The sequence below is a fragment of the Dysidea avara genome, chromosome 3 (genome assembly GCF_963678975.1).
Source record: "Dysidea avara chromosome 3, odDysAvar1.4, whole genome shotgun sequence".
NCBI classification, from domain to species: Eukaryota; Metazoa; Porifera; class Demospongiae; order Dictyoceratida; family Dysideidae; genus Dysidea; species Dysidea avara.
The window spans coordinates 10,017,184-10,067,672 of record NC_089274.1 but is presented as its reverse complement, the minus strand read 5'-3'; the positions used below and the strand labels follow the sequence as shown (position 1 = coordinate 10,067,672).

General features: G+C 37.9%; 3 pseudogenes; 1 reads left to right on the top strand and 2 right to left on the bottom strand.

The window, feature by feature from the left end:
• Positions 1–7,125: 7,125 nt before the first annotated feature.
• Positions 7,126–9,393, bottom strand: LOC136251714 (arylsulfatase B pseudogene; annotated as a pseudogene).
• Positions 9,394–32,538: 23,145 nt separating this feature from the next.
• On the top strand, positions 32,539–34,139 carry LOC136248312 (arylsulfatase B pseudogene; annotated as a pseudogene).
• A 10,401-nt stretch (positions 34,140–44,540) lies between these two features.
• Positions 44,541–46,027, bottom strand: LOC136248311 (arylsulfatase I pseudogene; annotated as a pseudogene).
• Positions 46,028–50,489: the final 4,462 nt, after the last annotated feature.

Below are 50,489 nucleotides of genomic sequence, written 5' to 3'. Positions count from 1 at the left end.
TTGTACAGGCTATAAGCTTTTTGTGTACCTTTTCCATCTTTGGATAAAATTGATAATAATAATAATAATAATAATATATTGACACCAGAAACTGGATCATGCATTCACACTATTCAGAAGTACATGCAGGAAGCCAATGACTGTACACTGTAAAGAAAATGAGGCAAATACTATGATAAGTTTGAATTTTTTGTACAAAGATCAAGATACTCTAATAGAACAGTCACTACTATAATAAAACAGTCGCAGTTCTAATGTCATCAATTTACATTTTTTGCAAATTATAATGCTACCATATCTTGATAGTACATTTTATCATCAAACAGGTTTTGCCTATCAGATAGTCTAACTAATTTTTATATGCTGTTTGCAAAGCATGCACTTCGTTGTTAGCTAAATGCTATCAAAAATGCTTCCTAATTCAAACCTAGGAGGTCTAATTTTAAACATTTTCTCAGAAGATGTCCAGTAGCATAGCTACCGTTGAGGCAACCGAGGCAGCTGCCTCTGTAAAAAAAATGCTCAGCTAAACAGGTTGAGCAGGCCTGAATTTTGGCAGCCCGAATTTTCTACTCAAACATTACTAGACAGCATTACTGTACCACACACAATAGTATCTATGGCTGTAGCAGTAAGCAGGGCCAGAACCTCACTTTTCAGCTATACTTGAGTTTGTAAAAAGATCAAGATACTCTAATAGAGCAGTCATTGTAATACACTCTAATAGAACATTCAGTACAGATTATAGCCACCTCATTGCACTGCTTGGTCTAAATCATTTACATTTATGTTAATCAATTGATCATGCATATCATGTACAATAAAAAATAGCCTCCACATACCATTTCAAAGTATATATTTTCAAAAAATTTCCTTAAGGGAGCATGCCCCTAGACTCACTAGCTTGACATGATTGGCACATGCAGTTGAACATCACATCAAAGAGATAATCTCTGACTTAAAACATCACAGCAGATCAATGCTGAAAAAGTAGTGTGCATGACTATGACTACCATTGCAGTCCACGATGGCCTGATCACTCAAAATACTTCTGGAGTAGTCTGACTCAGTTTTTGTGTTGAGTGCAATTACACTAGTCTAAAAATTGAAGCATGCATGGTAATTGAAGCATGCATGGTAATTGAAGCATGCATGGTAATTGAAGCATGCATGGTATGCATATACTGTAGCATTAACTAAGCTGGAACATTACTTATGACACATAGAAAATGTTAAGAGTCTTCTGAAACAATTTCTTCCATCCAAACAGAGAGTCGACCTGCAAATGCTGTACCACCCAATCTTGAAAGTGTGTGTGAGTCAGTTGAGTCAGGAGCTGACCCTCTCAATTATTTCAATGAATAGACTTTGCCTCGATAAAAAAATTTCCTGGCTACGCCATTGGATGTCCAATTAGAGTCTTATAAAGTGCATGCCTTTCATTCATCCAGCTATACCAAACAAAGTTATGCAAGTGATTGTAACTTGTGTACTCGAGTTCCGTTCTCCTCTTAGTGGCATAAACACTGTTGTATACTTGCCTATGGTCACTATCATAGCAATGCTCACACTATCATAGGACATAATATACTTCCAAAATCTTGTCTCCAGTTTTGATGAAGTGGATATAATTTATTTAGTTTCTGTTAGGCATTTGAATGTGCCCTGCACAATCACAGATTATATATTCCCTACCTATATAATCTACAGCACAATGAACTGTTTTTTTTTGTTAAGGAAAGTAATAAAACAAAACAGACTATAGGCAGGGGCGGACCCGGGGGGGGGCTTTGGGGGCTGAAGCCCCTCCCCCTTCATATTTAGGCTTTACTTGATCAATATGCTGAGTATTATAATGAAATTTTGTCTTAGCATAATTATATGATCACTAATAATACAAATACTCATAAAACCACCTTATAAACATCTTTCCAAGGTATTATCAGTGGATTTATGCTGAAGTTTACGCAACAAGGACCCGGATCAGCATTGGAGGTGTACAAGATCGAGATACTCTAATAGAGCAGTCAGCTAACTACTCTAATAGAACATTCACTGGAAACATGTAGTTGGTTCTGTTATGGAATTTTTCCAAATCTGCCTGCACCTATATACATACAATGAAGTGCATTGGTCTGTTTAATGGCTTCATTCATCTACTTGTGTAGTTAATATGTATGGAAATACTTAATTCAGGTACACAATTTCCACTGAAAATGCTCTCAGATTCAATCTTGTATTGCTCAAATTTCAAAATTTTCCACTTTCAACATTCTTATTCTAACATGCACCTTTTCAGTATTGTGCAATTGTGAGAGGGGTGCATCATATACTTGCATGGTTGTCTGTACCTACCCAAACTTTTCCATTAGCAAAATGCTTCAGAGAGCCATAAATCTAAAGGCAGTATATAAAATATCTACAGGCAGGAATTTTATGTGGAAATGTCTCCAAATTGCGGTATTTTAGCATCTATTTTTCAAAATTTTCCTGGGGGGGGGGGGGGGGGGAGCATGCCCCCAGACCCCTCTAGTTCCAGCATGCTTCGCACACCTCTGCCCAAGAGATTAGTACCTTGAGTTAGCCCCCCCCCCCCTTTTATAAATCCTAGATCCGCCCCTGATAGGGTACAACAACTAAGAAAACGACATAACTATCTACTTACTCTACATACTACAACTGCAAGCAGAGGCTGATGGTTATGCTTCACTCTATTGGCGTTGCTGATTCCTTGTGGCAATTAATGATTTGCTAGCTACCTGAAGTATAGGCTTCAGTATGTACTGGTTAATGGTCAGCACTCAGGTTTTCTACCAGTCATCTCTGGCCGGGTACCACGAGGTAGCATTCTGGGGCTGTTATTATTATTTTTTAAATGATCTCCCATCTGCCATCAAGTTTGCTTAAACATTAATACACTGTGTGCACCATTGATATTTGAATTTGTTCACTGGAGATGTTGGGAATACCCATGCCAGGGGCACAGCCCAAAAACATTCAGTTCATAAAATGTGAATACATAAATTATTTAAATTCACACTAGTATAAGTACAAGGACTGGTGAGTTGAGACTTTTCAGGGGATCACTTTGAAAAGTGTTAATTAAATCACAACTGTAGGTAAATTATTCCAATCATGGCATAGAAGCTATAAATGTAGAAATTAGCTCTCGAAGGAGGAATCATAAAGTGTAGTAGGTGATATTGGTGTGTGAAATGGTTGGTGGTGAATAAGACATTTGTGGAACAGACAGGTAGTGGACAATTTTGTATAATGCTGAGAGGCTATCAAAAGACAACAATCAGCTAAAGTTTGGTCACCTATGTAGATGGTTCAACATGGCAGATGTTTTACTAGCCCAATTACAGTCAGACAAATCCCAGTGGGCAGTCCTCCTTTCTGTACCTTCTCCAAGGTTTAATATCCCTGTCCAAGCCCATGCATACAGGGAATGAATATTCTAATGTTGGATATACCAGGCTCTTCTGTATGCCATGGATATGATGTCTTCAGAACACTCATGAAGATAATATCTTCATGCTGTCCACACAAAACAGCTACAGTATAAACTTAATAATGTGTTTACAATACATACAGCACAAAAGAGAAATAACCCTAGCACTGATCTCTACTTCTGGTCACTGAGATTCCATTTCAGTTGCATATTTTTGCTGTGTTCCAATTGAAGCACCGACTAACCACCAATTATTCCATAAACTATGTACAGTTCTCCTTACTATAATTTTTTTTCATATTCTTATCAGACTGTAGCTATTAACACCCCTACACACTTCATGTTATTTTTAATATACTATAATACCACTTTGAAACCTCAGATCAAAGGAAACCACAAGGCTATATTATTTTCATGTATTTCCCTGGCCACCTGCACAGGGCAATATCACGGCCCTGTGCTTAGGATGATATCATGATATAGCCCTGACCACAACAGCCTTGGATGCTGAGGCAGTTAAAACCATAAGTTCTCTTTGATTCTTTATATTAAGCTAATTAAAGTTTTGCATTGTAAATTGAGTTTATCCTGTTGACTTAGTTATGCTATAATATTATAGGCATTCTCTTGAAGGAAAAATAATTGAATGAGTTAGCATTGCATAGTTCAGTTACTAAGCACCACTAAATAATCTTTTTCGCAATGTGGGGAAAGATTTTTTACACAATACATTTCAATCATACTGATGACACGATGGCTCAGACATTCTCAACTTGTAGCTTCTTCTAGTACTTATTTTAGCACCTTAGGTTAGTTGCATCTACAAAGTGGTTATTTGGTTAGAAATGGTATCACTATACAACCAGCGAATTCCACAATCATTTCTTTTTTGTGCCCACAATTTAAACCCACAATCTATGTTTACAAACCTCTGTAGTAAAGTAATGTGGTGGTGAATGCAGGTTTGTCTTCCTTCACTTCACCTATTAAATGAGCCAAATTAATATATTCCTGTGTATACATCTTTATCCCTTTAGCTATACAATAAACATATTAAACATCATAAATTTAGGACACTGGAGCTTAATCTGATAATTATAGACCTGATACATTTTGCTGGAAACAAGAAGTGATGTATACACCTGGTAGGGCAGCAAATCCTGACCTTGTACTTTGCAATTTGGGGCATGTTTCAAGTTTTAGTATGCACATTCTACTATCACCAAATTTTTTTTAAAATTGGGACTTGATTTTGGAAATTTATGGTAAGGTACACTGTCTGTATGTCTTCAACCTTTCAATGAGCCTAGCTAGGAGAGGCAGAAAATAAATAGCTTTAATTGTAATCTTGCTTAATAGAGTATAAACACCATAACCCACCAGCAATCAAAGTATCAAGTACAAGTTTGTAAAACAGGATTTCCTTTGAGTACAACTATGATGGTAGAGGAGCTACAACTGTTGCTTCTTCAGTATTCACTCATTTTCGTAACTCTATTGTCAGTATTGTGTAAGTGGAGAGAATAACACACATAAATGAAAGAAAATAGATTTACCAAAACACTGTGCTTTTTAACAGGCTGAAGCTCTGAAAATAAAACAGTATAAAACACATCTTTCATACCTTAAACATGAGATAGACTTTCAAAGAAATTGATTTCCTATTACATTAATAATTAATGTTCCTGTAAATTACAATACCCAGCCTGATGTAAGGCAGATTAACGTAGCAACTATCACTACCAGATCTACCAGATGAAACATCTATATGGTTTTTTCATGAAATGTTAAATTTCCCCTATGAAATGTACCATGAAAGTCAATTCATGGTATACCATGGGTTGTTTCATGGGGCATGAAATGTGTTTCCAGATCAGATTATCATGGTACGTACTTTCATGGCGTTGCAGAGATTTCATGGGTGCAGTACCCATGAAACATTAAAATTCATGGGATAAACCATAGGTATTTTCATGGGTATTTCATGGTTATTTTCATGGAAATTTATCCTAATCTTCAAGAAAGGAACCAAGTCTTCACCTTGTAATTTCCATCCTGTAAGTTTAACATCTGTTGTTTCCAAAGTTTTCAAATCTATTATTCGTGAGGGAATGTTAGAACATTTGTTTAGCAACAATTTGATGTTACCGTGTCAACACGGATTCCTCCCTCGCAAGTCTGTATGACACAGTTAATATGTGCACTTGATGATTGGACAGAGACTTTGGACAGTGGTAAACCAGTAGATGTTTTGTACCTTGACTTTAAGAAGGCTTTTGACTCTGTTCCTCATGAAAGGTTGCTCAAAAAGATTTATGCATATGGTTTTAGAGGTGATCTGTTTAATTGGATACAAGACTTTTTGAAAGAGTGCAGAAAAAGAGGTTTTGTGAATGGTTCATTGTCTGGTTGGAGTGATGTAATAAGTGAAATACCTCAAGGATCATGATCAGTCTTGGGTCCTCTCTTCTTTACAATTTTCATCAATGATCTGCCATCATTATTAAGGAATAAAGTTCTTTTATTAGCAGACAACACAAAAATATATTCCAGCATTAGTTGCGCTAACCCAATATCCTCCCTCTGCAAGATGATATTAATGCTTGCATTGAATGGTCAGTAATGTGGCAGTTGCCTTTCAACATTTCTAAATGTAAAATACTACATATAGGCCAGGATATTGATATAAGATGGACGGGATGGACATTGTTAAGGTAAATGAGGAAAAGGATTTGGGGGTGTTGATTGATTGCAATCTCAAGTTTCATAGTCAGTGTTTGGCAGTGGTTAACAAAGCTAACAGACTTCTTGGCCTTATAAACAGACCTTTTCGAATATTTCTGTAGATTCATTTACAGGTACATGTTTATACAAATCAATAGTATGTCCTATTTTAGAATATGGTAACTTGGTTTGGGGACCTTACTATAAAACAGACATCCAAAAATTAGAAAAAATCCAGCAGAAAGGAACTAGAATGATCAAATCTATAAGAAATCTTGACTACGAGGAACGATTGAAAGTACTTAACTTGCTATCATTACATTATAGACGTTGTAGAGGTGACATGATTGCTGTCTACAATATGCTACATGATAACTATGATATAGACTATTCTGACTTTTTTTACTTTTTCACATATTACCTATACCAGAGGTAAGCTATTTAAAATTTTTCAAGAACAGATGTCAGGAAATATTTTTTTACAAGAAGAGGTGTTGAACCATGGAATAACTTACCCCAAGAAGTAGTATGTGCAGCATCAGTTGATGATTTTAAGAAATTGATTGACCAGTATTCATCTAACACTATGTATATGTGTATGTAATTAGTTTACTTGTACTTTTTACCTGTTGATCAGGTGTAACAGGCTGTTTAGCCTTACAAATTACCTGTAATAAATAATAATAATAAATTCACGTACACAGTTCTACCTATATGCAGTTAGGCTCTCGTATTACAAACAGTATTTGCTATACAGTATGTGTGGAGAGTTTATTGGGAATTATTATACTGTAATTTGCTTTATTTTTGTGCAAAAAATTGTTATAAAATTTTTCATGTAAAACATTTTATAATGATTTACATGACTGACCGTTCTATTAGAGTATGTAGTTTGATCTTATGTAAATTTAATTTAAGAAATTTTCATACAAGTTTTGCATGTGAAAATTATTTTACAACAAAAAAGAAAATTACGGTAATACATACACAAGTGTATAACAAAACATATATGTATTAGGCATGTGTATAAAACACAAAATTAATTGTCAAGATTCTATTTATGAAAATAATTCTTCTAACGTAGTGTGTTCAAAAACATAACATGTCGTCAATCTAACCAAGGTGTCCACACTCCATTGAAATTTTCAGGATTTGACTTAGGATCAACTAGTGGAGCTAACTGCTCAATATGTGTAGAATTGTAGTATTCTATTCTCTCCTTCAACTGTTTAACTATGTCAGGATGCTCATTGGCTACATTCCTTCTTTCATTTGGGTCTTCTTTAATATTAAATAGCCAAGTTAGAGTAGGAGTGTATGGACCATAGTCTATTGAACCATTCAGATTAACCCAACCATCTGGGCAACTATCGCCAATATGTTCTCGCCCCCGTAAGCTACAGTTAGGCTGACCTGTAATAAGTTTCCAATCTCCCACCCGCATAGCTGCTTGACCAATAAAACCTTCACTTGGAGGATCTAAGTTTATCAACAGTTCTTTACGAGGCATTTGGCCATTTCTCGTAATAGTTGGCCACACATTGTACCCATCTAATTTCCATTTGTTTCTATCAAGCTCTAATCCTGCAATACCTTCTACTATTGTTGGTAGCCAGTCAGTTACATGAATCAATTGATGATTATCATAGTTCAATTTTGGTAATTTTGAGCCCCATACAAATCCTGTACCACGAACACCTCCTTCAAATACAGTTGCCTTGTTGCCTCTCAGTGGCAAGTTATTGCTACCTTGTGCAGTTTGTCCCCCATTGTCTGTGGTAAATATAATTATTGTATTATCTAATAAGTTACGTTCTTGTAATCTCATAGTAATGTTACCTATCCCTTCATCAGCTGCTCGTAACATTCCACAAAATGTACGCCGATTTTCATAAGGTATGGATTGACATGCAGGATCATCAATGTAACTTTGAGGTGCTTCTAGTGGGGCATGTACAGACTGGTAAGCAGCATAAATAAAGAAAGGTCCCTTGTCACTATCATGTTTAGCAATAGCTTGTTCAACAGCTTCAGTAAACAGGAAGGTACTGTAAGTTCCATTTTTGTCAGTAACTGGTGTAGTATTGTTCCTTAAGTCTACATAACCTCTAACACTGTGGTTGTAATAATCTTCAGCAGCATTATAGTACCCATAATATGTATCAAATCCCCTGTATGTTGGAGTGTATTCCCATTTGTGCATACCAAGGTCCCATTTTCCAACACAATGTGTAGAGTAACCGCCTTTTTTCAGCTCGTTTGCAATCGTAGTTTGGTTTAATGGCAAACCAAGAGGGCGGCCGTCTGAAATCACTACTTTTGCTAATCCCATGTGATAAGGATAACGGCCAGCCATTATAGCAGATCTCGTAGGAGAACATACTCGTTGAACGTAGTATTGTTGCAATCGGATCCCTTCGTTGGCAAACCTGTCGATGGTGGGAGTTTTAATGTCGGATCCTCTGTAACTGGTATCGTTCCATCCCAGATCATCAATGACGAACATCAAAATGTTTGGCTTTGCTGCATCATAGTGATGTATTAAGGTAGCAAACAGTAACACATTAACAAATTTTCCTTTCATCTTTCTCGTGACACGATGGTTACGTAACAATGCGACCACGCCTTTCTTGTGGATGCATCCTTGGATAGCTAATTGCATGTACAGTGGAACCTGTGTTACGGTCACCTGGATTAAGCGGTCACCTCTGCATAACGGCCATGGACAGGAGGTCCCAAATATTTTCCCATACAAATGTATGCATTGTTGTCTGCATTAAGCGGTCACCTGTCTAACGCGTATACCGGCCAACCAAGAATTCGCCTATGAATCACTGTATACATAACTTTCTCCTTCATATAGCGGTCGCTACCTTTTATGGTGGCTTGTTAAGCCAACTGTCTGGCACCACGGCACCGCTTCAATTAATGCACAATTATCGCCTTTCAATGAATACTATATAATCTATCAGGCTTCATTGCTTAAACGTATTCAATAGCTATAACCAACATTCATAACAAGCTCACTTTGTCCTTTCTGTACTAAAAATATTACTGCATTGCGGTTGGCGCGAGCCTCTTAATAATAATCACTCATTTATAACGGCCATAGCCACTCAAATGCTGCTGACCACCTTATACAGGTTTTCTCTATAACAGCCACCTGTATATAAAGGCCAGATATATTTGGTCCCAAGGTGACCATTATAGACAGGTTCCACTGTATATGCATACACTTGCACTGGCTGCATGCAATCAAGGACCGTAGCTACACCCGGACTTTCCGGGGTCGCCTGAGACCAGGGCAGCGAGCCTGCACCAGACACTAACACAACTTAAACCACATACTTTTTCTCTTTTGGGAGCATCTTGTGTGATACTTTCAAACAGTTGTTATGATCAAACATCGTGAGTTTACAACGTTCTGTTAAGATCCCTTCGTCAATTAGCAAAATTTGTATACATATGATCCCCACCATCACGCGTTCCCCGATCACGTTAACACTGGTGAAACTCGTTACAGTAACTTCTTTACTTAGGCCCCTATTCGGTGATTATTAGTTTCTCATCCAGCCTTTCTAATTTTTTTTTTTTTTTTTTTTTTTTTTAATTATTATGATGCGGGCGGGAGGGTATTACCATTATGCCATTATTGTATAATATTAACACACTGATGTACAGACCTTGTCCAAATTGTCTTTCTTTCTTACTACAAACATTTCCTTCACCAGCTGATTCTACTTTTCGTGATCGCCAACTGTTTTTCGACAGTCAACTGAAAGCCTGCTTTGATGAAGTCGATAGAGCACGATTACAACTGGCACTGCAGCAATTTGCTAAGGAAAACAACAGTTCTCCTGGTGATATATAGCGAATTGTAGCGTTCATCAACAAAAATTATAACAGTTTGGTATCACGTGTTCTTCTGAGCATGCGCAGAGTAAATAATGGCTTACCATGCGGTAGCTTAAGAAGGATGCGGGCGGTGGATGAGAAACTAATAATCACCAAATAGGGGCCTTAGGTAGCTAACGCGTTACATTTGCAAGTAAATTAAGTAACTTGAGTTATATTACCTGTTTTTACAGCACATTTTGTTATATTACTTAGTTACCAAAAAGGGTAATAATCGGGGTAATAATAGTAGCGATTTCCAACCTACCAATTTTTCACACATATTTTTGCTACTTAAATTATACACCTTCAATAAACGTTTCACAAGCTGCCGTTCCAGTAAATGGTAGCCAATGCTTCGTACTTTGTATTGCACTTCACTGGATTAAAATCCATGCGGTATTTATTGAAATACAGCAAATCAAAGTTTGAGAAATAAAAATCCCCATAGGGAGCCTATACAAATAATTGCGTACGTAATTCTAATTGGAAGAATGTGGCACCTGTGATAGCCGAAGTTTCCGAGTGTTTCCGCGTGAATCTGCTGTTGATGAGGACGAAGAAAGTGGTTCTGGGCAAACCGTATATGCTGATTTCGATTTTTCCATGTGTTTTTTGATTGGAGGACGATTGATGTTGGATTACGATGAAAATATGGCCCTTTTAATGGTAAATCGCCATCTAACACTGCTCAGAATTCAGCATTACAATCACCCTGGGCTTCAAGGCATCCCCCTGCATCGATGCAAGTATAGTTTGAAGGTGAGCAGTTTGTTGTCTTGCGCGGAATTGCAAAATAAGGTTCAAGGTTGAGCATAATCTTTTCAAAAGTGGAGACTGGCATGTGATACCAACCTTACATGGCTTCACACTTACCTGTTGTTATATTCTGGTGTATTTACTGCTGTTTTTGATCCATTTTATAGCAGCTTCAGTGATTATAATGTTGATCAGAAACTATTTATAATTTCTCTTTGTAGTATAGTGATGTCATTGTGTTATATAATAATTATCATCCTTAGTGTTTACAATGTGACAAATAAAGCTGATCAGTGTCCAAACAAATGTATTTTAAAAATAATGTTGCTCTTACATTGTGTTATCTGATTGTCATTTTTCCGAAGTACGTGTTAATTGTGACTTGTGATGCCAGTACTTGCCATTTATAAAATGTTACTGATTTTTCTAGTTAGTTATCCTTGAAAGTGCATTAGGTACCTGCGTATACTTAGTATTACACAATGTACACAGTTTTATTTGTGAATCACTTGCTTTATTCATGTAATATTCTGAGTGGTCAGTCTAGAAAGAAGTGGTCACTTTTGAGAGGTTTTACTTCGTTCATATGCTGTTCTTCATAAAATAGATATGTGGTGAAAATTTCATGTCGTTATTAGTCTCCTATCTAGATTTATGACACTTTGAATATTGTGTTTGGTGCCATGCAATATACATAAAAAGCATTGAAATGCTGTACACAAAAATCATCACACTGTCAACTTCTTTTCCTTATATCTTTTGATAGGAACCACTGATTGAGGTGGGGTTTGCACTAAAATGACCCTGACAAAATGCGCAATATTTGTCATACCAATGAATGTATGGAATGTTAATTATTTAATTTAGTTGGAAATCTCTAATAATAGTACGTAACGCGACGCGTTACCCCAACACTGGTCTAATATTACGTAATAGTTATTAGACAATTATCCCTCTAGGGACCTGGCAAGGAGGCTAACAGTAAGCCTGTGAAGCAGGGAGTCAGAAACCTGTAACTGAAAAGTATGCTGAATGCAGAAAAAAAAATCCCAGGCCAGGCTGTGACTTGATCCACAGACAGCTTGCAGTCTAGGCAAGTGCCTGAATATTACTTTAAGCGAGGGGTAAGTAACGAACCAAAACCGTTTACGAAATTTCAAAGATGACTGCCCATATTTCATCTAAATCATCTTTCAGAAATATGACTGCCTATATTTAATCTTTCAAGACAAATTTCAATTAAATTTCTCCGTAAATTCAATAATTTCAAAATCAAAGTAATCAACAAATTTGATGAAATCATTCACTTTATGATGAAAGCACCAATTTACTGTAGAAGTTGAGTAAGGTATACTAAATCATTTGAGATACGGTGGCTTGGCTGCATTAGAAATGTTTTAAAAATCAGGTTATTTTACTGCATTTTGAAAGATTTTCTGATTACACCTGTAAATTTGAGACACATTCATGCTATTTAAGCAAAAATGACGGTGCCACACATCAAAATCATTGCCTTAGGACATGATTCAAAACTAGGTCATAAGCCTATTTCTAACTACCCAGGAATCATACAAGTGCATCCAAAATCTTCATTTTTGCTTAAATAGCATGAATGTGTCTCAAATTTACAGGTGTAATCAGAAAATCTTTCAAAATGCAGTAAAATAACCTGTTTTTAAAAACATTTCTAATGCAGCCAATATTTCAGTGCTAAAAGTACAGATATGATCCAATAGAAATAATGTATTGTATATATATGGCTTCATATACCATAAACCTCCATGCTTCTTAACAGGGCAAGCTAATGACCTGGATGGACACCTCCTTTGATCAGCTTTGGATATGACCATCCCTTGCTTGTCTACTCAGGTGCAAAGTTTCTACTATTGATCTAGCTCAAAGCACTTTTATGGCTTCCACAATATATTTTCTACTGATTTTACTTTTTAGGTTCTTTGAACACGATGAAGCTTATTCACCAGCTTCTTGCTTATAGCCAAGATTTGCACATTGTCTAACAACGTGATCATGTCACGTGATAGAGTGGTAGTTTCACATGCAGGGCCGCCCAGAGAAATTAAGGGGCCCGGGGCAAAGAGTTAAAGTGGGGCCCTTCACCCAAGTTGTAAGGTGAAGACCAAAAGAAAAAAAAGGTCACAACCTGCTGGCAATGACAATAACTACCCATCACCAACCATATCTCCTTATCTATAAGCTTGCTACACTGCTCCTCTGAAGAATACTGTGACTGCTCTATTAGAGTATATCGATCTTGTAACAGGTATTCAGGGGGCCCCTTTCAGGCTGGGCCCGGGGCAAAATGCCCCAGTTGCCCCCCCCCCCCCGTGGACGGCCCTGTTCACATGTGACAGCTTAAGGCATTGGACACAAAGTAATATAATATGTAATAATATTATAGTTACTTTATTATATGGGTAATATGTAACTGTAACTAAATAGTTCAGTTGCTAGTAATATGTAATATGTAACAAGTTACATTTAAAAAGTAACTGTTCCAACACTGGCTACAGCATACTGGATTGTTTCATTAGACGTCAAATGGGCTTATGAAATGAAGGGTGGCTGGGGAGAAGCTAGCTAGCTACAGACTCTTTCAGGGGTGGTGGAGCAGGTCAAAGAGTTAGGGGGCCAGGCCAGCTGTAAGTTGAAGACCAAAAAAAATGGTCAAAGCTTGCTAACAATAGCTGCCCTCCACCAATTATATCTCCTTATTTATAACTACACATACGTAGCTAAGTAATTTGCTACACTGCTTCTCTGAATACTGTGACTGCTCTATTAGAGTATCCAGATCCTGACTGTTCTATTAGAGTATCTCGATCTTTTCTTGCAAACAGTGTCCCAAAAAAGTGGGGGGACCATGGCCCCCCTACCCCCCCCCCCCCCCCCCCCTTCCCATCTCCACCGCCTATGGACTCTTTGTTTGACACTGTGACTTTCATCAATTGGAAATAGCTAATAGTTTTTACTATTATGGAGTACTGGTACTTATTTGGAACAACTTACACCCCAATTTGTGTGGCATTGATCCTATCAAGTTTTAAGACATCTTTTGAAAGAAGTATACTGTGTTAGCTATTGCTTTTTTTTGTAGCTATAATCTTTGTATTGTGTAGCTATGTATTATACTTTTGTATAGAGCACTGCTGAAAAGCAGCTCTTTTTAGCTGTTGTATATAGTCTCTATTAATCATAAAAATAAATCATAAACACTTGTATAGTGCAAAAGTTGCACAAACAGCAGTATATAGCTCCTTTCTCCACGACAATTTTTCAAGAAATGATTCAATTGTGGGTTGCATCTTCATAGTTACATGAGTTTTAATTGTTTGTTTGTTTTGTTCAGATAATTAGCAGGAGTGAATTATGTGGTTTCAAAATGTTAGCTGGTGTATGTAATTTGGCTGCAACACTGAGTTTTCAATCAAACTCAAAAATGTAATCTTGGTAGTCAACATAACAAGGTAGCTAACGCATAATACTTACTGAATGTTAAAATCTGTACCAGATACCTTCTGATATGGTTCCATTATGGTTTTGCAGATGTAGATTGTCCAACAAAGGTAATTCACAACAGCAATGTTAGAAAGCTCATAAGTACTTTAAACAAGACAGTGGCAGATTTAGACAGAAACCCCCTTTCAAATTTAGCTCAGTGGCAGTATAAATACATAAACATTGTTGTACTGACAATTTGTCATAGCAAACAACTGCATACCACTGTATTTCAGTAGCATGCATGTCATGAGGTTGCACTTAACTAACACCATTTATAGCTATTAAATCCTCAACAACGCTTCACTTTTCATCTCCCACTGCATTAAAAATGATCGAGATACTCTAATAGAGCAGTCAAGTAACTACACTAATAGAGCAATCGAAGCTACAGCTTGTAGTCACCATATTTTCCCTATAGTTAGCTATAGTATTTACAGTTTAAAGCATTAGATGTATTGTAATCTATCTATATATATAAAGCTGAAAAGCCGTCCGTCCGTCCACATTCCGATGGCGTCCAACGATTTTCTCGCCAGCCGGTACACGTATCGAAGCGTTTTTTGTGCCAAAGTAAGCGCTCATCATCTAAGAATTACATCGCTTTTAAATGAAGCTTCTAACCGCCGTCGTTTGTCATTTACAGCGCGATTAGTGCAAGAGTGCAGACGAAAATTCGCTCGAATTCTTTCTGTAAACCGCCTGCAAACCAAATGTAAACATCTATTCCATTCAACTTAAGCATGCCTTTATAAACAACTTTTAAATACTCTGTAATCACAAGTGACATTTAGTCCAAGTGGTAGAGCGTTAGGCTGGAAGCTGGTAGGATGGGAGTTCAAATCCCAGTTGTATCACTTTTTTTTTCTTTTTCAAACCTTTTGGTCACAATTTTTCTTCAACAACCATTTTGCACAACTTTTTTTTTTCATTTTCGCAGCCTTTATGGTAACATGTTTTTCTCACTCTACAGTAAAGGCTGTGTATTAGGGACTGACCAAAAGTGTCCTGATTATCAAGGTTTCCTGAATTTTCAGTTCAGTTACATGCTAAGGGATACTTTAGGAACATTACCAAGTGTCCAGATTATGTAGGCGTCAAGTGTCCTGATTAACAGGTTCCACTGTATTGGTTGATGTGGTAGCTAATTTTACTGCACAAAGGTGATGACAATAGGTGATAATAGTTTACTCATACAGTACTGTAAATGTAGGGATCATGGAGGATAGAGGTGATGACAATAGGTTGTAGTGTAGTAAAGGGAACAGGAGGGAATGTTGTAGTATTGTTAACATACAATGCTCAGCCTGCACTGTAGGCATGTACTGCACCCTACCATTATGTAGTTTCTTTTTGTTGTCAGTAATTAAGTTAATTGTCATGTGTATGGCCTACATGACAGGTACTATTGTAATATCACATAATATGTAGTTTACGCCTGTGTGGTAGATATAATATTATAGGTATGGACAGGTAGTACAATATTACAGTTGTATTTGCTTATGTAGCTATTCCTGTTTAAAATTATCTGTATGCTCACATCATTCCAGTGTACTTGCAGGATGGCCTAATAGTATTTAATTAATGGTCCTTTATTCATTATACATGCAACATAGTTACACGAATTTTAATGCATGGTTTCCATTACATGATGAGTATACCCACAATATAATGCGCAATATGGCAACTTCTACATTATATATAGGGTAGGTACCAATAAATAATGTCTTTTGTGGTCAATCTTTTATCAAAATGATGCTACATGTAACTATAGCCTGCATAACAGGACAGGTACTACAAACCGTCCACATTGTTCACACCTATGTGTTATAAGCATACACATTACTACATTAGTTTAGCTACTGCAATTGTGCAGGTTCAGGGGTACCTACGTGCTTCCCATGATTTTGGCAAGATATCGATGTTGGTATTAAAAATGTTACCACCATGCATGCTGCAGGGCATGAATGGCACTGATGTTTAATGCTTGGTTGTCATTATAAAGTGATCCCTGCATGTAGGGCAGGTACCAATAATGCTAGTTACTAACTAAAAATAGGTTAAAATCCGATCTCAGAGCTTCTAAAATCTCAAAAATTTTCCAAAGAAATGTCGTCAGATGCCCTTTTCAGCAATGCTAACTTTAAGAAACCTCTTTTTAAAAATCCTAGATCCACCACTGCAAGAGGCAGAAGAATTCAGTGAAGCAAAAAAGATATACTGTATACCATAATAACTAAAGTAGTACAATCCATGGATCAGGTGCTTGTTAGCAAGATGCAGCTATATGCAGCTTCTTCTTCATCGCTGTTGTGCTTAAAGCTAACAAAGTGTCCAATCATGAAAGAGTCAACATCACTTTTAACCACTGCTACTTAGATATACCTATCACAAATTAAAATTAGAAGATGGCTATAGAGGCTATCACATCAGTGGTAACTAACTTTCATATAAAGGGCACAGTATCAATGCTACAGTATGGTTTGAGTTCAAAGTTGAAGTTGAAGGGGTCAAGGAATTAGTCTTTTTGTTTAAAGAATTTTAATGATGGAAGTTCTATTAGTAAGAGTAGTCAAGTGTTCCATTAGAGTACTTAGATTTTTATTTATTCCTTTGATCCCCTCTTGTTGATTCCAGAAGAGATTAGTATTTCTCTTCTCACTATTTTCATGTTTTCATTTCCCATGTATGTTTAGGTGCTGCACCTGTACTGTAGCTTCTACTATCTTTCTAGTTAGCACATAGTAAAATTTTGGAGGGGGTGCTTCAACCCCTCTGCACCCCCCTAATCCACCCTTGCATGAGTGTACAAAATACATCCACAACACTGTTAAACAGAGTCTATGTGATGTCTTAGTAAAGGTACACATTACTGGAGGATCCTGGCACTATGGATTATTGTGAACATGCATCATGAGCTAAACTATGCATTGTTTTTCCAGCTTATCACCTTTACTAACATACATTATAATAAGGGGACTAGAGTCCACCAGTGATTGCATTTCTGTGCATGCAGTATATATGAAACACTGTGAGAAAGAGGGATATAAGATGGTATTTCCAGTGGCTTATTGAATGCAAAAAAGCTTGATATAACCTGTAGTATATTAACAGTCTCATGTAAGGCTTTAGTTAATGTGTTAAACATACTGAAACCATATATGTGGTGGTATAGTGTGGGTATTATATTTGATATAAGCTATTTCAGGTAACGTAGTAAATAAACCGAAACCATATATGTAATAGAGTATGCATTATACTAAAGTATAACATGAGTATAGTACAGGGTTTATATTAAGGCTTATTTGTATTCAATAAGCCACTGGAAATACCATCTTATATCCCATCTTTTTCACAGTGAAATGCTTTACCTGTCATGCCAGTTTTGATTTTCTGGTATCTAGCCATTCAACATACTTTTACCCTGACTTAGCACCATGTATACAAAAAAAACTTATGCACTTGTCAATTTCATGCCCCACCCCCCACCCCCGGGGGCCCCACACCCCAGGTGGGGATTTGACATGGTTCTTGTCCCCACCCCTGGGGCAATCGACAGTCGTCCACTTCACTGACCGATTTTCGTAGTAGTTGCATTTCTAAACAATAAAATCATACTCGCTATAATTTTGCTAGCTGCAGGTGCAAACCAGGTTACTTAACCAAAATCCAAAGTGTTGTCAAATCCCCTACTAAAGGGGTGGGTATATAGTGTGGATTTGACAGCCGATTTTGCCCCAGGGGTGGGGAATTTGACACCAAGATTTGTCAAATCCCTGTATTTCCCCACCCCCCCCGGGGTGGGGCATGAAATTGACAAGTGCATTATTATTTGGGCACATCTATACATGATTGCATGAATACATCAAATGAGTATACAACTGATCGCATGGCATCCATTTACAGGGCCGCCCAAAGAAATTAAGAGGCCCAGGGCAAAGAGTTAAAGTGGGGCCCCAGAGGCAAGGAGGTTTCCATTCTGAATCACAACTTCGTTGACGACCAAAAAAAAAAAAAGGGTCTTGACTTGCTAACAATGACAATAGCTATCCCTCACCAGCCATATCTCCTTATCTATGACCTTGCTATACTGCTCCTCAGAAGAATCCTGTGACTGCTCTATTAGAGTATTTAGATCTGACTGCTCTATTAGAGTATATCGATCTTTTAAACAGGTATTCAGGGGGCTCCCTTCAGGCTGGGGCCCGGGGCAAAGTGCCCCAGTTGCCTCCCCCCCGTGGGCGGCCCTGTCCATTTATCCCTAATTTTTACTCTCATTGCGTACGTGTCCTCAGTATATAGGAACAATTCAAGCTGCATATCACCACAGGTACATAAGTAGAAACCATATGCACTGATTGTACTGTTTGTAAGGTAAATAAATCAGCATGTGTAATAAAACGGATGAAACCCATTGAAGGGGCATGGCCCACAATGGCCCAATATCCTAATTTTTTTTGTACATTTCTCTACTGTGCTTGATGCTTTTACCACAAAATGCACAATTGTTAATATGCTATGGCACCTCACTATGTTTCAAATTTGTCTTGGTCCTTACATTGTGCCATAGATGTTATATACTACGCTCGTGTGTAGTATATATATATATATATATCTAATCCAAAACAGCCAAGCTGTAAAAAAAGTGTGCGGCCCTCAGAAAGGCTATGGTGAAAAAAGATGTGAAATCCAAGGTGGCGGCCAAGAAATGGCTGTGATGGTAGGTTAATGGTAAAAATTTCAATAACGACAATTCAGGTGAATTTTTGTGCCGCTTCACAAAATTTACCTGAATTGTCATTATTAAAATTTTTACCATTAACCTACCATCACAGCCATTTCTTGGCCGCCACCTTGGATTTCACATCTTTTTTCACCATAGCCTTTCTGAGGGCCGCACACTTTTTTTACAGCTTGGCTGTTTTGGATTAGATTTCATTTCTTTTTGTATTTGTATACCCCAAAGCCGGCCTATGGCCAGCTTTGGGACTTTTTTAACCTATGTTTTTTTCTTTACTACAGGAAGAAGAAAAGATGAAGTAGATGTACTTTAAATATTTTATCAGTAAATGTACAAATTATATATACTGTATAATACATATGTGATCGGATTTGCGAAAAGGGGTCTTCCACACACATCCAATTTGCCAACTTTGACAATTGATAACTTCAGATTGGAAAGAGCTATTGCCTTGATATTTGGGCAGTGGTGAGCACCACTATAGCTGAATACATGGTGAAAGTTTCAGGTTAATATGTTACTTGAATACTGAGTTATGGTATCCAACGTTTACGGAATTGGATGTGTGTGGAAGACCCCTTTTCGCAAATCCGGTCACATATATTGATTACAGAAATCTCCATGGTGGTTTCTTTGTAACTGAACACTCTACAAGGTGACTTCTTCTAATTGCTCTCTCTACAGGGTGAATTGTTTGTAGCTGAACGATCTACAAGGTAACTTCTTCTAGCTGATCTCTCTACAGGGTGATGTGTTTGTAGCTGAATTCTGTATAGGTGATTTGTTTGCAGCTGAGCTCTTTACAGAATGGTTTCTTTGTAGCTGAACTCTCTAAAAGGTAACTTCTTCTAACTGATCTTTCTACAGGGCAATTTGTTTCTGGCAGAATTTTCTACAGGGTGATTTCTTTGCAGCTGAACTCTCTACATGGTGGTTTCTTTGTAGCTGAACTCTCTACAAGGTAATTTCTTCTAGCTGATCTCTCTACAGGGAGATTTGTTTGTAGCTGAACTATCTACAAGGTAACTTCTTATAGCTGATCTCTCTACAGGGTGATTTGTTCGTAGTTGAATTCTGTACAGGTGATTTGTTTGCAGCTGAGCTCTTTACAAAATGGTTTCTTTGTAGCTGAACTTTCTCCAAGGTAACTTCTTCTAACTGATCTTTCTACAGGGTGATTTGTTTGTAGCTGAACGATCTACAAGGTAACTTCTTCTAGCTGATCTTTCTACAGGGTGATGTGTTTGTAGCTGAATTCTGTATAGGTGATTTGTTTGCAGCTGAGCTCTTTACAGAATGGTTTCTTTGTAGCTGAACTCTCTAAAAGGTAACTTCTTCTAACTGATCTTTCTACAGGGCAATTTGTTTCTGGCAGAATTTTCTACAGGGTGATTTCTTTGCAGCTGAACTCTCTACATGGTGGTTTCTTTGTAGCTGAACTCTCTACAAGGTAATTTCTTCTAGCTGATCTCTCTACAGGGAGATTTGTTTGTAGCTGAACTATCTACAAGGTAACTTCTTATAGCTGATCTCTCTACAGGGTGATTTGTTCGTAGTTGAATTCTGTACAGGTGATTTGTTTGCAGCTGAGCTCTTTACAAAATGGTTTCTTTGTAGCTGAACTTTCTCCAAGGTAACTTCTTCTAACTGATCTTTCTACAGGGTGATTTGTTTGTAGCTGAACTATCTACAAGGTAATTTCTTCTAGCTGATCTCTCTACAGGGTGAGTTGTTTGTAGCTGAATTCTGTACAAGTGATTTGTTTGCAGCTGAGCTCTTTACAGAATGGTTTCTTTGTAGCTGAACTCTCTACAGGTGATTTGTTTGTAGCTGAAATCCCTACAAGGTAACTTCTTCTAGCTGATCTCTCTACAGGGTGATTTGTTTGTAGCTGAACTCTCTACAGGTGATTTGTTTGTAGCTGAATTCTCTACAAGGCGATACTTCTAGGTGATCTCTCTACAGGATTCCTTGTTTCTAACTGAACTCTCAACAGGGTGATCTGTTCATAGCTGAACTTTCTACTGGGTGATTTGTTTGCAGCTGAACTCTCTAAATGGTGGTTTCTTTGTAGCTGGACTCTCTACAATGTGACTTCTTCTAGCTGAACTCTCTACAGGGTGACTTGTTTCTAGCTGAACTCTCTACAGGTGATTTGTTTGCAGCTGAACTCTCTACATGGTGGTTTCTTTGTAGCTGAACTCTCTACAAGGTAACTTCTTATAGCCGATCTTTCTACAATGTGATTGAGTCTTTTGCAGCTGAACTCTTTACATGGTGGTTGCTTTGTAGCTGAACTCTCTAAAAGGTGACTTCTTCTAGCTGAACTCTCTACAGGATGATTTGTTTGCAGCTGAACTCTCTACGTGGTAGTTTCTTTGTAGCTGAACTCTCTACAATGTGACTTCTTCTAGCTGAACTCTCTACAGGTTGACTTGTTTTTAGCTGATCTCTCTACAGGGTGACTTGTTTCTAGCTGAACTCTCTACAGGTGATTTGTTTGCAGCTGAACTCTCTACATGGTGGTTTCTTTGTAGCTGAACTCTCTACAAGGTAACTTCTTCTAGCTGATCTTTCTACAGGGTGATTTGTTTGTAGCTGAATTCTCTACAGGGTGATTTATTTGCAGCTTAACTCTCTACAAGGTGACTTCTTCTAGCTGAACTCTCTACAGAGTGATTGATTTTTTTTGCAGCTGAACTCTCTACATGGTGGTTTCTTTGTAACTTAACTCTCTACAGGGTGATTTGTTTGTAGCTGAACTCTCTACAGGGTGATCTGTTCATAGCTGAACTCCCTATAAGGTAATTTCTTCTAGCTAATCTTTCTACAGGGCGATTTGTTTGTAGCTGAGTTCTCTACAGGGTGATTTGTTTGCAGCTGAACTCTACATGGTAGTTTCTTTGTAGCTCTACAATGTGACTTCTTCTAGCTGAACTCTCTACAAGGTGACTTGTTTCTAGCTGATCTCTCTACAGGGTGACTTGTTTCTAGCTGAACTCTCTACAGGTGACTTGGTTGCAGCTGAACTATCTACATGGTTTATTTCTTTGTAACTGAACTCCCTGCAAGGTGACTTCTTCTAGCTGATCTCTCTACAGGGAGATTTGTTTGTAGCTTAACTCTCTACAGGTGATTTGTTTGCAGCTGAACTCTCTACATGATGGTTTCTTTGTAGCTGAACTCTCTACAAGGTGATTTCTTCTATAGCTGATCTTTCTACAGGATGATTTGTTTGTACCTGAACTATCTACATGATGGTTTCTTTGTAGCTGAACTCTCTACAAGGTAACTTCTTCTAGCTGATCTCTCTACAGGACAATTTGTTTGTACCTGAACTCTCACATGATTGTTTCTTTGAAGCTGAACTCTCTACAAGGTGATTTCTTCTAGCTGATCTTTCTACAGGGTGATTTGTTTGTAGCAGAACTCTCTACAAGGAAACTTCTTCTAGCTGATCTCTCTACAGGGAGATTTGCTTGTAGCTGAACTTTCTATACATGATTTGTTTGCGGCTGAATTCTCTACATGATGATTTCTTTGTAGCTGAACTCTCTACAAGGTAACTTCTTCTAGCTGATCTCTTTACAGGGTGAATTGTTTGTAGCTGAACGATCTACAAGGTAACTTCTTCTTACTTATCTCTCTACAGGGTGATTTGTTTGTAGCTGAACTTTCTACAAGGAAACCTCTTTTAACTGAGCTCTGTACAGGGTGAATTGTTTGTAGCTGAACTATCTACAAGGTAACTTCTTCTAGCTGATCTCTCTACTGGATGATTTGTTTGTAGCTGAACTATCTACAAGGTAACTTCTTCTAGCTGATCTCTCTACAGGGTGATTTGTTTGTAGCTGAATTCTGTATAGGTGATTTGTTTGCAGCTGAGCTCTTTACAGAATGGTTTCTTTGTAGCTGAACTCTCTACAAGGTAACTTCTTCTAGCTGATGTATCTACAGGGTCACTAGTTTGTAGCTGAATTCTCTACATGGTGGTTTCTTTGTAACTGAACTATCTACAAGGTGACATCTTCTAGCTGATCTTTCAACAGGGTGATTTGTTTGTAACTGAACTCTCTACAAGAAAACTTCTTCTAACTGATGTCTGAACAGGGTGAATTGTTTGTAGCTGAACTCTCTACAGGGTGATTTGTTTGTAGCTGATCTCTATACAGGTTACTTATTTCTAACTGATCTCTTGAATTCTGTTCAGGGTGACTGCTCTATTAGGATGACTGCTCTATTAGAGTATCTCGATCTCGCTACACCAAGTTGGATTTCGTGTTATAACTCCGTGGCTTTAAGTCTGATTCTTCTACACCATTGAAGAGCCTTTCTAAGATGATAACTCCATCTGTACAGCGATTTTCAAAGCATTACCCCAAGCGGTTTATCTGGTAGGCGTGGCAAGCATAATAATAATAATAATAATAAAACAAAATTAAATTAAAAATTAGCTAATCTCGATTGCGTAATTGTTACACACTGTTGATTTTTACGCTGTATCTTCCTGGATTTTAGCTCGATTTCTTTCAAACCACAAAAGGGTTGAGGTTCAATAGTTAACCTATTCACCCACCGATTTTCAGCTTCTTCCCATACGCGGTTTACCCTGTAGGCGTGACAACATATAGGTGTTATTTTTCGTGCATAATCGCTCATAACTCTTTGCCTGTTTATGGTATTCCAGCCAAAGTTGGTACCGAGATGCGCCTTTATACCCCCCTCAATGGCGGATCCAGGATGGGGCATTTGGGGCAAATGCCCCCCCCCCCCCCCCCCCCCCCTCACCTGTGCATGGAGGAGCCAGACATGCTTCTAATTAAAATACTGAATTTTATGTCAGGCCAAGATCAATTTAGCTACAAAATTCATGAAAATATGCACATTTTACTAGCATTTATTACAAATTCACCTGAAACCAAAGTCAAACTAACCGTGAAACTGTTACCCAGCACTTTCGTGCGTACTAAGCGCCTCTAACAATAATTATCGTGTTGCTGTTATATAAGACATTCAGAGCCATTAGACAGCTTTTAAGACATCACAACTGTCTTGCATAGGCCAAAGTGGCAAAAATCAACAGTGAGACACTAAAGAGGTGATTATTTCCTGCTTTAAAAATGCAGCAATTAACAAGAGAATCTGGCTCTCCCCAACCACCTACGTTTGTGTCCCTCCCCTTGCCAGCTTCTGGATCCGCCCCTGCCCCTTCTGTGTGCCAATTTTCAAGGCAATCGGATAACGCGTTCGCGTTTTATAGCAGTTTTTGTAAGTGTGCGAAAAGAGGAAGAAAAATAAGAAGAAAAAAAAACGAAGAAACTAAGCCAATTTTTGAAGTCGCATATCTCAGGAATGCCTGAAGCGATTTCGCTCAAATTTGGAATGTGGAGTACTGAAGTTGGAGGGAATGTACACAGCAAACTTTGTCTTGTTTCATCAAGGCAGCACAGAGCTACGGAGGTGCGAAAATTGCGTTTTCTTTCTTCCTGTCAATATACTCACGGGGTTGCGCGCCGGCTTCTTGGGCCGCACGACACTACCGTGTGTCTTGATATCTATGATTGTGCCCATGTTGCTGCAAAGGCTACAAGAGTGCTGAATATGCTTTGTCGACATCTGTTTGGGTGCTCATTAGAAACCAAATGTTGTGCTTTTAGTGCTCTAGTTCTACCTATTTTAGAGTATGCTTGAACAATTTGGAATCAGCCCATAGTGAACAGAACATTAACTGGTTAGAATCAGTTCAAGCCTGTGGAGCTAGGTGGGTTAAGTCGGTATGATTCTTTTATATTTTATTGGTCACCATCTTCATCACAATGCTGCATAAATTTACATTGACCTCCACTTCAGGCTTGTCATAAATTTTTGCCATTTTTTATGATTTCTGAACTTCTAATGATGTTATCAACTTGTACCAGACTCAGTGTAGACAGGTCTCATAAAATTCTTTTAGGTATACTTTTTTCTGTTTTATTGGAATTGTATATCTTATTCTGTTCTCTCTATATCTAATCTTAATGTTTTGAAGTCTCAATTGTATTTACAGTTATAATTCTTAGATTTATTTGTAACTGTTTTGTGTGTGTAGTATATGTTTTGTGTGTGTAGTATATGTTTTGTGTTGTGTAGGTGTTACCTCTATAGGCCTAGCCTTTTGTAATCACCTTGTCATTGTTGTGACTAAACAAATAATAATAATAACTTCAGCCACCATTAACTGCCCTTTTCAAACCTGGTCTAGAATCTGAGGTATTTATCATGTGTCACAGGTTATTACACCATTATTTCTATCGCATGGCCCCAATGCAAAATGTATGGGGAAATTTGCTACAGTGCACCAAGGCATAAAATTCCAAAATAATTTTTTTTTTAAATTTTCGACTTTAAAACTTCAACTTCTTACTGCCTCTCACACTTTTTGTGCTGCTTTTTATGAACTGTGGGGAATGAAATTTTAGGCCAATTAACTACATATTTTAAATTGACTACAAACTTTTAAAGTGAAAATTTCTGCACGCTTGCAAAGATTGAGCAATAATTATTTACCCAACCAAATATGCTATGCTAAAATGGCAGTGTAACTTATGTACATATGTAATATATATGCTAATCTGTGAAAAGAATTTGGATTCCTGCAAGTGTGCAGCAGTTGATGGTTTTTAAGTTTTTTTTCAGTTACTTGTATAACTCATTCCAAAGCAGCAAACAAGAAAATGCTCTGTAACTTTTTCACGGTACCTTAGGTGAACACATTAAATGCTACAAAACTTAAACTGTCACTGACGATGCATTTTTCATGAAAAATCAGGATTTAAGAAGTATTTATTGCACACCTCTGAAAAGAGTACAATGTACAGATCACAACAAACAAATTACATTTACAGTAGCCATATATATACTTAATCAGTTAATAATTTTTGCTAGACCAGCTAGTCTTTGCTTAAATTGATTAATGTCTTTAGTGCCAGTCATGTGCTGGGATAGAGAATTCTAGCAGATCTAGAGGTAAAGAAGGAATGTAAATAGGAATCAATTATTGTCATTGGTTGCATAAACCTCTGCTATGGCCTCTTTATCATGTAACATGGGTACAGGTGTTATAGGAGGTAAGAGTTTGCTGGGATGTCAACAAGGTGATTAGTGATCTTAAACATCATAATAGCTTTTTGTTCTTCTCTACATTCAGCAAGGGTCAACCATATGTAAGAGGAGAAGTTATATTTATTTATTTATTTATTATTAATGGTTCTGAAAAAGACCAGTCATATATAACCATACAAATCAAATTAAATTACATAATTATAAATCTACTGTCTCTCCAATAAATGTCTAGTAATGTCTTAAAAGAAGTTGTGTCCAAAGCATTTACCAGTTGAAAGGGTGTTCTAGTCGTTTATTATTCAGTTAGTAAAAAAAATTTAATCTAGGTGTTGGCCCTTTCCTTATATAACTTCAAACCATTAGATCTTGTGGTGCTACAACTTATGGTAAAAATATCTTGATGTGGTACCTCAACCAAGCCCCTGATAATTTTATAGGTACTTGTCATGTCCATTCGTTTTCGCCTGTAGTGAAGGGAAGGTAATTGTAATCTTTCCTCGTAAGTCAACCTACTCAAATCTGGAACCATCTTGGTAACACATCTGACATCTTTGCACTGCTTCTAATGCTCTAATGTCCTTCAATAGGTAAGGATTCCAGGTTATAGATGCATAATCCAAGTGGGGTCTAACAAGGCTCATGTACAATATACGAAATACTGTTGGGGTTAGGGACCCGCCGATTATGCTGGCATAATTGTGAGCATAATAGGTGCCTGAAAGCATTGAGCATAATGCTAGCAAGAATATTTCAGCTACACTACAAATCCTTGATGGTCAAACTACATATCACAGAAAAAGATCGATATACTCTAATAGAACAGTCAATAACTCTAATAGAACAACCAGGCACTTGACAGTTCTATTAGAGTATATCGATCTTTTCTGTCACATGCAGTTTTGAAGAGCAAATATGTACTTCAGCCACTTATTATGTGCCCATAACTGCAAATTTATTAGCAAAACATGCATAAAGCTTGGGCATAATTTGAGCACAATAGGTAAAAATTTTGAGCAGTGCAGCATAGCATAGCTAATAGGTAAAATTTTGAGCATAATAGGCGGGTGCTTAGTTGGGGTGAGGTATAAAGAAAGGTTCACTTGATTATTCCAACCATTCTGTTTGCCTTCATGATGGAAAGGTTGATATGCTTTGAAAATTTGAGATTACTTGAAAAAATGACGCCTAAATCTCGTTCTTCACTATACATTCCTGAATCTCTATGTTGTCAGAGTCAACTGTAAGTGTGTAGCTACCACCACTTGGAGAATTATCTGAAGAACCTAGTGACAGATACTTGCATTTGGGGTTGTTTAAAGATCCCTGCCAAGTCTTATTCCACTGCATAAAATAATTAAAATCATTTTGTAGCATAGTATGGTCAACATCACTTAAAATTGGATGGTAAATTTTAGTATCATCAGCAAAAGTCCACAAAGAACTTTGTATATGATCAGATAAATCATTAATATAAACAATAAACAAAATTGGGCCCAAAACACTTCCTTGTGGTACGCTACTGATAATGGGAGATACATTAGAATACGTCCCTCTAACACAGACTCTCTATGTCCTGTTTCTTAGGAAGTTATAAATCCACAAAAGTACATTATCATCAATACCATATGCTTGTAGCTTGGATATTAATCTTTGATGTGGTACCTTATCAAACGCTTTTTGATATTCAAGATATAAAATGTCAACTGGTGTTTTATTGTGAGTCCAATCAATTAAAACTCTGCGTAGCAGCAATTCACATGACCTGCCAGGATGAAAACCATACTGGTGGTCATTAAGCAATGAACTAGAAGCAAGGTGTTGCATAATATGGTCTTTGATAATAGATTCTAGCATCTTGAAAACTACTGATGTCAAGCTTACTAGTCTATAATTGCAAGCATCAGTCTTGGGTCCTTTTTATGAATAGCAACTACTATGGCTTCTCTCCATAACTTCCTTCCTTCGAAGATTGATCAAATATAAGGGTTAGAGGGGTGATGATACTGTGGCAAACATTGTACAAAACGCAAGACAATGGTCTGGACCAGCAGATTTATAACGTTGCAATCTTTGTAGGGCCGCCCAGAGAAATTGAGGGGCTCAGTGCAAAGAGTTAAAGTGGGGCCCCAGGGGCAAGGAGGTTTCCACTCAGAATCACAACTTCAACCAAGCTGTAAGTTGAAGACCAAAAAAAAGGTCATTACATGCTGACAATGACAATAGCTACCTCTCACCAACCATATCTCCTTATTTATAAGCTTGCTATACTGCTCCTCTGAAAAATACTGTGACTGCTCTATTAGAGTATTTAGATCTGACTGCTCTATTAGAGTATATCGATCTTTTAAACAGGTATTCAAGGGGCCCTTCATGGGGCCTCCTGGGGCCCTTTCAGGCTGGGGCCCGGGACAAAATCCCCCCGTGGGCGGCCCTGAATCTTTGTAGTTGTAGTAAAACATCATCAGGTGTGATTTGTATGTCAGAAAGGGTTGAATTAAAGCTCCTTATACGTAAGGTGCAGGGGCGGATCCAGGAGCTAGCAAGGGGAGGGGCACAAACAGGCTAAGTTGTAGGTGGTTTGGGAGAGCCAGATTCTCTTGTTAGTTGCTGCATTTTTGAAGCAACAAATAACCACCTCTTAGCAGTGCCACACTGTTGCAGTGCCACACGGTTGGTTTTTGCCATTTTGGCCTTTGCAGATGGTTGTGAAGTCTTAAAAACTGTTTAAAGGCTCTGGATTTCTTAAACAATAGTAACACGATAATTATTTTAGAGGCGCTTAGTACGCACGAAGGTACTGGGTGACCATTTTCGCAGCTAGTTTGACTTTATTATTATTATTATTAATGGACAAAAATTGCTTGGCAGTACAAGACTGTCAAGCTAGGCCGTAGGCCTTTGAGAGTGCCCATATCTTGTTGTTCTCCATAAATCATCAAGATTCTTCTTAAACAATTTATTTATTTTATTTTCCAAAAATGTGCAGCCTCAGTTTGAGGATTAACGCACATATGAAACATGCATACAAAATGTTTTACAATATGATTGACTATGGGATTACTGATTGGTAGGGGAAAGTAATAATAATTTCAGTCGGTACTTAAAAATTTGTAATGATTGTTGTTGGATTAGGTCAGGTGGGAGTGAATTCCACAGTATAATTGATCTAGGGAAAAATGAATTACTGTACTGATTGGTCCTTGCATAGATATGATGAAATCTTTGATCATGTCCTCTGGTGTTAGAAGTGACAGGGATTAAATCAACTGGAGATATATCAATGAGATTATGAACAATTTTGTAGAGGAGGGTGATACTAGATACTTGTCTGCGGTGTTCTAAGCTGGGAATGTTAAGGTCAATGAGCATGTTAGTTACGCTGCTGAAATGCGAGAAGTCAGCCATAATGAATCTGGCAGATTGCCTCTGTACTCGTTCAAGCTTATCAATGTCTCTTCTGATGTGAGGGGACCAGACAGGATTGGTGTATTCTAAGATTGGTCTTATCATGGCATTATAACATTTCAATTTGATAAACAATGCCACGGTTGGTGCAGAAATAACATCTGCTGGAAGACTTTGCTTCGCTTTGGTTTCAGGTGAATTTGTAATAAATCAATGGCAGATCCAGGATGGGGCATTTGGGGCAAATGCCCCCTCCCCCCTTCAAGAAATTGCATACAAGATCGAGACACTCTAATAGAGCAGTCGATTACTCTAATAAAGCAGTCACAATGTTCATGAGGCAGTGTAGCTTACCTATGAAGCTATAAATAGGATTTTATTTTACATAACAGACGTGATATATTTGGTAAAGGATAACTAGCTATTATTGTTGTGACCTTTTTTTTTTTTTTTTTTTTGGTCTTCATCTGTTTTTCAGCAAGGTCCCCCCCCCCCCCCTCTTTCCAAACTCTGGATCCACCCCTGTAAATGGCATAAAATGCTAGTAAAATGTGCATATTTTCATAAGTTTTATATAGATTTGGCCTGATAAAGTTTAGTGTTTCAAAATAATTATTTAATAAATTAGCAGCATCACTATCATTGTCAGTAAAGCTACCAACCATCCCTCTGTTGCAGCATAGGAATTCTAGGTTTAACTCTTAAAGTTTAATTGATTTACATAGCTAGCTCCACAATTTCTTGGGATTGGTTGAAATACTGCATGTAGGCTAAATTTTCTTCAAATGAAAGTTTGGCTTTCCTTACCAAAGATGTACAGTGGTTCCTTGCTTTAGAATAGGTTTGATAGTCAGCAGTTTGGCGTATACATGCTGCTTGTCTCTGACTTCACATCTGGAAACTTGCTGCTACACGTATCACACCCGGAAAGTTACCAAACCAACAAGAGGTATAGGCAGTAAACTTTAATTTTAAATAGTTTTTCTAATAGAAATGTATTAGGCATGCCTGTACCAGTTGGAATTTTTCCATTAACAAAGTAGCAGTAGCAAATGTCCGAAAACTTCTTTGTATGACACAATTTCCATTGAAAATGCTCTCAAATTCAATCTTGTATTGTTCAAATTTCAAAATTTTCCACTTTCAACATTATTATTCTAACATGCACCTATTCCGTGTTGTGCAATTGTGAGAGGGTGCATCATCAGGGCCGGAGGAGGGAAAATTGAGTTGGTCAAGCCATTGACTATAATGTTGAAATTGCTACTATATACATGCCAATGAGAGAGGAGCTGTTGCACAGTGTACAAAGCACACTCTGCGAAGTGTGAAGCACGAGCATTCTAGGGGGGTCTGGGGGCATGCCCCCACAGGAAATTTTTGAAAATTAGACACTCAGATATGCAATTTTAGTGACATTTCACTGCTAGCTAGCTATATAAGTATGCTCAAGCCTATCTGTTGTTCTTCAGACTTTCTATACTATGTATAATTGTAGACCTGACATACAGGGGACAAAGCATGAAACTTGCTGTATGGTTCGTTTAGTTATAGCTGGCAATTAGAAGTTCAAGGGGGGTCTGGGGGTACAACCCCCAGGAGCTGCAGAATTTTTGCAATTTAAAGGCTTGAAAATGCCTTAAAATTTAAAATTGATGCTAAATTTTAAAGTAAAACTATCTAGCAACTTGCAACTTTCCCCCCAAATTTCCATGCAGCATGGCCCCCTTTAGCTAGGATATAATTACTATACAGTGAATTCACACAGCTACAATAAAAAGCTACACAGCTACAAAATACAGTATACTGTACTACTATACTGGTTTGTATGAAGTGAACGGATCATCACGTAAATATACTGGTGGACAGTCACGAGATTAATCAGTTTTCGAAAATGGCGCGATGGTGGGTGAGACTGAGAGTTTACTCAGTATCTCGACAGGACGAGTGGGTAGTTGAAGAGGAATGATTTCTACTCAACATCTCATCCAGACGGCCACCATGTAATGTATGGGTGTACCGCAGCTTCTTGCCGCGGAATGAGTCATCTGGTTTGTCACTGCCAGCCCTTCGCCCAGTAAAAGAAGCCAAGAGAGACAAGCCAAGGAATGCTAATGATTATTTTATGAAGATTGAATTGTGATATAAGTGTGAATCAAAGAAGGCACCTGCCTTACACGTGATAAATGCCAACTGTCGGCACACGTGATACTGTACGTAGAACCCACAATCATTTCTGTACGAAACGATACGAATGCTATGCTGTAATGTAGGTAATTGGAGGTACTATACGTGTAGTTCTGTGCTTTAGTTAGCTGAGAAACTAGATAACTACTCGTGTCATGCATTTTCAATAACATCTGTAAAATGTACGTAGCTACATGTAGATGTGATGGTCCAAAGATTGCATGAGAGTAATGTAGTTCGAGCTGGTCAGCTAGTTGGTTCAATTCCAGATTATTGGTCCGGCTCAGGCCTGACCAACCGGACCGTCTCCTCCGGCCTTGATCATGTACTTGGCTGTCTGTACCTACCCAAACTTTTCCATTAACAAAATGCTTCAGAGAGCCATACCTATAATCTAAAGGCAATATATAAAATATCTACAGGCAGAAAATATTATGAATTTTATGTGGAAATGTCTCCAAATTGCAGTGTATTTTTCAAAAATTTCCTGGGAGGGGGCATGCCCCCAGACCCCAGCATGCTTGTGCTTAGCAAACCTCTACCCAAGAGATTAGTACCTTGAGTTAGCCTCCCCTTTTATAAATCCTAGATCCGCCCCCTGAGAGATGCCGCAGGAGTTTTGATCTCAGCTTCAATGAATTGCTAGAGACTCCGGAATAAACATACAATCGATTTAACTAAAAACACTGCAATGGTTTATTGCCACGCCTACTTTTTGGTCAATATGTGGGTGTTTTAATGTCACGTGTTTGTCACAATGTTGGGGAAGATCGTCGTACTTGCTCTCATAGTTCCCTTGATACAACAGAATTATGCTGCAAAGCCTAACATATTGATGTTCGTGATTGATGATCTGGGATGGAACGATACCAGCTACAAAGGATCGGACATTAAAACACCGACCATCGATAAGTTTGCCAATGAAGGAATCCGATTACAACAATATTACGTCCAACGAGTATGTTCTCCTACGAGATCTGCTATAATGGCTGGTCGTTATCCTTATCACATGGGATTAGCGAGGAAAGTAATTACGAACGGACATCCATATGGAATGCCATTAAACCAAACCACCATTGCAGCTGAGTTAAAGAGAGGTGGCTATTCTACTCACTCTGTAGGCAAGTGGGATCTTGGTATGCACAAATGGGAATACACTCCTACATACAGGGGATTTGATAGTTTCTATGGATACTACAATGCTGATGAAGACTACTTTACACATTATGCTGGACGAGGGTTGGATTTGAGAAACAATACTACGCCAGTTACAGATAAGAATGGAACTTACAGTACTTTTTTGTTTACTGAAGCCATTAAACAAGTTATTTCCCAACATGATAGTGACAAGGGACCTTTCTTTATTTATGCTGCCTACCAGTCTGTACATGGTCCACTAGAAGTACCTCAGAGTTACACTGATGATCCTGCGTGTCAATCCATACCTTATCAAAATCGACGTATATTTTGCGGGATGTTACGAGCAGCTGATGAAGGGATAGGCAACATTACTATGAGATTACAGGAAAGAAACTTATTAGACAATACAATAATTATATTTACTACAGACAATGGAGGTCAAACAGCAAAGGGTAGTATAAATTGGCCATTAAGAGGTAATAAAGCTACTGTATTTGAAGGAGGTGTTCATGGTACAGGATTTGTATGGGGCTCCAAGTTACCAAAACTGAACTATGATAATCATCAATTAATTCATGTAACTGACTGGCTACCAACAATAGTAGAAGGTATTGCAGGATTAGAACTTGACAGAAACAAATGGAAATTGGATGGATACAATGTTTGGCCAGCCATCACAAGAGGTATTCAGACACCTCGCAAAGAATTATTGATAAATTTAGATCCACCAATTGCTAGTGAAGATTTTATTGGTCAAGCAGCTATGAGGATTGGAGATTGGAAGCTTATTACAGGTTTACCTAACTGCAGTTTAGCACCAATAAAGGTAGGGGATGGGTGTGTTGATGGCTGGGTTCATTTAAATGGAACAATTGAACCTCCTCCATATACGCCTTCCCTCACATGGTTATTCAATATTAAAGAAGATCCAAATGAGAGGAACAATGTTGCAGACCAACATCCTGACATAGTTAAACACTTGAAGGAGAGGATAGAATACTACAATTCCACACATATTGAACAATTATATCCTCCTGTTGATCCAAAATCTAATCCTGCTAATTTTGGTGGAGTTTGGACACCTTGGTTAGATTGATGCGTACCTAACTAGTAACGTTCCAATAGTAATTACGTATTTTTATTGTACAATTAGAACAGTTACATCTAAATTATATTTCATGCACTAACTAATAAATTACTTTATGATATACTTGGTTAATGACACAGCATTCAATACCTTAGTTCCAAAACCCGATACAGCAATTATTCAAACTCGACCACCACTTGGCTTGAAAACGATGCTTAAAACCTTATATTTGAAATGCACTCAGGTACAGCTGCCACTGAAAAGTGCAGCTTTAACCAAAGAACTACAGTATATCAAATAATTATGCCAGCATAATAATACACATGTATACTGTAATGTGGTGGAGTGCTCCATATCACAGGATCTCTAGTCATTGTTATTAACATAACAATGTAGCACACCAATCATATATATATATGTTCCATCTAAACCTTGCACCTGGGAAATCCTGAAAGCTATATGCATCGGAGTGTAGAAGAAAACAGACCCTGTGTTTGGTATAGCTGGAGCATGATGATGCATGAGTGTTGTAACAATGTAACCATGCACACCTCCCACCCAACACCTCATGTACACAATTCTATTAACAATGCACTGTGTACAATAAACGTATGAAGAAGTTTGCTACCTTTATGTGTTTCACATCACAAAATCCTTGTTTTCAATGATTGAAGAATACCCTCATAAATCTAGTTATAAAACTTTTCTAAGAAGATATTCACCCAGCCAAATTTTCATGTAGTGACTAGTCTCTTGCCGTATCATACACATACAGTCACAGAGCCACTGTGATTTCTTGATTATGTGTATTCAACACATTTAGCTAACCTGAAGTAAGTATTGCCAAACATATTAACTACACAAGTAGATGAATGAAACCCTTTAAACAGACCAATGCACTTCATTGTATGTATAGGTCAGGCAGATTTGGAAAAATTCCATAACAGAACCAACTATATGCTTCCAATGAATGTTCTATTAGAGTAGTTAGCTGACTGCTCTATTAGAGTATCTCGATCTTGTACACCTCCAATGCTGATCCGGGTCCTTGTTGCATAAACTTTAGCATAAATCCACTAATAATACCTTGGAAAGATGTTTATAAGGTGGTTTTATGAGTATTTGTATTATTAGTGGTCATATAATTATGGTAAGACAAAATTGCATTATATTGATCAAGTAAAGCCTAAAAGTGAAGGGGGGAGGGGCTTCAGCCCTAAAGCTCCCCCCCCCCCTGGATCTGCTCCTGTCTCAGTTGGAGTGGCTTTATACTCAGTACAGCGCTAATAAGCTAGCTACGGCACAAGTGTTACGCAATCTTTCCACTGCCAACATAGATCTATGCTTATGACAATCAGCGTACATTTTATGGAATGTTATGAGCCAGTTAGGGCCGCCCAGAGAAATTAAGGTTACGGAATACCGTATGCAAGGAAATTTTGACGTCAAAAAAACAGCAGATTTTACGAATAAAATGTTGACGAAAATGAAGAAATTGTACAGAAAACCTGTACTTTTAGGGGCGCTTATAAACATTTGACGAATTTAAATTTGACGAATTAAGGTTACGGGTTACCCATTAAATAATTTTGTAGGCGCTTTGCCTATAGTTCTGTTTTAACCGTTTTGCACGGAAGAACACACTAAAATAACATGGTATATTAACGTACAAGAAATACCAAAAGCGGCGATACACTCAACAAGGGATGCGCTTGTACAGAAATGCAGGCACTAAACAGCGAAACTGTTGAGCTGCTATTCATCAAAAACCAGGTTTCATGGGAAGCCAGACCATGATATTCAGCATTAATAAGCTATTACTTAGTGATTTCTAGGTCCTCACGAACGAATTGAGTTGTTATCCGATTGTAACAGCACTGTAGTGCACTCGCGGGATTTCCGTAGCAGAACTAATCGCCATTATCCTTGAAAGGTACGATAATTAACCAGAGAGAGAACCATCATTGACAATTGTGATGAAAAGATGTACAACAAAACAAATAGGCATGTGAAACCTCGGACAGCATGCGAACACAAAAGTAGAGGACTACACTGTGGGCATGGCAAGGCAAAACAACAACAAAAAAGACTAATTACTGTAATTACAAAAATAAAACTGTCTAATTTGTGCACCACTCTGTACAGTTTCGTGCTAGAAAAATTCTCTGAGAGGCAGAGATACTGGCAGAGGCAGCAGCATCTAACCATTCCTTAATAATGTGCTTCGAAATCCTTATATCAGCTTGAACGAAGTTTAACAAACTAGATAAATTCTTGATGGAAGACACTTGAAAATGACCAAGTACCGTGATTTCAATGGTGTCATAATAGTTAGCAATATTTAGGCGATCAAATTCAGCCAACAGCTGCAGATACTCAGTTTTGCTCTGCTTCCTATTGCGAGCAGACTGGATGTGATGGATGGAGTCCAGAGGGCATGTTAGTTCCAACAGAGTGATGGAAGAACTCTGGGAATTATATATTACAATGTCTGGACGGTAGGATGTAATAAGGAGACTCATCGGAATTGTAGACTGTGGAGAATTATCAGCATGGAAATTAGGTATGTCAGCAAACACTTTAACAAATGGGATGTCAGCAAATGCTTCAGAAAGTTTAGTGGCCAAAACACGAAGAACCTGATCATGACGGTAGGTATACTGCTGTTGATTTAATGTTGCAGGCTTCTAGTCAGTTTTCCCACAAAGTCTCCACGACAGGACTTAGATAATGTAACCACCCATTGACACTGCCATAAAAAATTAGTGCTAATTGGCTGACAGCTGCTATTTTTGATAAATAATAACCACATTAAGCAGTAGCGCTAAACGCTGGTTCAACCACATTGCGGGGAATTAATTTTTACGCTTGACTACCTTCCGCAGTAAATTATTAACACTCACTTTGTATGATTCCTCCGCTATTATCACGTGGCTATACAATGCTTTAAAGTTAACAACCTTCTCACTAACACCTGCTCGAGTTTCGTGCCAATATTGCACCAACCATTATCGCGCATCGAAAAATAATAACCTATTATTAAGCGCCTAACCATAGATTATTATTATTATTATTATTATTATTTATTACAGGTAATTTATAAGGCTAAACAGCCTGTTACACCTGATCAACAGGTAAAAAAAGTACAAGTAGACTAATTACATACATTTATACATAGTGTTAGATGAATATTGGTCAATCAATTTCTTAAAATCATCAACTGATGCTGCACATGCTACTAGAGTATAAGGGATAGGAAACGCAATAACGTGACGTCACAAAATACGTACATTTCTATTGGAATTCCGTGTATTACGTCACGAGCATACTCGTTGCGCTTGGTGCGCTTGTATCAAAGAGAAACAAATTGTTGTAACGACAGACTTTTGCAACCAACAACTGTGAAATTTCGCTACAATGAACTCAAGTAAGTAATCGAGGGAACTAGGATGGTACCAACCCTCAAGGAAGTTATGCGTAAAATTAAAGGAGCTTGAAAGTGAAAAAAACGGCCCAAAAATTACTTTAAACCACTTTACTTTCTTCGTAAATATATTCTATCCTTTTAACTGTGATAAACCTATTCCTTACCATTTAATAGAGAGAACCAGAGGAAATATCAGAGCTAAACAGGAACTGTTGCTTGAAGAAACGACTAAGTATCTTCCATTTTTTACCAAAAGTTTAAACCACCTTGCAGTACAACGCAGCGGTAAAAGACTGTGTTGGTGACACGCCTAGCTTACCACAAGATTCGAAAGTGGAACCGGCTATAAAAGAAGCGGTATGGACGAGGCATGAAGGTACTATGAGCGAAAGTATGACAGCGTGTAACAATTATGGTTAACGCGATACGCTTTGTTACAAAATCTACGGTCTGAATTCTCTCGCCAAAATCTCTCACAAAGGCCTAAATACTTGCTGTAGTCTGTTGGATTACTATTTACGCTGCTTAGAACACTAATTCCCATGCTTGAGCACATAACTGTCTTGTCCTTTCAAGTCACGCGTAACGGAAATTAAACCGGAAATCACTTGCGTTTCCTATCCCTTTTACTATATTATCTATGCTTAAACCGATTCGTCAATTTTTTTTACGTCAAAATTTCCTTGCGTACGGTAGTTTAAAATGCGTAGGCGGAACAAATTACAAAACCTGCTTTAAACCAAGCAGGGATAAATAATTTCAACAACTGTGTTGTGTTAGCAATACAACTAATTGTGCTTGTTTGTTTTTACTGCAGAACAACGACTGTCCTAGGGTGTGTGGTCCACAATAGAGCGATGTTTTATGAAAACGCGCCGCCAAAAACCAGACTAACAGATTACTGAATCCTTATTATTTCAACACAAGTGACTAAACAACTAAAATATCTAGGTCCTGTGGAAGTGATTTTTTAAGTTACTGGTTGTATAGACGTTTTATTGAACTTTTAGTAGATTTTTCGAGTGAAACAAACTCTTTGAAGGCTTGTATCTGAGTCACTGGGAAGAAATACGCCAAAAACGCTTCCACAGGACCTAACAAATTTAATATACAGTATCACTATGCCCCAGAAATGCCAATAGAGCCTACAGCTTTTGCTGTATTTGGCGGCGGAAAAACATGGTAGTGACAGCTGGAGCTGAGCGATGTAAGGGCTGGCTTACTTGTGTTACTACAGCAAATTGTAGTATTCCACCTGCCTCATATTAGAGCAAAACGTAAGGACTACCATAATATCTCCACCCTAATTGTAGATGGTGAATCTATCTCAGATACAAAGAGTAAAGCCAATGCATTAAACAACTATTTTGAGTCAGTCTTCACTAAAGAAAACTTATCTAATATCCCTTCCATGAATGGTTGCAACAACCCTGTGAATGCTCTGCCTACTATGCCAAGTATTACATTTTCAGTGGCTGGTATCCAACATCAATTATCCCTATTAGATACCAACAAAGCCAGTGGGCCAGACAACATTCATCCATATATCTTGAAGAATTGTGCAAACGAAATATCTCCTATACTGCAAGTTATATTCACTCAATCACTAGACACAGGTATACTACCTTCCGATTGGCTCATGGCCAATGTATGTCCAGTTTTTAAGAAAGGAAACCGTACTAGTACCGCAAACTACCGACCAATATCATTGACTTCTGTATGCTCCAAAACTATGGAACATATTATATATCATTCCGTAATGAATCATTTAAACTCTAATAGCATTCTCATTGATACCCAGCATGGCTTTAGATCCCAGCACTCTTGTGTTACCCAACTTATTTCACTGATAGAAGACTTGTCACATGCTCTAGACCAACAGAAACAAACCGATGTCATTCTCCTTGACTTTGCTAAAGCGTTTGATAGTGTCCCACATCAAAGACTATTAGTTAAATTAAGACACTATGGTATCAACGATCACATCTGTCAGTGGGTCAATACTTGGCTGACCAGAAGGTCACAGCAAGTAGCTTTGGACGGTACTTTTTCTGACTCGATAGCTGTTCACTCAGGAGTCCCTCAAGGGACGGTCCTCGGCCCTTTGATGTTTCTTCTATACATTAATGACATAACAGAACATGTAAATTCGCCACTACGGTTATTTGCTGATGACTGTTTACTTTACAGAATTATCACCACCAAGGAGGATGCCATTCAACTTCAGCATGATCTTGATCAACTACACGAATGGGCAACTAAGTGGCAATTAAGATTCAATGTAACCAAATGTACTATTATGCGGTTTACCAGATCATTATCACCAATCATTTTCAACTACAAGCTAAACAATCACAACTTGGGTACGTCAAACCAACACTCCTACCTTGGTGTTATATTGGACAACAAACTATCATGGTCTCCACATATTAGTAATATAGCTGCTAAGGCCAATAGAACATTAAACTTTTTGAAACGCAATCTGAGTTGCTGCTCATCTAACATCAAAGCAACAGCCTACCTTACGATAGTACGACCGTCAATGGAATACGCTGCAGTCATCTGGGACCCATACCACCATAACAATATTCAACAGCTAGAGAAAGTACAGCGTAGGGCAGCTAGATGGGTCCTAAATGATTTCAATCGATTCAGCTCAGTCACAGCTATGTTACAGCATCTTTCTTGGCCAAGCCTTCAGCTGAGACGTAAAATATCCAGATTACAAGCACTTTTTAAAATTATACATCAAGATTATTCACTGTCAATTCCTCTTCATTTTATTTCAATGACAAGATCCACCAGACTATATCACCCACATCGTTTTATTCTACCAAATTCATCTACCCATTCATACCAACAGAGCTTTTTCTCCAGATCAATTAAGGATTGGAACAACTTACCATCTTCCATCATTGAGAGCAACAATATTGACTCTTTTTCAGCGGAACTGCAAACATTGTATGGAACTCTATAACTGTAATCTTTGTAACTACGTAGCTAAATTCATTTTATGATTGCTTTTTTTTCCTGAGCATATCAGCTGTGCTGTCTGCTCAGTAACAATAATAATAATAATAATAATAATGTAGCTATACATAAAAACATTAATACCTTCATTTAAAACTTTTCACGCTGCTAGACTGGTTTTATGGGCTTCTCAAAAGCATCGATAGGCATTCAAAATTTTGAATGATTTCCCGTGACTATACCGTAACCTTAAGGGGCCTAGGGAAAAAAATTTAAAGTGGGGCCCCCAGGGGCAAGGAGGTTTCCATTCTGAATCACAACTTTAGCTACCAAGCTGTAAGTTGAAGGCCAAAAAAAGTCATTACATGCTGACAATGACAATAGCTGCCCCTCATCAACAACATCTCCTAGCTTGCTAAACTACTCCTCTGAAGAATACTTGCTACCATAGGCGGCGGAAAGGGGAGGGGGGCTAGGGCTAGGGGGCTAAAGCCCCCTCTCAGTCTGCTGAGGGGGGGGGGGGGGGGGGGGGGCTTAGCCCCCCCTCAGAATGATATCGCACTGAAATTATCTTTCTTGGAGTGGGGCTGAAAACCGTGATAAAGATCGAGATACTCTAATAGAAGAGCAGTCACTCTAATAAAGTAGTCAGTGTGTAGCGAGCTATGTAAGGATTTTTATTTAGTTTATCAGCTAGAAATGGTAGCTGGTGAGGTGGAAAGCTCTTGTCAGTTGGTTGTGACCTTTTATTATTTTTTTGGTCTCACCTTACCAAACTATAGACATAAGTCTGGGTCAGTCCAGCCCCTCCTCATATCAACTACTTCCTCCGCCGCTGCTTGCTACACTGTTCCTTTGAAGAACACTGACTACTCTATTAGAGTATCTCGATCTTGACTGTTCTATTACAGTATCTTGAGTAAGAGATATCCAAAAGAGGGGCGAGGGGTTCCATGAAACCATTTGAACTCCCCTGCATGGGTAGCAGTGAAATTTGGGATAAATACCATGAGTGTTGCATTGAAATTTTCATCTTCAATGCAACAAGGGTATTATTTATCCCAAATTTCACCGCTACCCATTTTATCCATGTTAATACCATTTTCGTTCTTAGCGATGGTGGTCTAGTTGCTAAGGTGAAAATAGCAACTTGAAATCACTCAAAATATTTCCCTAGCAATGTGGGAACTAGACAACCATTTGCAATTGTCTTAGCAAATGTTGCCATGGAGACCATTTGAAAGATAATGTGGCTGTTAGACAACCACCAGTGCAATTATCTTTGCAACTATTGCCATGGGTCTAGTTGCTAAGGTGAAAATAGCAAATTACTCAAAATATTTCCCTAGCAATGTGGTTGATAGACAATCACTAATGCAATCAGAGGCGGATACGGGAGGGGGGCTCTTGACCAAGACCCCTTCCAAAATTTTTTTAGTATACCAAGATCAAAATACTCTAATAAAGCAGTCACAATATTAGAGCAGTGTGTAGTGAGCTATGTAAGGATTTTTATGTAGTTTATCAGTGATAAATTGTCGTAGTTGGTGAGATGGGCAGCTATTATCAGCTGGCTATGACCTTTTTTTTTGGTCTCACCTTCAAGGCCATCATTATTATATTGCTTGTTTCCTGTCACCCAATGGAACAAAAAGTGATGCGGAAGGGAGGTGATTATTGATTATTAACTATACACTTGGCTATTGTTATTTCAGTCTCTGACTGCTCTATTAAAGTATCTCGATTTTGAAGGCTGCTGAGAATGTACACCATGCAAGAAGAGTGGAGGGACTTTCAATCTTCTGCTATCATTATATGCACAGTGCATTTATCTTAAAACTTGGTCACTCTGTACCTCCTTCTAGCATGAAATAGTGCATTCATGTGATCTGTAATCAAAAAATTAAAATTTGGTGAAGTTACCTAAAAATTGATGAGGGTGATGGAAAACAAGGAATACAATAATGATGGCAAAATATTAAACTCATATAACCAAAATTCTCCATGATATCTCTAGGATATGTCCATTCATCATAACCGAACATAACCAGAACATATTAGCTGCTGACCCATAATCAAAATTTTAGGTATGCATATATAATACATCCAGTGGCTACACTTGTATTGGCTTGGGCGATTGATCGCCCTGTAACACGGGGCATTTTGGCTTTTCCTGATATGTATGCCCTCGGGCCTGTGGCCCTCAGGCAGTTGGGCATACACATCAGGCAAAGCCCTTATTCCTATGTTACTACTACATGTAGCATTATTCTTATGGTTGTTACAATATTATATACATGAATAGCTTGTACAGACATATGCATGGACTATGAAATTCCATGGCACATTATACTGGATCAATTAGCAATTCATGCAGAAAACCATAGCTAGATGTTTCATGGCCATGCATGTTTCTGTGGTAGTGATATTCCTGTCTAGCAGTCCAGTCCAGTGATTATAGATACTACCAGCTATATTAAGCAGTGGTGCCCCTATATCAGCACTAGTTCCGCTGATTTTGATATTGTCATCATTAATTTTTGTCCAATACATCGTCATCAAACATGATCTAATACGTTAACATCATTATACAATATGTTACATATACTTTAGCAGGCAGCTCATATTTCCATCACCTGTTCATACTGCAGGACATTTAACTCACAAGTTTCAACATCATGAGATGTAGTTGCTGTTGATATGATAGTTTAGTTTTATACATAGCTACAATTTAATTTTTTTAGTCCCCCCAGGGTTTCATTAATAACTTGAGACTAGACTCCTTACTTTTTGCAAGTACATTGTACATGCAATAGTCAAATTATGAAATAATCATCATTTCATACTACAGATTATGTTTGTATATATGTTCATTGCACCATGCATGCACAGTTCATCATAATTGATATAGCTGTACCTCAAACAGCAAAAGTTTTGAGAGATAGTTTGCATGTTTGTGATCTGCTATGTTTACTGAGGAAATAAAAGTCATTGATGGCACACCTGATAGAAGGCTTCGGAGAAATCCAGACTATTAAAACCAGTTATGATGTCAATACCATGCATCATTGTTATATTTATATCATTAATCCACTATATATATAGCCTAAATTGATAGTAAGTTGCATCACAAGTACCCGGTTGTACAACCACATACTGTATAGCAAAAATTAATTTTTTAACATGTTATTGACTCTACAGTATGCATACTTCAGTATACAATTTAGTGTCTACTTGATAAATTGCATATTTAAGGTGTGCCAGCACGTATGGAAACCCATACAATGAATTAAAGAGAGTAAATATTGGTTGTTGGGAGCTAGTAGTATGGACAGTGAGCAAGTTAAAGTTAACAACAAAGCCCACATATGTTTTGTAATTTTGTTTGATCACATGAGTTGGTAGGTCTTCCAATTTAATTAAAATACTGGCTTTGTGCTGAAAATGTGTTAAATATTTGGTTACTAGAAGGTCTGCAGAGCAGCAATAACAGTATTGTCTTCTATGTATGTAGTCAGGGTTATAAAGGTGTTTTGTGCACTTTTGGACTAAAGCATGAAACTTGGCAGTTGTGGTTTTTGTGTATCATAATTTTCAATAGGGAGCCACCTTACACTTAACCTTGGTGACCCTTATGTTAATCCAATTAAAATTGTAGTTTTGCTTTTTGTTTACCCATATAATTATATGATTTGAAACCCACAAGCATGGTGGCAAAATAAGTTCCTTTATTTTTCAGAAAGCCCATGAATCATGTAGAGCAACACATGTAATATAAGCTTTCATAATGATATGTGACCTGATTTGCAATAAGGGGTAATATGCACAAATCCAATTCTATGAACTTGGAACACCATAACAGACATAATATTGTCCATCCACTAAGTTATAGCTACGTTGGCGCTTACTAACTGAGTAAATTTAAAGTCAAAGGCATTTCCAAACTGACATTATGAATCGTCAAAGTTGAAAAATTCAGTTAGTTGTGCATGAAAGGCTTCTTTTTGCAAACCTATCACAATTTTTATTTAAAGTCTGTATACCTGCATTATAGATACCATCATTTATGTGTTCTAAAATCTAGTTGTAATAAACCCAGTGAACTTTCATGCACATACATGTGTAGGTCCATACTAAGATGTGTATCAGTCCAACCAAGGCGTCCACACTCCGCCAAAATTAGTAGGACTAGATTTTGGATCAACAGGAGGATATAATTGTTCAATATGTGTGGAATTGTAATTTTCTATCTTCTCATTCAATTGTTTAACTATGTCAGGATGTTGGTCTGCAACATTATTCCTCTCATTTGGATCTTCTTTAATGTTGAACAACCATGTGAAGGATGGAGTGTATGGTGGATTTTCTATTGTTCCATTCAAGTGAACCCAGCCATCAGGACATTTGTCTCTTACCTTTACTGGCACTAAGCTGCAATTCGGTAGACCTGTAATAAGCTTCCATTCTCCAATTCGGATGGCTGCCTGACCCATAAATCCTTCATGTGGAGGATCTAAATTTATCAGTAACTCATTACGAGGTGTTTGGACATTTTCTGTGATAGCTGGCCATGCATTGTATCCATCTAATTTCCATTTGTTTCTGTCAAGCTTTAATCCTGCAATACCTTCTACTATTGTTGGTAGCCAGTCAGTTACATGAATTAATTGATGATTATCATAGTTCAGTTTCGGTAACTTGGAGCCCCATACAAATCCTGTACCACGAACACCTCCTTCAAATACTATAGCTTTATTACCTCTCAATGGCCAATTACTACTACCTGCTGCTGTTTGTCCTCCATTGTCTGTGGTAAATATAATTATTGTATCATCTAATAAGTTTCTTTCTTGTAATCTCATAGTAATGTTGCCTATCCCTTCATCAGCTGCTCGTAACATCCCACAAAACGTACGACGTTTTTCATAAGGTGTGAATTTACATGCAGGATCATCAATGTAATTGTCAGGAGCTTGCAGTGGGCCATGCACAGACTGGTAGGCAGCATAAATGAAGAAAGGTCCCTTGTTGCTATCATGTTTAGTAATAACTTGCTCAACAGCTTCAGTAAACAGGAAGGTACTGTAAGTTCCATTTTTGGTAGTAATTGGTGTAGTATTGTTCCTAAAATCTACATAACCTCCAGCAGTGTGTTTAAAGTAGTCTTCAGCAGCAGCATAGTATCCATAAAATGTATCAAATCCCCTGTATGTTGGAGTGTATTCCCATTTGTGCATTCCTAGATCCCATTTTCCTACAGAGTGGGTAGAATAGCCACCTCTCTCCAACTCGTTTGCAATAGTAGTTTGGTTTAGCGGCATGCCAAAAGGACGTCCATTCGTGATTACTCAGTGCTCTCGCTAATCCCATGTGATAAGGATAACGTCCAGCCATTATAGCAGATCTCGTAGGAGAACATACCCGTTGTACGTAGTATTGCTGTAATCGGATTCCTTCGTTGGCAAACTTGTCGATGGTCGGTGTTTTAATGTCCGATCCTTTGTAGCTGGTATCGTTCCATCCCAAATCATCGATGACGAACATCAATATATTAGGCTTTGAGGCATCACTATGTTGTATCAAGAAAACCAAGATAGAAAACAATACTGTCTTCTTCCACATCCTCGTGACATTAAAATTTTATTAATAATGTTTTGCAGTCATGCCACGCCTGTGCCGCGTGCAATTAGCTATCGTAGACGTCATCATATATGTGACCCAGTCTGAGAAAACTGGTCTTATCACCCATGTCGATTTTTCACCCAGGACACACAGCTACATTAATAAACTATCTAATTCTACATTTAAAATCAGCTAGACTTGAGTGGTCTGGTTTTGCTGGCTGCTTTTGCCGAGCCCGGTGGCGATCCGTACGTGTGGTGTAGGGCCTGTCAACGCACAAATGGTCCGGGCATATAAGGTCCGGGCGGACCATTTATGCTGTCATAAATGGTCCGGCCGGGCCACTTGTGCTTACATAACTGGTCCCCCCGGACCACCCATGCCAGTACATGAATGGTCCGGGCTGAACATAAACGGTCCGCCTCCAGTTTTCCATGCATGCAATCGCTAATTTTGCAGGCGTGAATTTAGCAGTGTAAATTATAGCTATCTGAAGCATCATGGTTGATGCTACAGATAGCCAATTAAAACAAAGGTAGCCAATTAAAACAAAGGTAGCTATTAAAATAAAGTTGACTCAAAAATACTCTGACATGCGTAATTATATAAGACATTAGCTGTACCTGTATTATTAAGTTTAATGACTGGTAATTGAGCCCTGTTAACATTTAACAATACAATATAACATACAACAAAAGCAAAGCATAAATCATTCAAAATCATTAATTTTATAAAGGTTCTGAAAGCATTCATGGCACTGGAATCTTTCAACTCTGCCGGCATCCTCTGGTTTCATGTTCATACAAATGGTGTGAGTCCATTGCCGACAATTATCCCAATGAACATACTGTGGGTGAATTAAGCTGTTTTCACTTTCCCCACACATTATGCACCTTTCGGACATATCAACTGAGTGGGATAGCAATGTAACGCCTATGTCAACACGTGCTTGTGTAGTATTCAAACTGCACAGAATATTTTCATCAATTATCCTGACAAAAACAGCTGCTCAGCTATCTTCATACAGTATATACACCACAATTATAGGTATCATACTGAATCCTTTTCTTCAGTTGCTTCAATTCAAATTTACAAATGTCTACATAGTCCTTCCCTAATAATTCACTCCTTTTTTTGAAGTAATTCTTTACAGCAGTAAATGCACAACTAGCTGATCGTGAAGGTCCATAAGGATCGAGGTAATAAAAACATTTATGTTCTAAATCCACAGCGATAATAACCCAGTGGTTACCATTTTTGTTATAGCATCCTCCAATGTACTGATACATACTCAGTGATTCTTTGGATAAAAAGTGTGAATGTTTCTCTGCAGCAGTATGACTGAGTATACAAGACAATGTCTGAGAAACCATGGCATAGGTATCACCTTGAATGTTTGATAATAGCTTAAGGTAAGTATGCATGCATGACTTCGTCATTTACATATTGGCTTGGTTTAAGGGTGTGGAAACTACCATGGTGAACAACATACCTATCCTTGCTTTCGCTACATGACATGGTTTGCCATTCCAAATCTTAGTTAGCTGTTGTTTTGCATTATTGGTAGAGCCTGTATCCTTAACCTTCTCATGATCATTCTTGTCCATTACAGCATCACACTTAGCTTTCTTGGAGACGTTTTCATTGGCTTTATAAACATCCCCTTTCAACAATTTGCGCTTCCTCTTTTGCTTAACAGGAGCTGGATAATTCTTATTGGGAGTAGAAAACTGCAACTGTCTTTTACATTTATCCACTGTCTTCGGTATGGTATCTACAATTTTTTTTTCTCAGATAATCGAGGCGTACATCTAATTTGTACCCTTTCCTTAGTCTCACTAATTGGTGAAAGCTGAGTGTCACTTGGAATTAGTTCAGGAACAAAGTCCACTGTAGCAAGAGGTGTGCTAGTTTCAATCATAGTCACATCCTTAGGCTTATGTTCTACAACATCAGAGTGCTGCTGACTTACTCCATTACTTGGTGATGCAGTCATTTCAATACTGGTAGTTTCTGTGTGTTTTTATTGTAATGGACTTATTTCACAATAATTCTCCTCAGTCAGCAACGATGTAAAAACAGCTTTTTCTGAATTCAATAATGGGCTTCCATTTCAAGTATCTGCAGTAATTGGATCAATAGGAGACTCCAGGTGTATTGGAGACAAATAGGGCTTGAGACGTGTACCATGCACTCTTTCAATAACCTTTTTAGGATTTTGAATTCTTTTTAAGCTGTAGAGACCCTATTTACAATTTCATAAGGACCAAGCCATCTGTAATCTAACTTTCCCCCTTTCCGTTTCTTTCTTTCATTATCTCTGATGAGGATTTTGGCTCAAGTCAGTCTCACTTTCATCTGTGACATCCCCCACAGTGGTTATCCTCTTCATCCGCAGAAGCCATGATCACTTTACGATTAAACACTAGCTATAAGTTCTGAAACAGGATTACAAACTCAGTAGCTGTATTGCCAGCTGGCTACATAATTCACACATGCCAATTTCAATAGTAGCGACCTCGGACCAATTTTAATTATTGCATATTTTGAATTTTTTTACATTACAGGTGTGTAAAAAAATTATTGAGGATACCAGATCTGAAAAAAGATTTTCAATATCTTATTCCATTGTTTTTTTTATGGCTAGTAATGTCTGTCTGTGTAAGGGTTTTTTTTGTACACAGTTTCTCCATAGGGAAAATGGCACCATTACTGGAACCAAATTTTCTACAACTCACAGTAAACGAGAGAATTTTTCCACCAAATTTGGACCCGATAATGTAAACATGTATAGAAACAAATTGCACACTTAACTAGCCACACCCACTTTTAGTTTCACAGGAATTCGTCAAATTCATAACTAGAACACACTAAAATCACATACACTAGCTATATATACAAAAACAAAGATAAAAAGCTTAATCCACAAATTCTAAGTCACCTTGTTTAATGTCCAAAAGCAAGTTCAATGACAGAACTTGGTTTTCATTGTCATATTGGACATTATACCAGTCATCTGTACCAGGGACAATATCTAGAATCATTCCAGAGTACCATTGCTCTTCTCCATCAACCATCCATCTGTGCTTAATTCTTTGGCCGATTAGTCTTTCTTGGTCTTCACTAGGTGGCAAAAAAAGTTTGTGCAGGTTGCTGCAAACTTCTTCTACAGACAGCTTTTTTTATTCTTCTAGAGGTGGAATATACTTTTATCTGCAGAGCATTACTCCAAAACTTTCTGTCTGAAATCCAATTGAACTTTCAAAGCATGCAACTTGCTAGTTTTTGATTTTAGTTTTGCAAGACCATCCACTACATGTTGTTCATTCTGCCATAACCCAAACTTTATAACTGCCTTGGTAAAGTTTTCTTTCTCTCGTACCTTCTTTTCTCGCAAATGAAGCAAAGAAGCCTGTATTACCTGTAGAAGTTTAGCACAGTCTTCAATCAGCTTCTTTCTCCGAACTTGATACTGTTGCTTTAAATGAACTACTTCTTGCTTTGTGTAGCAACTCACAGTGCTCAGCAGGAGATTTATCATTCAACCAACTAGCAGTTTTGTTGTTGCAGAACGAGATCAAGCTTCAAGTGATAAAATGGATGCATTTGGTTTTTCCCTGAGGAAGCGATCCAGCTGTGCAAAATCCCTCTCACTAATAGTGTTGGTCTTCGGAACAGACTTTGTTTCTGCAACCAAAGATACATTTGTAGCATCATATTTCCAGCGTTTCTTGTTCAGTCTGAATACAAGTGATTTAATAGCCGTCAGTGTTAATGGTAATACATCATCAACCATCAATGTAAGCCACTCATAAAAGCAATTCCATGAAAAATTACAGTTAACTCAAAATGCATTAAATTCAAAAACCACTCCTTTAGTAATCGAAGATATTGGTAAGACTGGTAAAATGTGGTTAACAATGCCTTGAAGCAGAGATTCCAACTCGCTCACAGTTTTCACCAAGGTAAGGCAGTGACAAGGCCATCTCCAACCAACAATTAACACTATCAATTCTACACAATAGACACATAATCATAATATGACCCCACAACTACAATACTGCATTCCGCGAAATTCCGCTAAAAATAAGCTACCAAAAACTGACCTAAAACAATCAATATTGAGGCTACTTCACGAGACAGTGTTACCTAGACGAACTCTACACTACACCATATTTAGCTCACCAAAATCAACGTAAAAGAGCGTGTTTCACCTCAAAATGTGTCCAGAATCGAACTCAGCACCTTCACTTTGCCCAGGGAAGTCTCAAACGACTCTGAAAAGTGAAAACCATCAGCACCTGCACTCAAACAAGGTCAGTGCCATAATTGCAATACAAATATCCGTACGAACTTTTTTTTCTACAGAAAGTATGCGGACCTAAAAATGTTCCGTGCTATTTCTCCGGAAATGCTTAATCCCGGAACACCAAACTTCAGCGCTATAATGCATCGTTACCAT